Source organism: Rhamphochromis longiceps, linkage group LG9 (genome assembly GCF_057381845.1).
Source record: "Rhamphochromis longiceps isolate RC_006_pf linkage group LG9, R_longiceps_female_GT1.1, whole genome shotgun sequence".
In the NCBI taxonomy this organism is placed as follows: Eukaryota; Metazoa; Chordata; class Actinopteri; order Cichliformes; family Cichlidae; genus Rhamphochromis; species Rhamphochromis longiceps.
The window spans coordinates 9,659,524-9,731,612 of NC_140565.1; the positions used below are offsets into that span (position 1 = coordinate 9,659,524).

Sequence of the window (72,089 nt, forward strand, 5' to 3'; positions counted from 1 at the left end):
AAGAGTAATTTAAAGATAAGACAATTTCTCGTTTGGCACGTGAAATAATTAATTATCTCTTTGATCCAAATCTTAACAGGGCTGCTTAGTATGCATATAAAATTCTGAATTGTAAAATCAAATTGACATTATTAACTTATAGTGTTTTAGATTACATCTATTTGCTTTTTAAAAGGTCCCATGGAGTTGAATTGATAATTAAGTAATGAAATGAAAATGTATGATCTAATCAATGGCAGTCTGTATTAGCTCAGCAGTAGTAATAATAAGGTCACGGGCACTGAGGGGCCTGCCTAAAGCTGGCAGAAGCCCTGAAGAATTAGGTTGCAATATGACTAATAATTATCATGGATCTATAATGAAGCTTTTTTACTCCTCTTGGATAATTGAATGGTATTCATATAGTGCTTTTCTACTCCAAGTGCCTTTTACTACAAACCTCATTCATGGAAGCTCGTTTCCACCACGGAAAAAAAATAAAAAGGGTCACACATTGCCCGAAATTTCAAGTTAATAAATCAAAATGTTACGTTTTGCATTACGTATCTCAAAATTTTGAGTTGATAAGTCAAAAAGTCAAGAAAAAAATTGTGAATTTTAAATGACTTTTTAGAATTTCTGAGAGTTAGCGCTGTCAGTCAGAAAGCTCCAGGTTCTTCAGCTGTGAATGGCTGCATAAAAGGTATGTTGCACACAGGAAAGTGTGCTGGCATCCAGTGTGGGCATCAACTGCAGATATCCAGTGTGTTTCACCCGTTTGTACAGGTCACATCAGTGTGGTCATAGTGAACTACTGGGCAGCTGATGTCTTCTGTTTCCACATAAGAGCTAACTCTGCCTAAAAAGGCCCTTGGCCCTTGAAATTGAGCCGTTACTGAATTCAAGATAACGTCCGACATCTTTTTCAGTGGCAGAAACAAACTTCACACACCCAGTTTTTTCTACACCCAGGCGTCTTGTCTAACATCACTGACTTCATATATTTTTTAAATCGTCTCACTTCATCCAACAGCGCTAATGTTAAGTAACGGGAAAAACTGGACACCCAATCAGCTTTGCTCATATCTTTGCCCAGCTAACCAATCAGATTTCCCACGTCCGCCTCTCTTCTTTCACCTGCCACGTGCCCGATTGTCTTTTGCTCTGTAGCAAAGCCTCCCAGTGTTCCTTGTTGTTTTTCCTGGTGTTCACGGCTATCTTATGCATGACCTGTTGCCTTTTTTCCTGCGTTGTGCCTACATTGTTTGGTTTTGCTGGCAGCCTTTCTTTGTATGACCCATGCCTGGATTAAAGACTGGATTTGGGATTTTACTCTGCCCCCTGGTGTTCTGTATTACATTGCCATTGTCATGATCCCTAAATTTTCTGTCCCACTGAAATACATACATTTTTTTCTCTTTACTTTTCTTTTTAAAATCTTCAGATGACTCTCAGGATGCCACCAGGAGCTGCTGCTAGCACCTTGGTGTCTGATACCACAGGACACCTTCAGCGCTCTTGTGGCGTTTGTGCCTCACCGGGTCGAGGCGTTTTAGCAGGACGTGTTGGACCCACACTGTGTGAGGCAGGGAGTTTAAATGCTCTGTACTTAATTGGAGTATTGGATGCTAACATGCTCGCCTGCATATTTATTATTAATATATGTGTTCAAAACAAATCTGTGAACATTTGAAATCTCAGCTCATGAAAATTCATGAGCATCTTAATAATCCTTTTTTAATCCTTTTTTGTATGGAATTTGTTGCTTATTAATCTCTTTAAAAGGATTTCTCGTGATATGTTATTTGGTGCAACAATTACCCACATGCAGTGACCAGCTATAGCAATAACTGTATTCAAAATTTAAAAACAAAAATACTATTTTAATACATTTTTAAGTCGGTTTTATGCATTATGCATGAAAGCCACAACAACTAATTTATCTGTATAAAAAAGTCACTTAATTTGAAATCTTAAAATGTTTGAATTTCTCATATGAATAGATATTTACTGTTAGTGTTTGAACAACACTTATTTATTGTTGTTGTTTTAATTCTGTATCAGCTCCAACTTCATGGTGTCTTTGTGTATTAAAGTAAAGGAAAACTTACTTATTGATCAGATACCGATTACAAAGTTGGTATCGATACCTTTCAGGTATGATTTTTATAACAACTTACAGATTGTAAGTAATTATCTGTAGTAGCAGATCTCAAACGAATGGTAAGATTACATGCACCTGTAGCATTATGTGCACATAGGGCTGGGTGATATGGCCTAAAATCTATATTTGAAGCATGTGCAGTAACGATATATATTGCGATATATTCTTTTCTTCTGTATACACACACACACACACACACACACACACATATATATAGATATATGGTGGTTGGGAAGCTCATCTGTAACCGGAAGGTCGCCGGTTTGATCCCCGGGCTCTCTGTCCTGGTCGTTGTGTCCTTGGGCAAGACACTTCACCTACCGCCTACTGGTGTTGGCCAGAGGGGCCGATGGCGCGAAATGGCAGCCTGGCTTCTGTCAGTCTGCCCCAGGGCAGCTGTGGCTACAACCGTAGCTGCCTCCACCAGTGTGTGAATGTCAGAGTGACTGAATAGTGGCATTGTAAAGCGCTTTGGGTGCCTTGAAAAGAGCTATATAAATCGAATCCATTATTATTATTTATTGTGCAAAAGTTGTTGTTTTTTTAATTTTTCAACTTACAAAGCTTTTCAAATCATTTTTAAGATGTAACAGATCTGTTTCCAGACAATGAAACACCAAATTCTTAAATAACAAATAAAAAAGTTTTGAATAAAGTAAATACAAGTAAAATATCAGTAAAACACTAAATTCTAAGTTTTTTACAATAAAGTGCAAAATGTGCCTTTGGAAAAGATCAGTCTGCTGGTGTGTAGGGCCACCTTTTTTCTTTCCACTTGACTGACTGGGCGTTTGTGGAGGGCGAGTTTTTGGTTTTCCTCATATTGAAAACGTGCTTCGTCTCTTCGCTATTACTGTCGCCCCGCATAATTTGCAGATGATATTTTTCTGGTTAACATCCGACTGCTTAAACCCAAACCAGGTGCATATGACCGACGTCGCACTGGTCTGCTTTATGAGCACCTCCCCCATGTGTAAGCTCCATGCTTGCAGCCGCTGCAATGCTTTCGACCAAAACAGGCGCAGCTTGACGATATCATCAATATAGGCTATCGTGGTAGAGTGGTATAGTCACAATCTCTGTCCGTCCATTCGCTTCTGCTTATCCTTTTCAGGGTTGCGGGGGGTGCTGGAGCCTATCCCAACTGTCATAGGGCGAGAGGCGGGGTACAGTCTGTCACAGGGCTAACACATAGAGACACAGACAACCATTCGCTCTCATATTCACACCTATTAATCAATTAACCTTTCCCCACCAACTGCATGTCTTTGGACGGTGGGAGGAACCCATGCAAACACAACAACATGCAAACTCCACACAGAAAGACCCCGGCCTGATGGTGGAATTGAACTCAGGACCTTCTTGCTGTGCAGCAACAGCGCTAACCACCGTGCCACCGTGCTGCCCCAAAATCTCTACCGTTGGCCAAATTCATATAATTTCTACTGTATACCATTTATACCGCCCATCATCCATAGCGGTTGTTTGTAAAAAGATTTTGTAAAACTATTTTTAGTGCAGTGGCACTCTGGGGTCAGCAGAATGTGTTGCCATGCATCTTTAAACCTTTAAATAAGTGTTCATCAAACAGTGATGCTAACAGTGCCTGTAATTGATGATTTATAATATAGTTTGCAAAGAAGAAGGAAAAATATACGTATTTATTATTTATTTATTGTTGTTAGTCAGCCGGAACCATTGCACAGTGTCATCTCAATTCATTTTGGGGTTTTGTTTCATTTCAGTTGGAAAATCTGGAAAATGCTGCTCTGCCAGAGGTACAACGAGAAGAAGGTTAAGGTGAGGCTTAGGACAAGGATTCATCCTCTGTGCAAAACTTCACAACTGTCACTGGTTACTGAGATATTTCAGTCAGTACAGAAGGCTCACTGCGTGCCCTCAGCCATGCAGCAAAACACTTGCTTGCACAGCGCTAGCAAAAATGAAAGATGATTAACATTTGTTTTGCTGTAAAACCAAGACGGCTTTGGCCCCTGCAGGGCCTTTTCAATTCTGGTGGCTTTGTCAATATATTTTAATATTTGGCCTGATGCAAGGAGACACAGTGACATAAAAACGCGATGCTTCAGCCCCACTGCTTCATAACAGGTTAAATGGAGCGGAGGGCGATGAGCAATTCTCCAACAATCCCTCTCCTTGGGTTGCTCTTCCCCCTCCAAACCCATCACTTCCTGGTGTTCCGGCTTAAAGCTTTACCCTGTGGGGTCCCAACAGGCTGGAATAAAACACGAGTGGATGCGGCAAGTTGCCATGGAAACTTAATAAGCCGGCAGTTGTAGTGAGAGAGGGAGTCAACTACAGTACCCGGTGAAGCATGCGTCTGAAGGAAATAAATTGAATGCTGCGGAGGGGAAGAAGACGGAGGGAGACGGGAGGGGAGGAAAAAGAGGCAAGGGGGACCGGGTGCTATTGTGAAATAACCTTTTAAGTCGGAATTAAATATTTTGTCGAGAGCGCGCGACTCTGATGTCCCACCCAGGCCTCCCTCCGCCCCTCTGCGATGTGCCTGAGGAGGGTTGGAGGTTAAATGGTTGTCTGCGTTGTCACAAGGACACTCTGAGCCGTCTTCTGCCGTGCGTCTCAACTTGTGACCAAGGGGCGCCTGACTGCTACCTCCAGCCCCACCCCCCAGCTTCCCCTAACCTCACCTACAACTGTCACGGCTGTCGGGCCATTACGCAGGCGCTCGTCTCCAGGGCGCAATTGATGTGCCTTTAGCTGTCAAAGCTCAAAAGCCTCCAACATGCTACAATATTGCCGAGCATCCTTTACGCCGCGTTCATTAACCGCCAATCTATCATTAATTATTGGCTCCTGGCATTTATGGAGAGGTGGGGAGATTGATAGGGTGGGGGCTGGGTTGCTGATTGAGCCTGTGTATAATGATTCACAACAAGGAGGATCCCTCTTAGCTTTTATTTATAAGGCATGGAGTGAGAGGGGGGGGGGTTCTTCTCACCACTTGCCAGAGGTGTTGTACGTCGGTCTAGCTAACCCGATAAGTCCTCACGGCAGCTGGAAAACAGCTTTATCTTCATTCTCCGCGTCTCTCAGGGTCCGTCTCCATATGTTTTTGGACAGCTCGATGATCATCTCTCTTTACCTCTGCGGGCTCCTCTTTCCCCCCGGCCCCCTTAACAGAAACAAATTAATTCCCCTCTGAGGCTTAAGCCCTGGACCCCGCAACTTTAAAGGTGATGAGCTTCCTGCTCTTGATTCAGGGGCCAGGCGACTGCCACCTTTCTGTTATTGGGCTTTGAATAGAATTAGCTATCTGCTTCAATAGCAAAAAAAACCCTAAATAACAGTGTCAATGACACTCTTATGTCGCTGTAGCTCTAAATACAATAAAACCAGGCCTTGCTGAGTCTATAAATCATCAGGAAACCTTGGCCTAAAAGTGCCAGCAAAAAAACCCAAAAAACCTGAAACGTCTTCCTTCTCTTTTTACACCCTAATTCTTTTTCATCCCCCTCTCTCCCCGGACCTAAAACTATTTACAGCTTTTCAGATGCTCAAGCCACCAAATTATAGCGTTGTTTTATCTTTAGACAAGTCGATAAGGGACCATATTGGTTTTCTGCTAAAAGCTACGGATTGCGCTGCCTGTATTGACTCATCAGTCGGGCAGTTCAGACCGCGGCCCAGGGAGGCACATCCGTCCACACACACAGGCACACACATAGTCCTCAGTTGCTCACAGCGTTTCATTTTCTGAGATTCACCTGGTGGAGAGAAAGATATTAAAACTAAGAACAAGGATCAGAGCCGGGATAACACAGTGTAACAAGAAAGAGGTAGCGAGCGGGAGCAAGAGAGAACAGAGAGGTACGAGACAGAGGCAGACGGAGTAAGACAGGGGAACAGGAATAGACGTGAAATGAACACCCCTCCAGAGCGCTTCATCCTGCATTGTCACGCTCTGTTATACCAGCGGTCTGCTTGATATTTAGTGACAAAGACTAGATTAGGGCTGCCTGCCTATCGCTGCTGTCCCCAATCAACCCAGCGGTGCACAAGCAGTCACACGGAAACCTGCTTCTGCTGGGAGCTAGTGAAAGCTCCTGGAGGCATCAGGTGAGAGTTAAGATATTGTCAGAGAGGCCAGAGAGGGAGACGGACAGATTCGTTACATCGGTTATTATTCCAGGTCGCGTCACAGTGGAATGGGAGACCTCAGCAGGTTTCATTAAAGCCCCCAGAGTGAGTTGTTCAGCGGGCTGGTTAGTGTGCAGATTCTGGGAAAGCACTGAATAGATGGAGGGTTACTGGAGGTGACTGAGATAAAATGAACTAGTGTGTTTTGGCCCGCAGAGGTTATTATATGTTGTTGCACTGAGGGCTCACAAAAGGCTGGCCTGAGCTACAGCTCAGTCAAGCTGTTTATTACGAACTAGGTTGATGTAACCAGAAATATCCAGAGGCTGAGAAGCCAAATGGACAGCTGCCATTTAAAATAATAAAAAATAATGCATGGGTGACTATCACAGGCAACAGGATAAGCTTTCAGAAGATGATTTTATGCATTATTCTGTACCGTCGCTCATAAAAGTATTCCGGGAGATGGAAATCTGCCTCCGAAAGACTTTCATCTGCAGGCTGCTACGGTTCCCATGTTAACCTGGGAAAGATGAGTGTTGAGCAGCAGAAAGGCACAATAGTAGAATTAGGATTCATATAGTGTTGGATTTACAGGTACTCTTCCAAATGACTCCATGGAGCCCTTCAGGCTACTGTCAGCAGAAACCCTCACAGGAGACATACAGCTTATATGCCCTTGGTGTTTCACAGCACTGGAGCAGATGGTTATGATATGGATTACACTGACAGTAAGTCAATAAGACCCAGATCTTGGGTTTGCACCGGATTAGTCAATTGTCTCTGCCCCGTCCCGTCCCCCACACACACACACTGTTTTTATGATTTTGCTTGCTGACTGTTCGTGCCTCTCAGCTTTTTGACTCGATTTGAAGCCACTCTGCCAACCAGGCTATGAAACAGTCTCCATGTCCGGATAAACAGGGGATGCTCATCCCGACGCCGTAACCCACCAGCACAACCCGCACAAATCTCATTTATTGCTCCCGTGCCATATGTTACATGTCCACATGCTTTTACTCTGATATATGCGCTCAAAACCAAGCTTGCAGGCCAGCTTTGGTTGCAATTAACCAGTGCGCCATCCAACCAGAGCGCGGCAATTAAACAGCATCCAATCAAATTTGCGTGACAACCAGACGCCTTTCATCACAGCGGGAAACCAGACGTGCTCCGTGCAGCCCACCTGCCCCGAGCACTGTCTCGGAGATGGTCTGGAATAGCTAATTAGGCAGGGCCGCTTTCAACCATCCAGCACGGGACACTCACACCGAGCCGACACAGAAAAAAATTCCACTTGATCTCGTCGTCGTGCTTTGCTGTTTTTTTATGTGTCAGCATTCTCCTGTTTGATCCTGCATCCACGCAGGCAGAAGAGAGAGACGAGCAGTTATGGTTTGTTTAACAGAGTTTCAGAGGAGTTTGGAAACACCTGCTGTGCACGTCGCACCGCATGCTTTTCAACCGCAGTCCCACCCAGGGAAGGGGGATGGGGGGAGGGGTGGACTGTGCAATAAATTTTTTTTTAAAGTCTTTTCATTTCGGGAGGTTTTTTTGTAAACGGTGGACTCGTCTTTCTCAGCTAACACGTTTAAACTGGTTGTCATGTTGTTGCGAGAGCATTCGGGAGGTGATGCGCTGCAACTCCGGCGCTTTGAGCCGCAGGAAGTGCACTTCAAAGAACGCGTCTCTGCTGCGAGGCTCTTTGGTTACACTTTTGTTAAAAGCAATCCATTTTTAGCTATTGTTCCAGGTTTTGTTAATGCAAAAGCATCGAGGGGTGGCGGTGGGGGGCTATCTTACCACAGAAAGGATAAATATATGCATATGTAAATAATTTCAACAAAAGCATCGAGTCAAGTCACCTCTCGCTTAGCTGTAAACAGACAAAACTCCTCTCCGTCCTGGTGTTTGGAGAGGTGAAGAGTGGAGTTCTCACTCACAGCTGGAAAACAATAAAGCAACAAATAATGTATGAGGGGCCAGCAAAGGGGGAGCGCACCGCAGTGAACACAAACACGAATTACTCATTATATATGCAATATTCGCTCAGTTTGTGTGAGTGAGCAAGTGAGCTCACCTCAGTTAATATGCAGTGTTTTCCATAAGTCAGGCAGGGTAACTCACCCTTGCTTCTAGCAGGAACCCTGTGAACCCACCTCCTTCTTTAGCTTTCCGACTTCCTCCCTGCCCCTACCCCCGACGTCCTGCGCTCACAATAAATTGATGCGAACGCTGTTTTATCACTAGAATACCAACTTGTCAGTAATGTGCAGGAATGTGCCCACAGTCAGCAAGCCTCTTTCCCTGTCCGCTTTCTTTAATGTCTGGCCTTGACAGGGAAAAAAAGGCATACGTTGGGCCTCAAAACTGAGCAGCTCATCAGTCATGACATTAGTGTTCAAAAGGCCAATTACAAAAACCTACAAGCCACTCCTAGTCACTAAACGGCAGACTTCAATTGGAGCTTGACCTCGCTGCGATTTGTGTGCACAGCTAAGCACCAAATAATAGATAAAAGATCTTTAACATAATTACGCTTTAATGGACGCTGAAGCCACGCTGTCAAAAATTGATATGCAGGCCTTGGTGCATTTAAGACGAGATGGCAGAGCACATTTATCTCCACGTCAAAGAGGAACCGAGAGAGAGGGGAGGACAGCTAGAGGAGTGACACACCAGGATGTGGATTGCACCACCCGCTGTAAGATCTTCTCCCATCAAGCAATTGTGTGTTAGTGCTATCTAGTCTAATTGCAGTGCAAATATCCACCCTTCACCCCTACCAACCCTTTTTTATATTTAATCATATCCTGCTATTCTGTTGACAAAGCCTGATGAACATCATTTCTACCGCCGGGTCTTCTGCCGGGCCGTATTAGCGCCAATGTTGACCAACTCCACCAAGGTGACCGCCAATAACTGTGGTCAGCTCCAGTTGGCCGCATTTAGCAAAGACTTTTTGTGAAGTCAGCCCCATTAAGTCAGGGATAATTGTGTGTGTGTTCTCCGTGGTGAATATTTGATCTGCTGTTTGCCCTTTGCTGGCCACACAGTGCAGAATAATGGCCCTCTTTGAGCGGCGCGAGGCAAAACCTTCGACTCCTTCGGCCCAGTAAGAGGCCAACGCAATTACTCTATCAATTATTAATTCATCATAAAGGTCGTCCCTTTGCTCCATTATCCACACCAGTCTAAGCATGCCAATGCCATGAGTGTTAACAGGCCCCTTGGGTCAAACGCCACCCAGACAGAGAGCTATACAGACACTTCACAGGATTCAACTCATTGTCAGAAGCAGTGGAAGCCATATGTGTATAATTAAGAGCGTGAAATTTTATTATTTGAAAATTCTGAGAGTAGTAAGGAGTCTGAATTAAACTTTAATTGAAGGTTTTACTAAAGTGTCATTTAGCGCTAGCTAGCTAACTGAAGGCTAAAGAAGGAGCAATTAGCTTGGAGCTGTATTGTACCAAGTAGCCTAGCTAGCAACTGGGTCTAGTGGACAAAATGTTTTATATTAAATGTGAATCTACAACATTTTGTTAGTTAAAGGTTTTGTTCTCTTCCTATGATATTTCACCTCAGTGAGCAGGCTTGCTACCTAGCAAGCTATGATATATGAGAAGGGGACAGACATGAGTGTGATAGACTGAATTTAAAGAGTGAAAGAGGAGAAAATAGGAAATGAGATTTGAAAACCTGTTGAGAAGAACAGGGACAAGACTTGAAAATGTCTTCAGAATTTAAAAAAAAGAAGAACAGAGGAGGATATGAGAGCAGAGGTGTCAGGAGCTGATACAAGAGAATAAAATATGCAGTTCATCTTTTGTGCATCTTAAGTTACTGATCAAAAATATTAATGTTTTTTTTTTTAATATTTTCTTATTTCAGTGGAGGACATTTTCAGGCTTCAACGAGTGAAGCTGAGAGTGAAAGAAGTGAACGATGAATGGCAAGGAATATATAAGTAATACTGTAAGTGTGCACTATTAGGCTCCCGTTGGTCTGATAGTCACTTTAGTGTGGTGTTATTGGACATGATTACATTTTTACACCGTACCTTCTGTAACTTAAAAAATATGAACATCAGAGAGGTTTTGCCTTTGGTTTGGTAGCAGAGGGAAACATTTATTGCTTGCTGTGTTATTTTTGCTGGTTTTACAGTGAAGAACAACAAAGTATCTTTGCTCTGAAGCAGTTTTTTTCTGTCTGAAATGATGCATAGACCTGTTTGACGTTCCATTAGCTCAGTTTAAAAATAACTTAGGAGACCTTTAGGGCTGGGCTAAAGGTCTCCCCAGTTATTCTCGTATCTAGTTACTGCTCTCAACCTGACCCTGGTTACAGAATTCAAACCAGTGGTTCCTAAACATTTTAATCCAATGTACTATGACATGCCAAACAACTCAGAACCTTGATCCAACAAGACATCCAGTCAAGCTCCAACAGCTTGAGGTCCCAGGTGCTAGCTGCATGGCGAGTCAGGTTGCGGTGCATATGAGCTCAGACACACTGTTTTGGTCAACCTTTGAACTGTTTGGCCTCCAAAACATATCTAAAGCTCAGGCAGACTCATCAGCATTATGCTCACATTTGTTCATTTGAAGTAACTTTGTGTGTAACACCCAACGTGTAATGCATAACTTTGCATGTGACAAAGTTATGCATTACATATTATTTTCTTCTTTTTTTTGGGTTGTATGGAAGCCCCAAACGCAATTTCATTGTTCTTGACAATGACAATAAATAAATAAATACTAAATAAAAATAAAGTGATCTAGACTTCTTTCAGCATAGCTTCTACTTTTAGTTTATTTATGGTCAACCAATCATCTTAAACATTCATCCAAAACTGTTGACCTGCTATTTGAATCATTTGTCCACAATTTATTTTAATTACTAATACATTTAGCAATTAATAATTGTTCCATCCTTGGCAGCAAGAACTGCCGCCAAGTATTTGTAATAACTAGCAGTGAGTCGTTGATGGGGCTGTGTAGGTATTTTGGTCTTCTTTCCTTTTACAGAATTCTTTGAATTCAACCACATTGGACATTTTTTTAAACATGAACCACACGTTTAAGGTTACGCCAAAGCATCTCACTCTGATTTGAGTCTGGATTTTGAAAAGCCAACTGCAAAACATTTGTTTTTGATTTTGTTTGTCTTTTTCAACCATTCAGAGGTGGATTTTTTTGTGTTTTGTATTATTGCTGTGCTGCAGAACCCAAGAGTACTTGAGCTTCGGGGCACAAATCAATGGCAGGACAGAGGACTGCACCAGAAAGTCCTCAGAATTTGTCAATTATGGCAAATCATCCTGCTCCTGAAGCAGCAAAGCAGCCCCAGATCATCACACTACCACCACCATGTTTAACTGTTATTATCGGGTTCTTTTTCCATGTGGTGCTGTTTTGCCAGATGTAACAGGGCTCCCCATGTTTTAATGTTTGATGAGTCTTTGTGTTCTTCTTGGTCAGTAGTTTTTATCTTGAACTCTCCCACGGATGCCATTTTTGTTCATTCTCTTTCTTGTTGTTGAATCATGAACACTGACCGAAACTGAGCCAAGTGAGGCCTGCATTTGTTTGGATGGTTTGGGGCTTTTCTGTAACTTCTTAGATGAGTCATCAATGAGCTCCGGGAGTATTTTTGGTAGGCCGGCTCCTGGGAAAGTTCACCACTGTTCAATGTTTTATTGCCTCACTGGAGTCCCAAAGCCATAGAAATGTCTTTGTAACCCTTTCCAAAGTGACAGATTTCAATGACTCTCAGCTGTTCTTGAGTTTCTTTAGATTGTGAGATCTTTTAGCCCACTTCACTTTGTCAGAGTGTCTCTATTTAAGTGATATCTTGATTCAACAGGCAATAATCAGGCCACAGCATTTTGTACTTCATCGGGTCATCCTTGGCTAATGTTAAAATGTTTTTGATGACCTGAAACATTTAAGAGTGAAAATATGGAAAAGATAACATTTTTGGAAAGGGAGAAATGCTTTTCGTAACGCTGTATACAGCAGTCTCTCATGTCTTATGGGCACAGGCTAAACAGATTGACTGAAGCAAACCACATGAGCTTTGCAAGCGGATCAATCCGCTTTGACCATGACCAGTGGTGAGTTTGTGGTCCTGTGTGGCTACATGTCAGCGCCGTGGCAAATGTTAAATGTGTCGTCTGGTTTGACCTTTAGTTAATGGTGCTGGCGCTCCTTAGCAAAGGTCACATTCTACATTTCAACCAATCGCCGTTCATTGCATTAACCGTCTGCCCGCTGGCGACCAACCGAAACAACCCCCCCGAAAAGATCAAAATACACTACGTAGTATGTGGCCCATCTCACAAATAATGATGTGATCGGTGCGCGGTGAGGTGATGGTGATAATCAGTTTCATGAAGGATTTGATAGCGTGACATGCTACGACCTTTAAAGAGCCTGATAATGTATGTGTGCTGGGTCAGGGTTATATTACAACATCAATATTTATGATAATAACAGCTAAGCATGTTATTACCCTCTTCATCTGGAACAGACCACCTGTATTTTTTAGTGTGCTGTCAACAACTAGAGTGAATGCAGTTGGGGGAATTGGATAGCAGGAGGATTAAATATTTTTCCACACATTTACTGCCAAAGCAGATTTTCAATTAAAGCAAAGCAGTCTACTTTGGTAAATTATAAATTGTCAAGGCTGTCTTCATTAAATTGTATTATTAGTCGTATTAGCATTAAGTGCATAATTTAATACAATTATCCCTAATTATTCACATAAATTACATTTAGGCCACTGAAGAAGAAAAAAAGGAGAAGTTTCCGTGGTGTATTTTTCCTGCTCTAATTTGACTGTCCCGTTAAGAAGAACGCCCCCCCCCCAAACAAAGCCAGCATTAATATTTATTTCCCACATTTCACTTTCACTGAGGAGTTTACAAAACTCCTCTCAAACTTTCTCTTGCTCGTCTATTAACAATATTTTTTATATAACATTATCTTCCAGAGCCACGACGTTGCTGCTGAATATGTGCAGCTTGAGCAATTACAAAGAAGTATGAGGACCTGACAGCTTAAATACCAAATGATATTTTTATTACTATCAATTCTCATGCAGTGTTAAATTGAGGGCGTAAAAAAGCATTAATACAGTTATAATTCATGACATGTCGTGATTCGTGACTGTGAACAGAGTGATGACTGCTTTTATAACCGAAACAGACCTACACGTCTCTTTCATATCATTTCGGCTCGCCGGGATACAAGAGCACGGGGGCATTTTCGTGCAGTGTGTCGCATCGTCATGGCAACATGGGAAAGCAAAAGCCAATATGTTTGAGAAAATGTTAAAAAGGACGAAAAAAAAAAGTGCCAGATCTTTTCTGTGGACTCGGTGAGGTAGTGAGAAAGTCTGCCAGCCACCGGTGGAGGAGACAAAACCGAAACAAAGCGGGCGTGTGAGCGTGCACGTAAACTGTGTGTGTGTGCAGGAAAGTGCTGACTGGGAAAATGTGGGGTTTCTTCAAGAGCTCACAAAGCCATGAAAGCGTGTGATGACAGAGTCTGGTGAACACACTCCATCACTGATGTGGGCACACATGCCCGCCCACGTGCACACACGCACACTCGCACGCGCACACGAAGACGCATTCACACTCACAAATGCAATAAAGGCTGTCACAGCAGATGGAGACACTTAAATTTTGTTACAAGTACCTGCCTGGAATATGAGACCTGTTTGAAATCTGCGATACCATCTTGTAGCCAGCGTAGGTGTTTTGTAGAGTAACTGTATCCTCAGATTATACTGCGGTTATAAAAACAGAGGTAGTGCTTTTTACACGAATGCCGAAGCCATAAGCATCCTGCACAAATGTGTTTCTGCACGGCCATTATTTATTGGATTACTGTCTTCTACAGTAGGCATATTTATCAGCACCTTTGCAGGCTATTACTTTAATTTTAGATGAAAAATAAAAGCACATCTCTATGTTTATATTTAGACACCTTGGGCTGTCGACTGAATATTCCTCTGTGATGGGTGGGCTGCGAGTAACACTTTACATAAAAGCCCTGAGACTCAAGTGACTGGCATGTTGTTGCACAAGAACCATTTTTAATAATCAAATTCCCCTGTGGCTTGAGAAAGAAATATGTTTGCGTGCATGCGTGCGCGTCTGTGTGTGCGCCCGTGTGTCTGTTCGTTCCTGTTCTCATTAGGATCTAGAGTACAGGGCGCTGCTTCAATGTTGTTTCCTGTATAGCCCATTACTGCTACCTGCCCCGGGGTTGGAAGTTGAAGCCTGAGACAAACAGCGAGCCGTGTGCAGCAAAATGCACCCGGGAGATTAGCGTGGCGAGGAAATCGGGGTGTGTGTAAGAGGGGTGAACTTAAGGTTGAGTCAACCTGAGGCCACAATGGGCTGTTGTGGAGAGACAATTTCCAGCAAGGCTTTTAGCGTGGAGGGGTGGTGACAAGTGAGAGGCAGAGAGAGGGATCATTTTGTGTAATTTAGTTGAGAAAATAGAGAGATACATTATTAAAAGTCATAGAATTGAGCAAAGCACAAAAAAGTCACCTTGAAAAAGGGCCACGCAATGCAAACAATATAAAAAACTGCACACACAACATTTCCTTTAATAAGGTCAGTAACTTTAGAGCCTGTTCAAATCCATGTGAAGTGAATGTTCCAGCCACAAAGTTTCACTTTTGAGTCACACAGGCAGTGTTAGTATGGTTAGCTGAAGCTAGCTAGCAATCAAAAAGCTGCATTTGTTTTTTAAACAGCTTAATGACGGTTACATTAAATTCTAATGCCAACGTTACATCAAGTAGACAAGTCGACATAAAAGTTGCCATTTGTTGGTCATTGCAAGTCTTAAAACTTCAAAGTTTGAAAACGTATCACAAAAACTATGAAGTATTATGCTACATATCTTAGGCTATAACGACATGCTTAAGCAGGCATTGATGCCACACTCATCACTTCCAGTCAGTGCACCTAACATGCATGTTTTTGGACCAAGAACGTTTTTTTGGGTAATTTTCCCTCAACATTCTTTAGTCAAAGAATCGAGGTGTGATTGAAGTGCAGACGCAGCTTGTGTTTTTGTACATAGTCGCCGTTTTCAGCGGCTCAAACGTAATTTGACAAGCTAACATAATTTTAAAGATCAGGATTGTTTTTACTACTGGTTTGAAAATTCTTTGCATTCACTGCCTAAAGTTTAGAACCCGTGGACATCACCAACCACTGCACGTCTTCCCTTGAGACACTCTGCCAGACCTTTACTGCAGCCACCTTCAGCTGGCTGACTTAGCCATCAAAGAACATCATTTTCTTCTTCTTTTGGTTTTCTATCTTGTATCTGACTGGATGCAAAAACTCATCCAGTCGGTTTAGTAGCATTTGAATAAATCTGAGAACTACTTCTATTAGCAGTCATATCATCAGTAAGCACTAGTGACCTGGCACAAGGCCTTTTGGTTGTTATGTATCACATTGCCTCTAAAAACTGGAAACCAGTGTGCACTTCAATCAAATCTTGATTGGTTGATTTAAAAATAACCATGGCAGTGTACAGATGCAAAATTACAAAATATGTATACATATATGTCATTTTCCAAATGTTCTAGCTGAACACATGCTAGGAGAGGTGAGGCATGCAATGCTAAAATGAAGAATTTCCAAAGCATGAGGTATTTGGCAGGTTTTGCTGCAGTACCTGGATGCAATGAGATACGCCGGGTTACAGATGTGTCTCTTAACTGCCTGTGCTGGCTGCAGAAACGTTCCTAATCACACTGTGTGATTATGGATGAAAAATTCTGTCTGGGTTAGCTAGCTACCGAGACTCATGCTAATGCTGAATAAGCATGAGTCTCGTTAGCCTGCTACTGAGACTTATGCTAATGCTGAATTAGCACAATAAACAGACAGTACACCGCGTACCCATAGATGGGACCAAAAGTTAAAGGACAGGAAAGTTAAATGCAGAGGTGGAAACGGGCAGGTGTTGTAAGTTGTGCTTTAAATGCTGCTCGTACTTTTTACCATGACTTATCTGAGCAGCGATGAAATCTAAACCAACATGAGACATTTTGCGAGAAGAGAGGGTTAATATAGAAAGACAGCATGTGTCTGTTCTGACTCAGTGCTCTGTACACAGTCTGATCTGCCCCATATTCCCCTTCTTCAGTCACGGGCAGTACTTTCCCTCCACATTAATATCAAAAGGCTAGTCCGTTAGCATGGCGTGACTCAGCTCAGCTTAAGCAGGCATTGATGCCACACTCATCACTTCCAGTCAGTGTGTTGTGCCAGTTGCAATTTAGCAGGTGTTTGGTGGGGATGGCTCACACTGATACAGTCAGTCACCATGTTTTCCAATTACCATAGCCTGCACACCAACATGATTGCTTGATTGGCAGCATTATTTCCGTGGCAATTATTACGATTTTGATTATGTCAATCATTTCACTCTCTGCTCCACGTGGCATCGACTCGCAGCAGCTCACATTGCTCCCTTCTTCGTTCCCCCTCATGTGTCTGATGGCTGAGGTATATTCTCTCTTTTTACAGTAGAAAAACTTTTTAAAAATTCATGCTCTGCCCGCCTCTAGCACTATTACCTTTGAGCTTGGTAGCTCATTCTAAATTACTAACGGCCTGTATATGGTCCCCATAATGATCATTTTCACTCTGTGTCAGTAATAATTGCGAGGTTAGTTCTATTTTAGTGCAAGCTCAGGGCTTCTAGTTTTATCTTGCTACTTCTTGTATTATTCATGTCATCGCTGTGTCTTTGACTTTTCCTACAGCGCCCTCCATTTAAACTGCAATTACTACTATTACCTCTTCGACACTCCTCCAGAAAAAAAGGAGAGGGAAAAAAAGCTATTTTCTTCATTACCGTCGTCATCACTGCCACCACCATCATCATCTATTTACTACATGATTCAATTAGTGAGCCATCAGATAAAAGGTCACAACCGTAATCAGTCCTTTAAGAACATGTTTTTCTCTGAACGCCTTCCACTGGGCCCTGGCTTTACATCCAAGGATGGCTAATGACCTCGCCTTTCTATTTTGTGACTGCGACTCGAACGCCTGCATTTTTTTAAACTAATGCAGTATCCACAGCAACAAATGTCTTTGGCTGTGAGGCCTTAATAGTTGGTACAGAATCAGCAGAAATGCAGATATTGGCCAGGCTTCACTCCCGCACTCTTCATGTGATGCTTTATTTATTAAAACCTTCCTTCCTGATTTAATTCTTTCTCATAAATTTTGCAAAGGGATTGAACTGATTGAAGCTTAATATGCAATATTCCAGCTCATGTCAGTGCTCTATGCTAAGGTGAATGTAGGTGGACATGTGACGGCTGTTTACCGTGTGTACTCTACCTGCAATTAGGCACACTTAAATAACTGCATGCCACATTTTTCTTATCCTTTATGAATGATCAGACTCCTTGATCAGACTGCAACAAGAACTACTGAATGAATTACTTTTGTTGCTTTGTTCAGGTATCCGTGTTCCCAGTGATGCATGTGAACCTTTAAGTTTTTACTGTTAAATGGACTTCCATGAAATTTCGACGTTCCCCAGAGGTTGAACCCTAATAACTTTGATGAGCTATTAGAAGCTCTGAGACTTAATTTCTCCCATCTACTGATGGAGATCCCATCCCCATTTTTTTGTTGTTGTTGGAACTGAGAAATTCTTGGAATGACCGTTATTATTTTTTAGTACCTACCTCAGGGTAAAAAACATTTTCCAGTCGTTGAGGAACCTTTGAGTGATAAATGTACGTTGGTCGGTCCAGGCACGCTCGCGTGCATCGACTACATCTCTGTAGTTATTAACTAGCTATTAATAAAGTCAACCTCAAAAATTCCTAAAACATGAAACTGACTCATATACGAATTACCAACCTGCTATTTCTATGTCCCTTCCATATTGGCGGCAATGGCAGTTTTATTTGTACAGCACATTTCATTACACAATAAAGATAAAAACATGAAAACCTATTTAGGTCTAGTATCGTTTAAGGTCATAAAAACAAAAACTTTACAAACTGGTTAATTTAACATACACACACACAGTGTTATTAAGAAATTCTGTAAGTTTGTTTTTGACTCATTTCTAATTGATCCTGGGTCAGCGGCAGCTCGTTCGAAAGAACAGGACCACAGTAACTGAGACTCTTGGTGACTGGAAAAGAAAAAATAATCCTTTGAAGGCAGTGGCAGGTCAGGAGCACCTGGAATTTTCCAAGTGGTCAGATAAAGTTTAACAAGGTACCTGATGTAACGATTGGAAGATAATTTTCTATTAAAAAGGGCGGGGCTAAATGCTGAAAGTTAACTAAAAGGTGCGGGGTCACTCATAAATATTAGCAAAAAAGAAAGAAAGAAGCAAATACCTATTTGTATTGTCCTTCAATTTTGATTGATTTGTTAATTTGTTAATATACATTTACTTGGTGCTTGAATGTAAAAAGATTCAGTTGAAGATTTGAGCTCACTCTGTATCTCATTCTCTGTTAGGAAGGTTTTGTGTGTGTAGCTTTGTACATCTGTATCTGCCATGAATGTATTCCCACTAGGTTTTCAGCAGGCTAACCATGCGGGCAAGAAATATACCTTGAAAACTCACAGATCAGGTATGCTGATAAATAATTAAAGGTGAATAAGGTGTCACTACAGCTTCTATAGTTATGTATTACGTCTTTTCTTAGACCAGGGGTGGGGAACTCCAGGCCTCAAAGGCCGGTGTCCTGCAGGTTTCAGATATCACCCTGGGTCACCACACCTGAATCTGATGATTAGTTCATTTCCAGGCCTCTGGAGAACTTCAAGACATGTTTAGCCATTAAATTAGCTTTGTTGGATCAAGGACACATCTAAAACTTGCAGGTCACCGGCCTGGAGTTCCCCACCCCTGTCTTGGACAGATATCCATGCTTCAAACATTCATGCTCCACACAGGATGAACTAACAAGGTCCTCTAACATCTTTTGAACGTGTCCAGTCACTCAGCCACATTATCAGTCAGTTTGTGGATTCAAACTGACGACCTTTAAGTCACAAGCCTTTTTCTACAAGCTTCAATAAAAAGAATGCCAGATACACTTCTAATCAAAGTGATGCATTTGACTCCAAGACAATTTCACACTTTGGTTATTTAAGACAGAACCTAAGGTAAAGTTCATTTTATGTTATAGGGCTGAGGCTAATCAGCCTGATATACTTATTTGAAGTGTAATCCAACTGACACACTCTCCAGCAGTGACCTATATCTGAATGAAAGCTGACAGACTGCTTCCTCGCTCACACCCGCATGGACACACACACACACACACACACATGCATAATCACCTTAAACATCAACATCTTAACTTTTCTGAGCTCACAGGCTGTAGTACGACTGTCTGATCAAAGCAAACTAGCAAACTTCAGTGTGTGTGTGTGTGAGAGTCCATCTCAGTAGCTGCTCTGTCAGCATACTCCCAGTCCAAGAGGGGATGGGGTGGGTGTAGGGGGGCACACAGCATGGCTAAAGAACTCATCAACAACCCCAGGCGCTGTGCTTGGTGTGTGGGATGATGCGCTGCAGACTCAGCCTCTCAGCCCAGAAACCCCCCCACCCAGTGCACACACAAACACATCATCTTCATCATGGACCCGTCTGTACACACATTAACATGCTTACTGTCTGCATTCATTCGGCAAATGTGCTTGTTCCCCACGAGGACGGGCATTTTTTAATGGGGGTTAAGAATCTGGAGTGCAGGAGCCTGTTATGAGAAACTAGAATTTGATTTGCTGTGAATGCAAAGCACACAGCGAAAAAGCTCTTGGGGTATTTAGTCTCTGGCTATAGGCTTAATGAGCTTGTGTGTGCATGCAGTATGTGCCGCGTTACAGTTGTGTGTGCGGTGCACGTGTGCGCGTCACTGTTTGTGCAAGTGCAAATGCCTGTTTGTTTTGCAGCTGTCAAAGGCTGGAGCTCTCTCCAAGTGTAATACACTTATGTGATGGCTAGTGGCTGGAGGCGGACGGTCTAATTCACTCTCGGAGGCTAATTCCATGCTAACAAGTCAGTGATGCCACATGCTTGTCCTTGCCCACAGCCCAGTGGGCCAGTCTCAAAGCAAACCAATTAGCCAGCCTCACTCAGGCTCTGTCAACCCCCCCGCCTTGAAAAATCATTCTAAACTCCCCCCCTCCCTCCACTCCTCTCTTGGAGGCTTTTGAATGAAGTAGGTCCGCGAGGAGAGTAAAGGGTCTGTGCATTAATAAGCCTGTATCGCTGGCATGAAAGACGCCTAGCAAGAAACATCAAATACACAAACCTAAGCTGCCTTGCCAATTAGCTAAAATAGCTATTTAGTGACAAATCGTCTAACCGGCGCATGAATCCACGGCTAATGTACAAGTGAGGAGATGAATACAGTTTTAATGGACGCATTAGCACGCCGAGGGATTCTTTGTGAAAACTTGCTCCGCTCTATCACTGCGAGTTTGAGGAAAGCAGGAAACATGACGGTGTCAGGGCTCGCTAAGTGGACTGGCTTGACACTGTGCTGTATTGCTGCAGTTCCACTGTGGGAGTAGCTAATTGGATGGTAATTAATGGAATGGAGGCCGATAAATACCTTTGTGAGCAGGCTTGTCAAGGACAAGGAGGTGACGGGAGGAAGAGAGGGAGAGACGAAGAGAAAGCTACAGGACAGGCACCTTTTCTTCATCATGACAGCTAATCCTCATCCCTTCATCCCTCTCCTCGCTTCCTAAATGAAACTACCCCTCCCTCATCACTCCTCCTCTTTTACTCTGCTCTCTTCCTCCCCCTTATCAGGCCCCCCTGCTTATTCTCCCTTGCCCCAACTTCAGTTGTTTCCATGGAAACGCTGAATAAAAAGAGTTACTTCTAGATTAAATCAAAGATTTCGAGGTTGCGAAAATATTACAAGCTTTTGAGTCGTTTTCCTCGAGTTCAGGATGATACTCTATTTTCTCCTTCCAGATACGGCATGCGTGCCCCTGCCTTCGCAGTGAGGAAAAAAAGGCCGAGCTGCACAGCTTATTCGCTCACTGATGCAAACTACACTCGTGTGTCTCTGTGGGACCAATGAATAGCTTGTGAGTTGACAGTTTCGCTTTCTTCTTGGGCTTTTTTTTTTTTTCTTCTCCTCTCTTTTCTGTGTTTCAAGGCTTTGTAGGTGTCCCGCAAATCTGTTTAACCAGTCTGTCAGCTGCCATCGAGGTGGTCCAGAGGAGAAATTTCATGCATAATTGAGTGCGTGGGCTGGAAAACGAACAAATCCTGCGATGTTTCAGTAGGACACTACAGATTAATAAGGTTGCTCTGTCTCTAAACACACAATAGGTTACTGTGACATGATGCAGGTTACCTTGACAATAGACTGTGTTGTTTTTAACTGTCGTCTCTTTTATCCTGATCCCCATTGTGTGAATGGAAGCTTTGGCTTGCTTAGCTTAAATAAACAGCGGCCTTTTTTGCATTGGTGGTGATCTTAACAGCACAGGTAGAGGTCTCTGCAGAACACGTGGTTGGGTTTGGGTTAAGGATCAGGGACATATAGGGCAATATAAGTAATTCCTTGCAGTGTAATGGTTTAGGCATTCCCGGTTAGGTTAAGGAATGCCTGTGCTGTGTCCTACATACAGTGCAAATCACAGCCTTTGTATTACAGGATAATTTGTGTCTCGTTTTCCTGTAAAATACATGAAATTATGCAATACTTAAAATACTTATTCATCTACTACCTAAGATTACTTGTTCATTACTTAAATTTACTTAAAGTATAAATATTTCTTTGTTTTGTATAAAAATCTGACCTGTTATCCTCTTCTAGTGTACCTACCTTTAAGTATTTCTAGTTAAAAGTAATTACGTTGTATTTTCAAATAAAATCCTTTGAAATGCCATTTAGTTACAGTGGAATTATGTCCTTAATTTCAGGCGGTATTATAAAGCGTTACTGTTACGTGTTACAATTATGTGATCCTTAAGTAAATGCAAAAGAGGTAACTGTGGTAGGATTTTTGTCTAATGTCCCACATTAAACAAGTGTGATATATACATGCTGATACGTAATAAAGGTTCGAAACATTCAAATGGCACATTACAGCCTACAGGAAGCAAACCAATACAAAAAGACGCATAAGTACAGGTACTTATTTTTTTGCATACACATATTTTCTTTTAAGGTTACATGCATAGAGATTACAAAATAAACAAACGTAATAGTTGGGTTATACATTCAATGTTCTGAGTGAGCTCAGCTCTGGAAGACATGGAACAATAATTATCTTTTCCTCAACATGAAATGGGTTTTCCCATTAGTATATTCGTAAGGCCTGTGCTGTAGCTATTAAGTCAGAGCAGAGAAAAGTCTGAAGTCGACTGAACTCAGTGCAGCTGACGCTTTCTTTACCACAGTTGGATTGGGAACTCTCTGCCATTTATTTCACCTAAACTGAACCCTATGTTACTCTTCACAGTTTTTTACAAACCTAAATGCAGTTCAAACGAGCTACTACCACAAGGGATGCTTGAAAAAGGTTTATTAAGAACGGACCCGTCTTCTTTTAGTTGCTCAAATGATATCAATCCACTTAAGTTCCCCACTTACATGATTCTCTCATGTGCACATGCTCTCAGAGTATCTGAAGTCTGAAGCCGTTTTCTTTCCAAGTTGCACCAACACCACTATCAGCTTTACTGACAGTGTCACACAGTGTGCGGTATTGCTAGCTGATAGTGCTTTGCTAGCACAGGGGCAGCCTGGTGGAAACACAGTAGCTGGTACTGCTGTTATTATTTTACTTTTCTACTTTTTTCACAATCATATTTCAGATTTTTTTTTCCTGAATATTCAAATAAATAATACGATTTTGAATGATTGCTGTCAGTCTTTAAAGAAGGATCATGCATACCATACACTCCCTAGCTCACAGCCCCAACAGTCCACATGACCTTCAAAAAAAGAGAGACATGGCCGTTTTCTTCTATTGTGCCAGTGACCGGAGTATTTTTGTTGCAACAATTTTTCATGATCAAGCAAAGAGACTTTGAGTGCCCATAAACCTGTTGCCATTCTGATGTTCCTTTCTTAGACTAACACTGGTAGATACTATCAACTACATGTCAGAAACTCACAAGGTTCTTGAGACCCAAGACCTCCTTTGCCCAAAGATACCTGAACATGTGGCCTGGAGGAGGCTCTGGACCCAGGATTGAACTTGGAGCTGGAAATCAATTCAATTCAATTTAGTTTTATTTATACAGCACCAAATCACAACAACAGTCACCTCAAGGAGCTTTATATTGTAAGGTAGACCCTACACTAATACATACAGAGAAAAACCCAACAATCATATGACCCCCTATGAGCAAGCACTTGGAGACAGTGGGAAGGAAAAACTCCCTTTTAACAGGAAGAAACCTCCAGCTGAACCAGGCTCAGGGAGGGGCGGGGCCATCTGCTGCGACCGGTTGGGGTGAGAGAAGGAAGACAGGATAAAGACATGCTGTGGAAGAAAACCACAAGCTTTCTGACTCAGTCTCGCGTAGGTCCCCTGAACAATCCCAGCCCATTCTTCTTTGCTGACTCTCAAGCTCCTCCAGATTTCATGGTTTTCTGTCATGGACCTTGGTCCTCAGTTCACCTTTGAGGATTTCAAGGGGACTCAATTCAGAGGTTTATACCGACCAATCAGGAACAGTCATTTTGGTCTTTGGTGGCATGTTTTGGGTTATTGTTGTGTTGGAAGATAAAGCGCCTAGTTTTGCTGCTAATCATTTTCACATATTCATCATTCTTCGTGATTCCTTCCACCATGTCGGGATTCCCCTGTTACTCCCACCATCCTGTTTCACTTTGGGGATGGTCTTATTTCTTTCTCCAAAAATAAGAAGAGTCTCTGTTTACAAAGAGTTTTGTCTCATCTGACCAAAGGAAACACTTCCAGTGTGCAGAATCTTCCTCCAGGTCGTCCTTAACATACTTACTTGAGTCTTACTTGAAACTGTCTCTTCTGCAGAAGTGGAGTTTCTCTTGGTCTGCAGTCTCGCAGTCCATTCCCGTGCAGGGTCCTAGGGTGATTGTCTTCTTTGAGACCACAATTCTTAGTCATTCGCTTGTGTCTTGGCTGTTGTCTTTGAGTCCTTGGTATCTTTAACTTCCTGCCTCTGCCAGTCGTTCTCTGCACTGTGCAGCTTTCAGCATGTTTCCTGATGACACTTCTCCCTCCAGTTCTTTGTATATCATCTCCTGCTTTGTGAGTTAACATCGTTGCACAGTAGAGGCTTGTGCTATGGCTTAATAAAAAGGTCAGTTTTTAGGTCAGAGAGCTAATAACATTGACGCTGATCATTTTTTATTTTTCTGAAATAATTCCATTAATATGTGCAAATAGAAATATTTATACCTTCTACGGACAAGTAGTTTGTTTTGAAAAGCTATGTTAAAAAGCTGTCTTCAAATATCCCACCTATTGACAGTTGCCATAGTAACATGCCGTGGCTGATCAGTATTTATCCATATCCACAGCTGACCATCCGTATAGCAACTATACGTCATCTCTTCATCACTTTTGCTCGGAGAGGACGAGTGACAAGAGATCCACAGTGACACTGGTAGCACAGAAAGCTTTTAACAGAAGCCGCCTGAGTGTGTCCCTCCTTCACACATGGCTGAGTCCTGAAGGAGACGAGGCTGCGCGTCACCTGAGCGGGGGTAGGCAGGTTCACATGTACAAGGACACACATTTGCAGACACACTCACACACACACACACACACAAGAATGTGGGGAATTAATGACAGAAGAGAGCTCGGCGTTTGGACATCTTAACAGCAGAGAGAGCACGCCATCAGTCCACAAGAGGACATGTGGTGAAAAAGCGGTCGTCTTTACTCTCAGTACAAAGTTGTCTGGCTGCTCTGTTGCAGTTTCTTCTCCCACAACTGGAAGTTTAAGGCATGCTCATTTTTTTTCCATCGGACTGTATCTCCCTCCAAGTGGAGAACTCACAGCCATGTGAAAGATTTTCAGTAAGGGTGCCATTAAATGCTGCAGGACTTATGCATTTTTGAATGCATACATTTTTTATGCATGTTAACCAACTTGTATAACTTACATCCTCCTCCTTTTGTGGCTCTGATGTACTTTAGTCTCTGAGAGCAATAGCATGCTTCAGGGAGAACGGTTTTTGCAGACTGGGTTACATTATTCTGCTTGTGTCTCACCCCCACCCACCCACCCACCCATACAGTACAGTGGTGCAGAGCTCCCACCCAGCAGAGAATGATTTATGAGGTACACACTCGCCAAATTACACCTAATGAATTGTATTGCTCCTGACTGAATTTAACACCCCCCCCCCCCCCCCCCCTTTATTTTACTGCCTTTGTTTAACACGGGTTAACTGCCACAAGAAAAGCAATCGATGCTGAAATGGTTAATGAAAGAATATGAAAGATTGATTTGCTCTTGTCCTAAGTGGGATTTATGGTGTGTGTTCTCACGCTAGGCCTGAGGATTAAGCCCACGAGGTCTGGGTTCATGTTACTGTATCCACATGTTCGGCCTGTAGCCCAGGAGAACCAGTGGATGCAAACACATCTGTCTGCACCTTGACCTCCTCCCTGCAACTGACTGAGGTAGAGAGAGGGAGGGATGATTTTAACGCACACCTGCGTCAAATTTGAGGAATTCAGCCGCACCGGAGGCCGGCGTTTTGTAAAATATCCTGGCGCTCTTGTTAACGTGTCACGGCTTTTTAAAGGGCTCTGCAAACAGCCCACCTGGGACTCGTGGGAAAGGGAAGGGCGAAATGGGAGGGGAGTGTACAAAACAGAACGCGGCCCGTCGTTATTTTCACAAGTCTTTACGACTCAATTTAGCGGGTGGGGAAATAAAACAAGCAGGGTGTCGGATCTCCGGGAAGGGGAGGAGGGGGAGCTGAGATGAGTTAGTGGGTGCTCCCCGAGCTGTCAGAGAGCTCGCTGTATCGGCGAGGGGGTTGGTGGGGATCAGAGGGAGGGATGGGGGAGAGATGAGGGAGGGGTGGGGGGCAGAGCCGTCCTAATCAAGCAAGTTTATTCAGATCAACGTCAGTCTTTAGCTTCGCTTCACATCTCAGCAAGTTGAAGCCTGAGTGGTTAGCTGAGGAAACCAGGGATTCGTTTCAAAGAAGCGAAGGCTTCGCTTAGCTTCAGAGTTATTTAGCATGAATTCTGCATAGAAAATTAGCATATTTTGTGGCTTTTCCTCCTCTTTTTCATCAAATTCTCCATGGTTTTCATTCCCAAGTAGAATAAGACGGGCTGTGGACCTTCAAACATAATGAATGACGTATATATTTTCTTTTCTTTAGCTTTTTACTTTCTTTGCAGTATGCTGTTAATATTGCCCTCTGATAGTGACTGTTTCCCACACGCTATGATAGTGCCATGTGTTAATGGCGCTGTCTGCCCCTCAGAAAGGCCTCGTCTTCTTTCATTCACCTATCTTCTGTTTTTTTCCCACCGCTGTTATTTCAGACCAATTGGGAGCACGCGCGCGCGCACACACACGGACAGGAGGAGAGTGTCGGTAATTAAAATTCTGTTCAGCATGACAACGCTGTTTCATGCCTCATTTTTCCCCCTCCCCACAAGTGGGATGAATACCGGATAAGCGCCGAGACTGTTTTTAATAGGTAAATACACTGCTGGTATGCGCTTATACCGCGTGCGGCGCTACCTCGAGCGCACAGGTGGAGAACAGACGCGAACCGCGCGAGCTTATTATCAGCGGCACCAGGGCGCGCGCCGTTCGGTAATGGCAGAGGCTGTTGTATTTAAAGTGTGCTTAAAAAAGATGAAAAAGGAAAAAAAAAAAGCAGTGGCTGTAGCTTTTGAGTGCAGTGTGTTCCTCACTGACAGCTCGTATATGTTTGTGTGTGTGTAGGTGTGACACCAGCATGCACAGTTGCATGCTTGCATGTGCCGATTCTGTGATGTTTACTCATTGAATGGAGGGGGGGTGACACAAAGCCTCCTGGGATCCCGGCTTGTCAACTACTGTCACTCAGCCATCACAAGCCCCCCCCCCAAATGCAAAACAGAGACAGGCAGCCACAGCAGCTTGATCCAAAGGGACCATCGCTCCACCAGTGTTTAACCTCTGCTACAGCTTCTCTCTGTCTCACTTGCTTTCCTTTGCTTGTACTATCTCCCCCTCCACCTCCTCGTCATCCTCTCCTTCATCAAAGCATTTCTGGCTATTTTGTTTCCCAGCTCTACAGAGAGTTATTGCTCATGACAACGATCACGGTCGTTTATTTTCTCTCCGCAGCCCAGCCTCTGTATGCATGCCGGGCTAGTATTACCCTATGATATTCAAGCGCTCTCTATTAAATATGCATGAACCCTGGAGATGAAAATTAATTTTGGGAATGTTCTCTGCCTCTTTCTCCCCTCGCTCTCTCTTTGAATGTTCAAATATGCCTTCATCTGCCTTTGTGTCAAGCCGTGAATTCATTATTTCATTTGCCGGTGACAGTTCGTAACTTAACGCAACGTGCTGGAGCGGAGGGTGAAGCGGCGTCGCGATATTGATCTTGTTAAAGTGAGGCGGGGGGGACGTAAAAAAACAAAACAAAACAAAAAAATCCCCCAGCTTTGGCCAAAAACACACGTACCAAGAAGGGAGTTTTCTCAGATTGGCCAAGTTTTGGAAAAGTTTGCCCCGAGCTCTTATCACTCATGAATATTAAGGGCCATAAAATGGGAAAATATTACACTGAATTATGCATGTATGAAGTAATGGAAATCTGCAGTAGGACACTGCAGTTTTTGTGCTGTCTGTTTTTTTTATTTTTTTTAAACATGATCATCTCGGCAAACCGCCCCTCGTTTCTGCTTGTGATGCGCTCTCTCGTCCTCCAGACTCCAGCACGTATGTGGGTGCTGATGCGCTGGTGTCTGTTCTGCTGCACGGTAAATTACAGTATTCCTCGGTAAAGAGTGCGCACAACAGTGAGAACATCAAAAGCGTTGCAGACACAAACAGCCTGGTTGAGCAGGCTGTGTAGGAGGTGAAGCCAACACAAGTTGAAGGATAAAACAAGAACCGCTTTAAGAAACAGTACACAGCAGTGAAAAGGAAGTCTGGGCTTTCTTATGGAAGATGCTGCAGTGTTTACTGATGTGCTGCTGTAGTGAGATCATCTTGATATTTTATTCTGGTATTAGTTGAGGAAAACTACGCTGTCGTTTTAGTGACAGTATGAAAAGAAAATGGCTTCACTCAGTCAAAAAATAGATAATTTAGGCTGCGTGAAACCAGGAGCTATGTTTTGATTTGTTGAGGATACTGTTACAGTTTTATTTGTGAAGGGTTAATGCATATGAGCCAGCAGCTGATTAGCCTAGCTTGGATTTGTCTAAAAAAGCTAGCAGCCTTTAAAAGTTTTTTTTTTTTTAAAAGAGAAGGAGATGTAAAATTTTTCTGTTTTTATAATATTTATTTATTTATTTATTTATTTATTTATTTATTTATTTATAAATAAATATATAAATATATAAATAAATATATATAAATATATAAGTAGCTCTGATTTTGTCCTGTTGTGTAAAAGCAGCATCATTCTACCTATTTTTTTTTTTATAATGAAAAACCATCTTTTTGCTAACGCAGTTAGCACTTAGCATGATTGCGTTTGCATAGAGCTAACTGAAACATAAGGAAGCAGCTAACCTTTTATGCCTTTGTTTTTTGAGTTTAAGTTCTGTCTGCCAGGTGTTAGCTTAATTTTAAGCCTTTGTTAAGTACTGAGGGAAATATTTGGACTTTTAACTGCTAAATTCTCAAATTTTCCAATTAGCTACATGCTAAAGTTGTCTACCAGATGTCTGATTTTGGGTATCGAGTGCACAGTGGGTTTTAAGAGCCTTATCACTGACCTATGAAAGCAGTTAGAAGATATTTCAAAAATATATTTTAACAGGGAGTTCTTCCTCCCCGCCATCACCAACTGTTTTGCACATATTATATTTATTGTAGGCACTGCAATATATATATATATATCTATATCTATCGTAATTATTTGATTTTTGGGACTTGTGTACAGTGTCATTATTTCTTAGAAATGAGCACTAGGCATTATTGTATTTTAGTGTGACCCAGTGTGATATCAGGAAGTTTATGTTGCCTGAAAGAGCTGCCCATTCAGCAGACTGGGAAGCTTTGGGCTGCTCCACATCAGCCCCCTTTTGGCCTGTGTTCACTCACCCCAAGTCCATCTGCATAACTGCATCTTTCATGAGCTCTGGTCAATGCCTAATCCATACTGTATGGGAGTGTGTGTGTGTGTTCAGGTGAACGCCTGCACGTTCTCTCCTGGTCACGCGCTACATATTTTGTCTCGCTGTGACCCATAAAGCAAAGACTCACATGCGCTACATGGACAGACACAAAAGTATTAATGCGGGACAGAACTGTGCAGTCTATCGTAGAGTAATCGTTCAGGTCAGCAAATAATGATCTCTCAATCGCTTAGCTGCGAATTAGCACTCTCACCTGTGTCTCTTCATCACCTTCATGGCTCCTGCTAGTGGCACCTTGTTTAAACCCAGTCAGTATCAGCAAAGAGAAATGCGGATGCCGGCAGCAGGTAGAAGACCCCTGTAGTTCTTATCAGGTAAAGTGGTTTTTGATTAGTGTTAATGGCCGGGACTAAATAGCATTCAGCTTTTCCAGCAGCTATGCTTGTTATTCGCGTAAATGTGTGTGCGTGTTGTGTGTCTGTGTGTTGTAGCTCAGCTCAAGGACATGCTGGCAGTTCATCAGGTTGACAAAGCTATATCTGCTCTGCATCGACGAACAGGTTTTATGTCTGTGCCTGAACCCTAAACTTACACCATCAGGTTGCTTCTAGCTATTTTGAGAATGCTGCTGGATAGTGTTCTGGACTGCAAAGCATCTCCCCGCCGCAGCAGTGTCAGTGTGTCAGCACCGCCTCAATAAGAATGAGGCTTTTCTCGTTGTGCACGCTCCAGAGCCACGATCCACTCGTGGCCTAGAAAGACAGGCTTGCAGCACCCGCCCTCCAAAACGCTCGGCATCTGGTGCAACAGACAGCCTTGCATGTTAATGCCGAGTTAATATTATTCTTATGAACTGCGAGTGACTTCGCATGTTAGTGAGCGCTCTCTCTCAAATTTATGTCACTTCCATTAATGCCGCCGTCTATTTCACGTCACGAGCACGTCCGGGCCCAGGCACACCCCACACACACCCACAGTACAACCTCGTGCACTCAACTCAACGCTGGATACACACGGTTGTATCCAGCGCACGCCTTTTTCTCCACAGAAGCAACAGAGAAGAAGAAAATGAATGTCCTGACTCATTTATCACATAGCCCCAAAAGTACAGATGAATCCAGTGATGAAAATCTGTCCTGAGAAATGTCAGGAAGATATTAACTCCAATACATCAAAGAGGAGCTGCGGTCTCTGAGCTGACTGCCAGCCGATGCTCCCAGCCTTTTTGGTTAAATAGGTGGGGGGGGGGGGGGGGGGGGGGGGGCACCACACACCAGCACCGATGTAATTTTTGCCAGCTCTGACCGTTTGTCACACAGAAACGAGTAAATAAAGACACAAGTCACTTCCGTCCACAGATTAACATCCGAAATGATGCAGAGCGAATTTCATTAGTGCGCAAATGCCATTCTTTAGATCTGTCTGATCTCAATGAAGTGTGAGAGAGTGAGGGGAAAGAAAAGAGGGGGAGAATTGCCCTTTCATGTAGATTTCACTAATCGCTTCCCTAACAAAATACGGCAGACTTGTACTAATAAGTAAGTTAAGGCTCAGTGGACAGATAGAGTGAAACACGGCACAGAGGCTAATGGAACTGAGAGCTTTCCATGCCTCCATGGGTGTCTTAATTGTCAAAAAGAGATTCTCAGATGAGCATTTCAGCCCTCGCCCGCTGGATTGTGGGAAGCCTAAATTGGAGTGCGACTGACTGGACTTGTTTTAAGGCAGAGCTTCTCTGGTGTGTGCGAGGCGGATCAAATCCCTTATCCTATGTCTGGAAACGGTTCCTGTGATTCACTCCTGTTTATTTTGCAGCCAGCGCCGGCACAGTGTGAGCTGCCCATGCAGCCAATGGGGACTGCAGTAGGCTCATATCAAAAATCTATAACTTCTGCTCTTCTGTGCTTTTTCATCTCGCAGCGAATGTATTGTGAGCTCATCTATTTTTTGCATGGCTCCTCTGGTTCATAAATATTCATCCCCGCAACGTCAAATAGGTGATTTATCTGAAAGCAAAAATATGGCTTTTTCGGCACCAGCCAGCTTGGATTTGTTGGCTCTTGTCGCTACTGTTACCGAGGCACCTTTATAGCAAGCTATTTTAGCATTGCACCTCTAATGCTAGTTGTTACAGCAGTAGAAATTCCAACCGCTGCGGTTCATTAGTAGTGAAACCGGAGTGCAGGGGGGGACTCCATGAGAGACGGAGAATGCACTTTTAATCTAAAAAGGTCAATGTGCATGAGCTATTTTGGAGATTCACTGCGAGCTTATAATTGGAGGCCTGTCTGAAGACAACTTGGAATTAAATGAAGACAAAGTTACCGAGCGTGTGGTTGGCCTTTGATGAGAATCGGGGAGTGAGGACCCTTCATTTGCAGCCTTTAATCAGTCCAGTGAGATCAGATTCACGTGTGATTGTAGGAGAAAAGAAAGGAGGGGAGAGAAATGAAATGGTAATGAGTATTGATTACCTATGTGCATATGACCCTTTAGTCTCCTCTTGCATTCTTAAATCAACCCAAATTATTGAATTTTCTAATTTCATGCTCAGAGAGAAGTAGCCGGCAACATGAAACTGCCTCCACAATGAACCATGCGCCCATTGGGGTCTGAGCAAATTATAGTGAAGAGAAACAAGGCGTCTTTTTGTGCAGAGGCGTGGGCGTGAACCTGAATTAAACGCACCGCTTTTAAGTTATGGATGATAATTATTCTGGGAGGGTCTGTTGGGAGTAAAGGTGATTCAGGTAGCTTTTTCTTCAAATTGCATTTCACGTCACGGCACTGTCGCTAAGCGATGGCCTCAGCACAGCCATATATGTATGTAATTGCTTGCCGTTAAGTTGGAGGAAAAAAGGTCCGTTTAGGCTGGAAAAAGAAGCCCAATTACATGTATACACAATTAATACACCCATGGGAAATAGAAATTTTCTTTCAAATGATAAGATTAATTCCTAATTATGGCCTCACACACACGCACACACACGTGCACACTCACACAAGGCCTCACACAGCTAATCTACTTTAGTAATAAGCTAGTGTACACTGAAATAGTGAAGAGAGAAGTGGACAGCAGCTGATGGAGGGAATCCGTGTCATAGTGGACTCAATGAACCGGGGCACAGCGCAGGCCTGACGGTCCTCTGCTGCCATCTGCTGGCTGTAACATATATCATGGTTGGTGCAGCACAGAGGGCTTTTAGGAGTTTTTGTTTACCTCCTCCATGCCTGCCATCCCTGCATTTACTGAAGAGAAAAAGTCCATAACAACGATTGGTCCGTTAGTTGGCACCTTGTAACTGTTTTCAGTCTCTTTGAAGATGCTGTATGTATGGTGCAACCACACGTGTGCACTATCGTTTCGAATTACTTTGGCTCTTTTTGTGTCTCCCTTGTTGTGCTTCTCTTCATGCTTATATTTGCTTCTCTGTAGATTATGGTGGATTTTTCCTTTTCTTCGTATTTCTTTGTAGTTTGTTGTTACTTTGCATCCTTTATTGTGTTTGAACATTTTGCTTCTCTTTACAGTTTGCCTCTTTTTTATCTTGTTTTTCTATTTGTGCTGATTTTATTATGTATTGTTTGTTTATTTTGTGTAATTTAGTCTAAGGAGCTTGGAAAGAAAAGCGTCTGGACTTCTTTGAGTTGCTTGAAGACGTTTCACCTTCATCCAAGAAGCTTCTTCAGTTCTGGGGTCAAATGGTGGAGAGTCCCAGATTTAAACCCTGTGGGAGTGTCCCCCGAGAGGGACATGGACCCCCTATTGATCCTCTACCTAATCACACACGCCAGGGTGTGAAAACGGGTGTAGGTCACAATCAGCCAAGGTTTCGGGTGAGCCCATAGTGAAACCTAGCCCCACCCTATCATGTGATTTCCTGAGGTCAAATGACCCAAGATGTGAATGGGCGTTAAGGCGACTGGGTGACTGAGAAGTGGATGCAGACATGGTGTTAATTTAGTTAGTTAATACAGTCGACACTATTGCCTCACAGGAAGGAGGTCCTGGGGCCTTTCTGTCCAGGTGCTCTGGCTTCCTCTCACAGTCCAAACACATGCAGGTAGTGGGGTGAGGGGAACTGCTTATCTAAATTGGACATAAAGGCTTAATGTGGCCGTGTGTCTCTGTGTTAGCTCAACACACTGGTGTCCTGTCCAGGGTGTGTCCTGCCTCTCACCCTTCAGCCCCTCCATGACCATGAATTGGATAAGTAGTTTGTCATTAGGTTAACTTTGCAACAACAAATATTTACACAGCTAATGAATGGCTCATTAATCTGACACTCGGGGCCACGAGCCTGCTAACTGGCTTCACTAATCTTCAGGCTTCACCAAGAGTCAGTCAACTGAAAGCGATTTTGATTATACAAGCTCTAGTTAAACCCCAAAAATGTCAATTAAATGACTGGAAGAACTGTAATAATCCCAGATGAAATAAAAGGACATCGTTTGATGGAAAGTGACAATCGTGACTCAGGCACATCTCAAGTATGATTTTATTCTGTGGGTCTCATATACATCTAACTCTGTTAGTGCAATATAACAGACAGCTACTCAGTACAGCAGTGCCTACATTTTTAATATATCCACATTTACAAGCAAAAATAATTTTTAAAAGATAAATATTAGTTTCCTTGTTAAAGCACAGAATGGAGTTCTCTTGGCTTGCAGCAAAACTATATTGCATCAGTCTCATATAAATATGCTTAACCTCACACTCGTTCTAAGAAGATACGCACTGGTTTGTGCTGCAGATAAAGTGCCTACTCTGCAGCTCTGCAGTCAGAGAATGTCGAAGCAACTCAAGACACAGAAAGTGCAATTTAAAAACACTAAAAAGATCCAGGGCGACGAGGACACACAGATGCATGGCAGGACAGCTGTGTGTGTGTGCATTTGATAAGAAGAGGAGAGAGGCTAGACTACAGTTGGTGAGTTTTTTTAAAACAAAACTGAGAGGAGCGCCACTAAAAGGAATGACAGTAACAGACCATGAACACAGCATGTGGCCAGAAAAAAAAGTGTTCATGTTGTAACAGGAGCTCATTTACAACACAAAGACTGACACCTCACAAAATTTCCATCATACACAAAGACTGAACTCAGACCGTCATACAGCGCGGGCCTTCACATGGCCACCGAAGCGTCCGAGTCTTTTGGTCGATTGTGTACGACGTGCTCGAGCTGTCCGGAGTCGGAGACGTCGTAGCTCGTCTTGTACTTAGCCAAGATCTTCATCAAAGGACGCAGCTTCAGCCACCACTGCTCCTTGGGGATCCTGTGACTGCACACAGATGAAGAAACGTCAGTGTCAGCGTTTATTTCGGCATTTCTTTCTCATTTTGGACTCCCGAGTTCTCTTCTGGACTAATCTCCCTGTGTGCCAGCGAGCTACTGTGATACATACACAAAGTCAGTCTCATCCTTGAGTTGGACCACAGGCTGGAAGACCAGAGTCCTGCGGCGCATTCCCAGCAGACAGCAGGAGTCCTCGGTGTTAGCAAACACTCGGCCTGCACACAAACACTGAATCAATCAAAGGTGCAAACACAGGAAGTCCCTGATCTTACAAACATGCATTAGGGTGGAATTAAAGCCACTGGAAACCCAAACCTACAACAGCGTTCCAGCTGTGGGTCTATGCAGTGCCGTTATTTTGGAAGTTTTTGATCGCTAGATTTAACTTCCTACACCTCTGTGTGTCAGTGATTTAAAAGCCCACTGGTGAAAATGACTAGTGTCATTGTTTTTGTAGGAGAAACAGTGGACTACACTGGTGATCAGGGTTACCCTCACATCAGCAGCAAAGGATAACTGCTTCCCTTCTTAAAGTCGGTGATTTTGTTAGTTGGCACCAGAAAAACTAGTCGTTTCATTATTAATATTTTGTTAATGTATAAAGCGAGTTAACTGTAGAGTTGAAGCTGCGTCTATGTAGCCAACCACCAACAGCCACAGCTGCCTTACCAGCAGATGGCAGCAGCACCCCACCCTGCCTCTCTCTGTGTTCGGTAGCTTTAAGAAGATCAATCACAGCAGCACATGGATCAGCAAACATACGACCCGATGGCCAGAACCAGACAACCAAAGGGTCCATCCTGACCTGCTTGATAGCTTTCAAAGAAGGGCGTGCATTTTGCACCTTTAACTGTATTTTAATCAGTTTTACAGGCCTGTTACTGTGGCTTGTACGCCACAGTAAGAAAAAAAGAAAAGAAGGGAAACTTCTTCTGTATTATCAGTAGTCAAATTTCTTTTTTAAGTCTCTATTTTGTATACGGTAAAAAAAAATCAGAACTTTTGAACTTTTCAATTCACAAATAATTTCTGTTTTTTAATTACAGTCCTTTTTTTGTTAAAGTGTAATCCCAGTGACTGAGCTCAGTTTTTAATGTTTTTGGACTTTGTTGTCTCATCAAAAAGGCCAAGGACTCACCTAAACTCTCAACTTTGATACCATTTGTAATTGTTATGATTTTTGGCTAAATTCCCAGTGGCTTTCACATTGAGAGGTATCTGGGGAGGTGGGGGTGGTTCACAGTGATTTCTTTCTACCAGCTAGTGGCTATCTGAAACATCATCATAAATGAAACAGCTGCAGTGTGGTTTAAGAGGATGAGAAAACTGAAGCACAAAGAGGTGTTGATATGGAAGCCATGAACAAAAGCAGCTGAATTGAGATAAAGCACCGCACACTACCAAGAAAATGTGGGAAAAGCAGGAAAAAGAAATGTGCGTGTCGCTCACACAGCCCATGCTTGCACATTTCCATTTCAGAAAGGACCTGGAAACAGCACTGCATGGTGGCTGCCGGTAAATTTGGAAGGCATGGGCAGATTGCATCCTACATGTGTGTAACAGAACAGTGAAAATGACACACACAGAAACACACACACACACACTGGGAGTATGGTGCTAAAATGAAAACACAAGATAGGAGCTAAATATGTAGATGGTCATGGAGCCAGCATGAAGAAGAGGATTTACCTTCATCTTATGTCATCCGAGTGTAAGAGAAATGGACACAAAAAAACAAAACAAAAAGAGGAGTTTTAACTTTAATGGCGGCCTTATTACACAAACAGTGTACAGGTCGGTTGTGTCGTATCAGATGAGGAAGCGTGTCGGTCCTCATTAAAATGCTACATTGATGAGTGTAAATGATCAATAATTCATTTTCTTTGTGAGGATAAACATACATCAAAATGTCAGACAGAGTGACTCCATGACAGATCTGCTTCACAATGGCCACGCCTCTGCAGGGAGGGAGGATCGGCTACCGCGGGTCTAATTACAGGCTGCAGGGAACATTAACCTTACCTTGTCTGAACGTCTCAACCAGCTTTTTGGAGACCCACTGCATGGCCTTGGCTGAGATCTTGGTCCCAAAGTTCCGGTCAAATGGAGACGGCGCTCCTCCCTTTGAAAAAAATTAAGAGTTTTCACTCATCCACCAGATCTTTCCCCCCTTTCTTCTTAATTGAACACATGTTTGCTGATGTGGTTTGCTAGCTGTGCTATCTTTTCATTACAAACTAGATTTTCCTCAGAGATCATCAAAGTTTTGTGTGTTCCAGTTTTTTTATGTGCTAATCTCAAGATACACAAATCCAAAATACAACAAAGACCAGCCATGTAAACTGAGAACATGCATATTCATGATACAAATATGGAAAATTGGCACTTCTGTACTCTGGAGGAGACATTACCACTGATTATTTATACAATGGGAAATCAGCCCACCTGCTGCATGTGTCCCAGCACATTCTTCCTGCAGTCAAACACCCCCCTGCCTTCTTCAGAGTACAGCTGATAGATGAAGTCTGTTGTGTAGTTCTCATTGCAGTTCTCATTCCTGACAGACACACAGTGAAAGTGTTAGCAGAGGCACACTCACGATGTGAGTTGACGCTCACGCTAGCTGGACGTCATCAGTGGGAGCCGGATCGTAAAATGTCAGCACTGTCAAAACTGTCGGCTTCACCACAACATTTGTTTACTATACAAGGAGCTTCAAACACCGAGGGATGGAAATGCATGTTTACACTGCAGCTCATTACAAAGAGATGCTGGCTGGAAATTTAAGGTGACTGTCATTTTCTTACCTGAGGACCAGACCTCTCTGAATGCTCGTCTTCATTTTCTCTGTCAGATGTTCAACATTGGCCTGTGGGACAAAGTAGTGCATGTGGCTGATGTTAACACATAGGTGGCTCTGTAAGGTCTGCCTTAGAACTAGAGTAGGGTGACATCTAGTGGATAAAACCAGGAATGACATGTAAAGAACTGAGCCTGAAACTTAAAGGGGACCTATGTTGCTTTACCTTATTTACTGCCATATACACTAATGGCCACTATTTTAGGTACACCTCTTTTGCCTTCAGTGCTGGTACTAAGGGGCCTAAAGTTTTCCAAGAAAATCCCCCGACACCATTACACCACCAGCAGTTAATGCATGGCAGAATGGAGCCATGCTTTTATGCCGTTTATGTCAAATTCTCACCCTGCAGTCCCAAAGCTGCAGCAGAAATAGGCTCGACAGCCCAGGCAACATTAACTGTTGCTTCAGCTTGCAGTTGTAAGCTGACAGGAGTGGACCCTGCTGTGGTCCCCTGCTGCTGTAGTTTGACTTGTTGTGCATTCAGAGGTGTTCTTCTGTAAACCACGGTGGTAACGAGTGGTTATTTGAGTCACTGCTGTCTTCCTATTAGCTCAGAGCTGTCTGACTATTCACCTCAGACGTCTGGCATCAACGAGGCCCTTTCACCAAGAGGACTGCAGTTTGTCTGGATGCTTTCTTATTCTTTGATCGATCTCTGTAAATCCTAGAGATGGTTGTGGGTTCAAATCCCAGTAGATCAGCAGTGTCTGCATGCCAGATGCAGTGAGTAATTGTCATGTGACTGGCTGATTAGATATTTGGATTAAAAGGAATTTAAACTGGTGTACCTACAAAAGTGGGCATTAAGTGTATATACACTATAAATATAACAGATTCCATCATTATTAAAGTTATTATTGAATGTTTTTGTTTTCATACAGGTAGAGCTGGGCGATATGAGATTTTTTCATATCACGATATGTTTTTTTCATTTCAGGCGATAACGATATCTATCACGATATAAGCCAAATAACTATATTTGTAAGATTTAAATGTGCCGTTGCTCACAAGTAAAATGTGAAATAATCAGCAGCTTGTTTTTATTTAAATATTCATTTTCCATAATAAGTTCAACAGGGTAGATGTACTTAAGGAACATGAGACTTTTTCAGATAAATAAAGGCAAATATTGCAAACTACACAAAAGGCAGCCGCTAAAGCGTTTAAGTTTCAAAATAGAACAAACAAAACAGACTAAATTGTCAATTCCACTTAGAAACAAAATATTAATTCTAAAAATAAATCTTAGCTTGTTTTACAGAAGAACAGACAAAACTGACTAACTTTTGTCAATATCAAATAAACTGAGAACTAAAAGGAAATTCTCGATCTCTCCTTGTTGTATAGCTTAGCTTTTCAAACAGTTTTAACAGTTACTTTAGTCTGACAAAAGCCGAATGACGAATTAGCGCTTCCAGTCAGAGACTGAGGCTACGTCCACACGTACACGGGTATTTTTGAAAACGGAGATTTTCCGTTTTCGTTTTAAAAAATAATCCCGTCCACACATGAAGGAAAACGCTGCTATGAACATGCCAAAGCAGCAGGTGGCGCTAGATTCCTAACCGTGCAGAAATATTGGCCAATCAGAAGTCTAGAAGCCTCGGTGGGAAAAAGTAAACAAAGCTGGGGCATAGAAGCAGAACAGAGTCGTATGTGTGGACGGACAGTAACTGTGTGTATATGTAAGCATTTAAACACTGCAGAGAGTAGAATTAACAGTAACAGTATTGTAGAAATTCATTTCACCGAAACAACGTGGCGCACAGTGTGACGTCAAAAAATGTGCACACCTTTGACGCTGCGTTTTCTCCGTTTTTCTAGTCCACACGTAAATGCAAAAACTGAGTTTTTAAAAATCTTCGTTTTCAGTGACCAAAAACGCCGTTTACGTGTGGACGAAAGGTGCAAACGCATAGAAAAATCTGCGTTTTCAAAAATACCCGGGTACGTGTGGACGTAGCGCATGCACCAGTTTATTGTATTTCCAGACTTGCTTTCGGCACAATTTACAGTGCACGCTACTCTGTTTTTTGTCAGACTTGAAATAGCCGAAATACCTTCACACTACGGAACTTCTATGGCTCTTCCGTTCGACAATCTCTCCGCCATTGGAACCATCATCTGTTTTCTCTTCGGTCACGCTCGGTTGATTTTTCTAGTCGGCACACTCATTTCCTCCATTACCCGCTGGCTGCTTCCCAAACAAACACACGTGCGGCTTGGCACTTGTGCTGTACGTAACAAGTCACGCGACGTGACGCTGCGGCTGTGATTGGTTCGGCTCTGCATTACTTAATTTGGATTGGCTGACTTTTTTTTTTTTTTGAGGACAAGAGCGACGAGGTCTATCGCGATAGCTTAATTTCTCTATCGAGTAAAAGTTATATCGCGATACATATCGTTATCGTTCTATCGCCCAGCTCTACATACAGGATAGTTTTCTTTTTGCTGCTGTTTGTTTTGTTAGAATGTTTTATTTGCTTGCTTACTTCAGTGTTTATTTCTGAGCATTTATATAACACTGTTTGTTGTTCATTGGACAATACGAAAATAACTGTAATAAAGGGAGAATGTCCTTGGAGAGAGAGGAGCCAAAACTGTTTGTTTGTTTATTTTGGAACTGTGACTCATGCAAAGCTACTTCAGTCCAAGAATAAAAAGCTGGTGCTGAAATGACCATCACAGGTCTACTTTAAATAATGAATGCATACTGGTTCTGTGGTTGCGTCATACCTGCAGTTCTTTGATGTCAAACGGCTCCTCGTAGATGTAAGCAGCATCGGCCCCTGAAGCCAGGCCCCCCACCGTGGCCAGATAGCCACAGTAGCCTCCCATAGTCTCAATAATGAACACACGTCTCTTGGTCCCACTGGCTGATTGCTTGATGCGGTCACAGGTCTGACACACGCACATGAGCTCACAAAGTCAGTACACATTCAGCACTAATGTGTCAAAGCTAACCTCTGTAACCCTGAGCTCATATTTGCCCATCAAGGTAAACATAAAGATTAGTGTTAACTTAAGACTTTCCACACAGTAGAACAACAGCATGCTTATTTAGCGAATAGCTACATTTCAACAACAGATTCATCTAAATGCTGCTTTCACCAGACAGACTGGATCCTGCGAAAGACGACAGAACACGTCAGATGGTAACATTAAATTCAGAATTCATATGCAAACACTTGGTTAAATTCTATGTGGAAACATTTTTCTTCCTGTGCTAGATTTTTATTTTGATAGCCCAGTGCTGACAATCAGCTAAATATGAGATAATCTAGCGTCAGTTTAGAAGTTGCAGCAGTGGTAAAAATATAAAAATATGTGTTACTGTGAATTCACGTGCTCTGCAGAGAGCCCGTCTCCCAAAAATGGGAAATCGTGCTATAGTGTATCCTTGTGCTTTTAAATGAGAATGTGTTGAAACAGCACAGGGCGATCGTGGCTTATGAGTTGGGAGTTTGCCTTGTAATCGGAAGGCTGCCGGTTCGAGCCCCGGCTTGGACAGTCTTGGTCGTTGTGTCCTTGGGCAAGACACTTCACCCATTGCCTACTGGTGGTGGTCAGAGGGCCCGGTGTCCAGCAGCCTTGCCTCTATCAGTGCGCCCCAGGGTGGCTGTGGCTACAATGTAGCTTGCCATCACCAATGGGTGGATGACTGGATGTGTAAAGCGCTTTGAGGTCTTTAGGGACTAGTAAAGCGCTATATAAATACAGGCCATCCAATAAATAAACTGTTACTTTAGCTTTTAACAGGGTTAGCTCTAAGAAGTAACATTTGTAACAAATCTGTTTCTCTGCATGGACACAAGCTAACAATTTTGTAAATCACTATCCTGGAGCCCTCAAAGTGCTTCAGCATATCATATATTTAATGTTAGAAAACAACACTGATGTACTTAAATGTGCACAATTTTACTTCATGCTTTTGTGTATGATTTAAAAGAACTGAGAAAGTTGTGCACCAAACTTTTCCATCTTTCTCAGTTGTTTTGATGATGTGAGGGGGATCAGTAGGAAAACACTTTTTTCCAATTTTTCGCAGCAGCACATGAATGCACAGTTTATGTTTGAGTTAGTGTTCGGGCTAAGTTTAATTCATTGACTTTTGTTGCCATTACTGTAACCTAAATCCAGAGAAAATAGTGTAGCACCTTCTGTAAGCGGACAGTTTGCTGAGTATTAGCACTGGACCACAGTTTTCTCTCTTGCACTTTCATATCATGCCTCACGTTCAGTGTCTTTGCACAAGCATCTTGAACAAAGCGCTCAAAGCTCTGCTGGCGGCGGTTTGACTGCCTTACCTCCACAATGGCATTGAGGGCCGTGTCTGCCCCGATACTTAGATCGGTGCCGGGTACATTGTTACTTATGGTGGCAGGCAGCATACACATCGGGATGCAAAACTCCTCATAGCTGGCGCGAGCCTCATACAGCTGCAGCAGACTCTCAAACGCCTGAAGCAGCAGTATACAGAAAACGCGTTAGACGACCGGTCACTTATAGAGAGAGAGGGGTGAATCTCTCTCAGTTTGCAAGAGAGTATCCCGCCATTCCGGCATGTTCCGTGTGATAGCGGCTATGGCTTCCCTTTGGCAGAAAGGACGGGAGGATGGGATTGTGAACAGAGTGGTGGAGAAAAGAAAATAAGAACAGAAAGAGTGGCAGAGCAGAGAGGGGAACGTGTAATCAGAACAGGAAGTTGATGTGCAGAGAGAGAAAGCAGAGGGAAGGATGATAAACAGGGACAGACAAAGAACAGATGAAGAGACAGGACAGAGAGATGTGTGCTTGTTGGCCTCAGAATCTGCTCCACGGTGACGCGGCATATAACAACCACATGACAGCCAGATCTGCTTATATTCAGCAGGACAAGCAGGGCCAGTCGAGTCTGCATACACAGCAGGAGGACATGAAGATGGCCAAGCTGCGATTCCAGTTTGAAACAGCACACGTTACCTGAACTACAGGCTGTTAAGCTTGTGTTCTGGCGATATGTAGACGTCAAAACCTGCATGCAGCCAGCCACTCGTCATGACGTGTCAGAGGACACTATCACAAACACACAGACAGGGAGAAGGGCAAGCAGAGCAAAACATGGCGGCCACAACACGTGTGCACCTCACAGCATGCCTCCATGTTGACACTCACTCACTTACCTGAAGGGAGCTTTACGTTTACCAGTCACGCCTCACGGTGCTGACATGACTCACTTTGTCTGTCTGAATTTCTAGTTTTTAGGGAGGCTTTTTGTGCCACGTGTGGCTGACAGATGCCACCGTTACAAGGATTTCTTCCGAATGATCCCCTGACAGGCTGGTGACTGGTAAAACACAACACTGTGGGTTTTTCCCCCTTGTTGAAACACAGCTGGCTGGCTTGTAAAGTGAGCGGATGTGTTTGTGTGTCTGTGTCATGTCTGTCTATTCCTGTTGGCAGGCCCCATCACTTACAGTAGTGATGGCGTTCAGAGCCGTGTCAGCGCCAATGCTGAGGTCAGAGCCCGGCACATTGTTGGAGACAGTGGCTGGGACCATGACCATGGGCACACAGAACTCGTCATATTTCCCACGAGCCGTTAACAATTCCAGCAGTGACAGGAAGGCCTGCAGGGCAGAGCCAAGTGCTTTAGTGTCTGCGAGGGGTTTGGAAGGTTGGTCTGGAAGAGAGGTGCTACTTGCCACAAAGGAAAGGGTAAGACATAAGTGGAGGGTGCCAAGGGGAGGAGCCAGGTCTATCACAACGGACAGCAGCGAAACAGACAGGTACCACTCCACATTCACCCTCAAAAAACACACACACGTACATCATACACAGGATAACTCATTTACTTGCATTCATCAAAGGAAAAGTAAAGCTGGTGAGCATCTATACAGGAGTGCGTGAAATGGCTGAAGAAAAGCAGGTGTTCTCTGTTTCCAAATCAGATCAAATCGAGTCAACTTCAGTTAAATAATCCAAAAACATCATGTTAAGGAGTCTTCTTTCTCACTATATAGCTATACATATATATCATATACCATTTAACATGTAATGCTAAATATTAGCTTCCAATGTTGCAGTTCTGCAGCTCTGCTTTTAGGCAGAGAATTGAATTTAAAGCATAGTTTTGTACACAGCTATGCATGGAACCATACAGAGGTGTGCTGAAATGAAGCGGGATAAGGCTGATGGAAACATTATACTGTTTATTGTAACATGTCATAAATATTCATAATTTAAAAGCTTTTAAGCTTGTACACAGACTTAAAGATGAGAAGCATCTACTGACAGACTCAACAAGTTAAAAGCAAAACGAGCAGAGACAAAAACTGAGTGTGAAACTTACCTCGAATCCACCGATAATCAGCAAAGCATTTATATTGTGCTTTCGCATTTGCTCAGCAATTTTCTCCACGTGTTTTGCAGGAAGTGTTCTGAGGATTACAAAATGAGTATTATGAAAAAAAACATTATGCAAATATACAAAATCATTGAAATACAAAGTGTATGGCTGGGAATTTAGTTTCTTAAAGCCGTCTATGAGGAAATTCTCTGGATACACTGGTACAGTGCTGATACAGATTCCATCACCTTTGTAGATATCTCAATTTAATCATTATTTTATAAGAAAAACTGAAGACTCTTTACCTTTTTGTCCCCAACAGGGAGCCACCCTGTCCCGTCCAACCTCCAACATCACCCCATTTCACCTCCTTAATCTGAAGGGTAGATGGATGAGACATATACGTTAGCTATTACTGATGAGTGGAGCTGTTCACAGGATGCTTTTATTTATTTTGTTTTGTTTTAAATGTTCTAATTTAGTGCTCTTCTAACCTGCAACGAGCTGAAAAGCTCCAAAAGCTGGTGCTTTTCTTTCTTTGTTGTGTTAAGAGTTGCACAGAGACTAATGAGTCCCAGTGTGGAAGCTGTTTTCTCCCCAATTTATTTTCTTAAGTTTGCATCTCTCTCACAGTTGTGTATTTTCTGTCCTATCCTCCTGGTTCTCAGGGCAGACATAGCAAACACCAGAGTTAATTTGCTGGACAATCTCTTTCATGTAGCAGCGGAAACTAACAAAGCGTGTAGCAGAGAGTGCTTGAGTCCTGAATAACAGAAATCCATTATTCCCTCTGCTCTAATCTTCTTGGGGTCAGTAGGCACAGTCTGAATCCAGGTCTCACAGAGGATGTTTAACTAAGCAGTGACAGTGGAGACATTCTGATAGAGATAAATGATCCGATTGTTTCTTAAGTGCTGTTCACTGAGCCGACCCCACACTCTGAGCGGTTTCGTCAAAGGAGGCTAGAGGACAGAAACTAGTTATACCAGTCATGCAACAAAGAAACGGTATCACCTCAGATTACATATCAGTACAAGTTTTCATTGTTAAAAGTCACACAGGTGCTGCTTGCTTTTACCCTGTATTCATAAATCTCGTGATATTGTGGTGATAGGTAATGTGAGAAAGTCTTTGACTTATCAGTACAGAGCTGTGTTTCTCAGCCCAGGGAGAACAGTCTGTTTCCCCCCACTGGATAGTTGTGGTACTGCATCGTTTCGACTGAGCCGAGCAGAGCAGGGAGAGTGAGCGTGAGGAAATTGGTTTACATTAATCTGGACAGATTATCCCCCGGGTTTCCCTGATTATGCTTTAGTGTGACTGTGCACTGTCTGACTCTCATCAAGCTAAGCCAATTCTCTCTGAGATATTGATTAAAAAATTGGAGTCACACACACAGAAGATTTTTATTAAGCTTGGAAATTATGAATGCATTTAAATAACATGAAATCTCATTAGTTTCAGGCCGATTATAATGACATGCAGTAGTGCAGCAGCAGTGCTACAAGTCTCACCTGTCCTTTGTAGAATCCCTCAAAGCCATCACTGACGGCAAACATCTTGTGCCCCTCAGAGATGCCCACCCTTACAGCTGAACGGACAGCAGCATTCATGCCCGCTGCAGGGGCCCCGACATTCAGCACTGCCACATTGAAGTTGCTCTGAAGATATAAAATGCACAGCAACAGGTTATCATACATTCTGGCTCTGGAATAATCCCACCAAATGATAAAGTGTGTTTTTGAACATGGATGATCACGCTCTACAGAAGAAATCAATAAATGCTTTCTGGGGTACTCTCAGCCACATGCTGAGCCTACAGTGGTCATTATCACAGAGGCAGAGGGTGGAGTCAGACCCTAAGGCAAGGTCCACAGCATGGAGTCTGTCAGGCTGCCTCTACACTTCGCTGATTTTCAGTGTAAGCTACCTCCTATGGAGCTGCAGCTCCTGGCAGGGATGATCAAGTCCAACCCTCAGAGGGGAGCCAGGTGTGATCTAATATCACTGCACAGCAACAGTGGCCACCCGGGCCGCATATGAAGCCCACGCTCACTAAACCTTAAGGCTTCAGAGTAAATAAGAACAACATGGTTAGAAGTCAATACTTGTTCTTATTATGTGCACTTTTCATCTTTTTATAATGAACAGCAGGGAACCACTGACGCATATGACTGCTGAATACTAATGCCCTCAGCCTGATGTCACACACCCGTCTACAGGACAATGGTAATAAGGTCACTCCCTCAGAAGGTGTGCAGCGCAGGCTCCATAGCTCAGTGGTTAGAGCACTGGTCTTGTAAACCAGGGGTCGCGAGTTCGATCCTCGCTGGGGCCTGATGCCTGGACAATACTTTTTTATTTGTTTTTGCCTCCACCTCTAGATAAATAAAGTATATGGCTTTGTTTTGTCAAAGACAGCTCTTAAAATAGCAGCAGCAGTAAGGCACAACTGAGTCATTATTTGTTGGGCAGAACCTTAGGCTGACTTGGCTCCCTAAAAACAACCTGCTCTACAGGTATTCTGTGGGGGGGGGCTCTGTCCTTTTTCATTTCTGTGTGTGTGTTAAGTGTGAGCAAGCAAAGCTGACACCATCACTTACAGTCGGCAGCTCGGATTCTGGTTTACGATGAGCCAGCAGTTTGTATGTCTTCAGGTTGTTTTCAAAGCTCCTGCAGAAAAACCAAGTGCAGTGAGTTCATCTGTTCCAACACTTCAATACACAGTAAACACTTCAAAACTAAGGGAGGTGTATTTGAAAATGAAGTCCATGATCCTGATTCTTCCCCTCTTTCCTCATCCTGCTGAACACTGAGTGTAAACAACAGACTGATGGTGTTCTAAAATAGCACCTTGATCCACTTTCCCTGTGTGCACTTAGAAACACCGGACTGAGTGAAGTTCAGGTCTGTCGGTCATACCTGCCCCGAAGCTTAACGGCCTCCTCAAAGCGTTTCTGGTCCATAGCTTTCTGGACCTCTTGAGTCTGGGGCAAAAAAAAGAAAGGAGATTGTTTCATTGCTTGAAATCTGCATTTAGACACGGCAGCACAAAAGTACTTTTCAATTTGATTAATCTACACGATTTGGGAATAAACATCTGCATGCAAGGTCTGTGATCTTTGAAGTGTCACAACTGCTGCATGGAGGAGAAACTGCCCTGAAGTGTGGACAGAGGAAAAAATAACGTGTGTTTGGGCAAAAAAGGTGACTAATACGTAACCTGCTCTTCACCTCTAACATTTCCTGCTACATAACGTCAGTGAGGTCTTCACTGTGAGCTCTGTTAAACCCAAACAAGGAGCGAGAACGACAACAAAGCTTTTTTGTGCATTTCTATGGCGGTACACATCATCATAAACAGATAATGATTAACCAGTGGCTCCATCTCAAACAATGCACTTCTCTTGTGGACACTATTGCCACTCCAGACTCTGTGCTGTCTGAAATCATTACTTAAGCTCTTTGTCTTTATGGACTCTGTGTCTGTCTGTCCTCGGCTTCTCTGGTTTTGTAAATATGTGTGTGTGCATGCCTATTGAATACGTGAAGGTCTTGGACTGTTTCCAGCACAGAGCAGCACTTACCATCTGCACACACTCCATCAGAGGCACGCGCACCGATGTGTTCCCACACAGAGACACCACACAGGCCGGCGTGTTGGCCGTGGTCTCCAGAAGCGCGAGAACAGCCTCGACACCCATGCGGCTGGCCTGCATGTGAGACGCACAGATTAAACTGCATCTTCCTCACTCATCGTTTCTATGCCAACACATTCTTCCCCTGCTCAGGGTTTCTTTTGTTCTTTTAAGTTTTATTTACTTTAAATCTAAAATTGGTTTTAATTCTCCTCTTAAACATCCATCATTTTTTTGTTTTCATCTGTAGACGTTTTGTAGTAAACGGGAAGGGTTCCTGGGATACACTTGCACGTGTGCAGAGCCACAAATCTGTTAATATGCTTAACGTAAAACCTGAGGGCAGCGCTCCTCAGACACACACGGGATTGAACAGGAAATGTTTTGGACAACTCCTCAAAACAATACATTTACTATAAATTCTCAAAAGACCATCTATTGAAACTGTGAAAATGAAATCATTTCTGATAATATAATGGCTTTTAAAATTAGGAATAACACTTTAAACACTAATAAATATGCTGCTCAAAAACATAAATGTGCCTATAAACTGCCAAAATAGTCAAAAATGTCAGTTGCAACAACCTCACGTGATAAATTTAAAAACATGATTTATTTGACAGGCCAAAAGCAAAAGATACTGCTTGGAAAAAAAATGAAAGGAATCCTTTTTAATCAGAGTAAAGCATCAAGTCAGTTAAAGTTGTGGGCACTGATCTGGTCAGTTAAGTAGCAGAGGAGGTTGCTGATCAGTTTCAGCTGCTTCGGTGTTGATCAAATTAAGAACAGGTGCAAGAGCATGGAGGAGATCCCAGGAGAAGCTTGGTTACTCTAGGAGAGCTGGACGGGGGCGTAGAAGGTCCTTAATCCATCAGCAGGAGCGCTGTCTACTCCTTTGTGCGAGGAGGAACAGGATGAGCACTGCCAGAGCTACAAAATGACCTCCAGGAGAACACCTGTGTCGATGTCTGTGACCAAACACAGAAACAGACTTCATGGGGGCCTGAGGTCCTGATGCCCTCTGGCTTCCCCTCTGTGTTCACTGCCTGGCACCGTGGAGCCCGACTCACATTTGCCATAAATACTAAAACAGGCAGGGCACCGCTGCCCTGTGCTTCTTACAAATGAGGACATGTTCAGCCTGAGCAAATGCGACAGACATGAAAGGATCTGGAGAAGCCACAAAATCGTTCAGCATGACTGGTTTGTTGGTGGGACAGTGATGGGCTGGGGAGGCATATCCATGGGAGGACACACAGACCTCAACAGCTTAGGCAACTGCACCCTGACTGCCATTAGGTATCAGGATGAAATCCTTGGACGGACGCTCAGACTGTCCAGGAGTTCAGTGGCGCTCTGGTCCAGCTCTGGGAGTAGATTCCCCAGGACATCATCCTTTGTCTCATGAGGAGCGTGCCCCGTTGTCAGGAATGCTGACGAGATTGTGGGGGTCACACAAACTACTGAGAACCATTTTTAACTACTAGCCTGCAGTAATTTGATTTTTAGGGTGTCTTCTGGAGGTTGAAGTTCATTTCCATCAAATGATCTGGCATCATTTAATTCCTTATTTTTAAAACAAGTTTTATTTAACCAACAGGCCAGAGGCAAAGTAGTTTGACAGAGAAAAATGAATCCTGCTTTTTGAGCACGTGAACCCAACAAATGTTTGATATTTTGGCCCCTAAAGTAATTCAACATTTAGCAAAAAAACATCAGAGCACTGGCTCATAACTCAGGAGGGTGGACCTACCAAGATACGGTCAAAGGCAGATGGGGTTCCTCCTCTCTGCACGTGTCCCAAAATTGTCACTCGTGTGTCGAAACCCAAGCACTTGACCACGAGCTGCGAGGAAAAGAAAAACAAGTTTGAGCAGATGGCCTGGCATCACATCATCAACATTCTCATGAAAATAACAGCTGTTCATTTAGGTAATGGATCCTTAAAGAGGCAGTTCACCCTAAAATCAAATGTCTGTACTTTCCTCAGGCCTGTGCTGCTGTTTATCACCTATATTTGCTTTGGTGTGAGTCGCTCAGCTCCAATTGGTAAGTCTGTTTTCTCTTGAATATAATGCAATCAGATGATGTTTGCCTAGTGCTGATCAGAGAAGCAAAAATTAAATAAATACATGCATTTAAAATAAACCTCACAGGTACATGCAGGCTTCCTTCCACATAACGATACAACTGTTAGTCGGTTAAACAAAAATAAATTAAAAAATGTGCGTGTGTGTTGGGGGGGTTCAGTGTTTGTTTTTTTAAATAAGCATTCCTGCTGAGCTTTTTAAATGGATTTTGAGCACCACAAATCGACTGAAGAGAAGGCAGACGGCAAAGTCATCTAGATGGATAAACAGCACAAGATAAATAGGACCAGAGAAAAAGATGTTTATGAGATTTATGGGTGAAGTGTTGCTTTACTGTTGTCTAAATTCATCTAATGCATATTATATATACACTAATAAAGGTATAACTGTGTCACTAATATATACAAAACAAAGGTATATGCAAAAACACATGTAAACAAACTGGCACATCACAAACTTGAACATCAACACGATCTGAAGCTGAAGAGAAGGGGAAACAACAAAGCACAAGCAAGCCGTTCTAATTTTTCAGTCATGTTAGAAAGGAGCTTTTAATTTGAAATCAAAAATAATTACTCTGCTACTTTAAATAAAAACAGAATCTCCAAATAAAAATGTTAGTAATAATTATATAATAATATCATCATGATTCACAATTTACAGTTAAAAAGTCAATTTGTAAGGAAAAAGAAGGCTATGTGTGAAGCAGCTATAAGTAAATGCTATAAGACCTATAATAGCTGTGAGGTTTAGAAAAGGTGCCTTGCAGTGCTTTGGCAGTACAGTGTGGTGAAAGCCCTCTTACCAATCTAGCAAGTGTGCTTTACAGAGCATTCCAGAAACACAGCAACAAAGCCACACCAGGGCAGCAGTACAGTAGTAGAGGTCATTCAGGAGGGAGTCAAAGCTGGAACTGGGTACACTCTGTACTTACATTCTTAACATATTCAGTGGTAATGGGTTTGTTGTTACGATCAATCGCCCCTTCGGCTACAATTATGATATTCAGCCTTTTCATCCCTGCTCGGTTCTACAAGGAGGGCGTGGTGGAGAAACAACATGACAGAAAAACTGAGACTGTGGCTGTGACGTGGGCTTTCAGAAGCACGGGGAGGGAGCCGGACGACGGCGGCAGCCTGGGAGCCGAGGACAGATTTGTTCACAATAAAAGCCTGGTGTCACCACGGCTTGTGTTCACACTTAGTTATCAGGTGTATCCTGTCTTTATTGCTGCTTGTCCACACTTTGTTATTACGGGACTGAATGTGGATACTGTAAGAAAACTGTAACCAAAGATTTTGGCGGTGTGTAGCTCAGATGGCTGGCTTGCATCAGTCAGGTCTCCGTGCTTCTGGCTTCCCCTTTCTTAACACTCAGGTACTCACATCCTTGACAAAACTAGAGGTTATAGGCTTCCCGTGCCTGTCAATGGCTCCCTCTGCAACTATGATTATGTTCAGCCTTGTTCCCCTGGAACGGGTCTAAATCATAGAACATTGGCATTTTTTTCAAAGCAGAAAAAACACAAAATCTCACAAAAGTCTTTCGTGATTTAAAGTCTGTGTAGAAAAACAAAGAAAGGTTTGGAACAACATGTTATCAGAGTAAATATAACATTACATCTCATAGAACAACCCAGTAATACTACACTTCACTGAGTAAGTCTGACTGTGTTACCGCAGATAGTTTCTGACACATCTTCTCCTCCCAGCCATCCTCTGGAGGCATTTCAGGGATCAGCACCCAGTCTGCCCCGCAAGCCAGGCCGCTCACCAGGGCCAGGTAGCTGGGAAACACACACAGGTGATAAAGGCCTGTGTCTCTGACTGAGAGTTGATGGTTCTGGATCTGCTAAGGTTTATCTATTCTTACCCACAGTGTCTGCCCATGACCTCCAAAACAAATGTCCTCTGGTGACTGAAAGATAAGGAGAGGAAATATGATGTAGGAACGCTGATGTACCCGAGAGCAGGTGTAGAAGATACCATGATAGTTTTTTCCTGCGTTAAACTTTTCTCAACTTCAAGGCGAGTGATTGAAACAGCTGCTGGTAAGAGTGAAGGATTATTATATTTGAAATGTACCCTGATAATTAAAGCCTGAACTAGCGACTGACTTGTCACATATGCAGCTTTCACACGTAAAGCTGCTAAAGGTGCTTATGTTGACTGCTCACCTCTGTGCAGTTGTCATAATTGCGTCCACCACCTCGATGATTCTGTGCAAAGCCGAGTCAGTGCCAATTGTCATGTCAGTTCCACAGAAGTCGTTATCGATAGAGCCGACCATCCCCACAATGTGAAGGGCAGAGTACTTCTGGACGGCATCGGCCTCAATCAAACCTGAAAGGAAAAGAAGCTTAGAGCAGGACTGGGCTTTTGTCTGAGTAACCACTCTGAGTCACAGCTGTTCCTACAAACACAAATCTCTGATATTACTGGCAGGAGATACGGTTTCTCAGTATGGCACCAAATGACTCCAAGCTCCACATGCTGTGCAGAATTGTTTTCAACAGTGTAACCACGTCCTCAGAATATATAAACTGCATTTTGTCTTGACTGGAAATAGGAAACACAGAGCCATAAAGCCTCCACTACCTTGTTCCACCAACTCATTCAGCAGCCCGCTCCATTCCTCCTTGAAGAGGTTGGCTCCCGTCAGACTGCCGTCTCCACCGATCACACACAGGTTGGTGATGCCGTGCTGCACCAGGTTGTGGGCAGCCTTCAGGCGCCCCTCGTGAGTGCGAAACTCTTTGCAGCGAGCGCTGCCGATAACAGTCCCTCCCTGGTGACGATAATGGGAACGTTTTAAAAGTGTCTCCGGCCCATATCACATGGTTATTCTTTTGGTTTGAACTCCTGCGTTTGTTCTTCAACAGGAAAAGCACTACTGATAACACACCGCCTACTGCGATGTTAGAGGTTGTAATGTTTCACCACTAAACAGCCTTATCGTCTGTGTCACATGACTTACATGTTCCTCCTTTGTGCATTGCTTCCTGCAAGATAAACCTAACTTTGATAAATACATATTTCAGTGTTTTTCCACACTTTTATATTTTATTTATGGTGGGTAAAGAGGGCATGTGGATGCATTAGTCACGCCATAATAAAAAGGATAATAATTCCAATTTATAGCAAACGTCTCAAGAAATAAATCTGATGTGAGGTTAGGTTATTTATTAATTATTAAACACGTCGATATGAAGATTGTTCCTCTGCAAAGTGCTTTGAGTAAAATAAGCTGCTTATCTATTAAGATGAACTCTAACTGCACTGTCTTGAACTGCAGCTGGTGACAATACTCCAAAGTCGCCTCGGTGGACTTCAAAGCAATACATCAAACGGGTCTCCACTTGCTCCAGGTTCTAGTTAGAATGGTTCCTCAAACTCACAGAGGATAACCGGAGTAGCACAAGGATACTATCCCCAGCTGCAGTTCAAAACAGTGGAACTGGAGTACATCTAAATGGACATGATCCTCTCTGGAGAAAGCAGCTGAATAACGCTGATTACCATCACAACAGTAGCCTGGTCAGAGAGCCAGGAAGAAAAACGATACAGGAAGGGCCAGAGTTAGCTTACTGGAAGATGATGAACTTGCAGAGTGAGAAGATCATAAATCAATCACACATCAAGGCGTTCCTCCACACAAATAAAAAGCTAAATGAGTTTTTGGACAGTTATTAAAACACCTGCCAGCCCATCCAAGTAATGTTTCCATGTGGGAAACACTGCACACTGCAGTCCAAGAACTGCAAAAGTATTTATTACTTTCGAATGTTTCCGATATAAGCCGGGAGCCCACAGGAGAGAGAACACCTGCTTATAAAAACCTCACTCTGTGTATGTTACATGTGTCTACTATAGACCATGATAATTACTCACCAACTGCAGCATGCTGGACACACTTTCCCATGTGGCTTCCTTTATGTTATCCCCACCATCCACCATACCCTGATATCCCTGATTACAGAGAAAAAAAAGAATATACATTTAACATTTATGCCTAAACTTGTGGCTGTAACTAATTTAATTAGATATAAATTACATGTAATAAACATATAAATTGCCCATGTAACTCTGTTACATAAGTACAACATGAAATGTTACATTTAATGGAATCTGGGCAAATAAAATTTACTCAAGTAGTATACATTCAGTTTATTTTCCTTACTAATTATTTATTTGAATACATGACCATTTGATTTCTGCTGCAATTTATTTCAAAATATTGCTTCATGGTTATGAGGCCAAAGAATCATCTTTCTGAGTGTTGCACGAGCTAAGCAAACAAACACACACTCCAAATAACCTCTGGCTAACGGCCCAAAATACAACGCAACGACATCCTATTGTCATCATGACTTGAAATAATCAAAATATTTCCACATAATTCAAAACCAATGAAACTTACATCATTAACTATAAGACTGGTGCATCCTCATACTGTGCTACCTTAGCTGGGTGCAGGGTATTCATATGAGGCATCTAAAGCCTCAGTTATGTAACATCACACTGTGTGTGAGCAGAAGCCACACGTACACAGATGTGCTGGGATCACAGGATGAGCAGACAGAGCATGGCTCTTCCCAAAGCTCTTTTAACATCTGCTTCATGAAAACAAAATAAACATCCCTGTATTGATACCGGACCCCTGGCTAGTACTGTACACAAATCCAACCATTAAAGTTGGGCTTAAATGTCTTCCAAATACTTTATAGTGATTTTCCTTGAAAATGCTACTATAGTCCTAAAGATAAATTTATGGCTCACCTCATGAATGAAATAAACCTTTGCCCCCACGTACAACCCCATTCGAACCACAGCACGCACAGCACCATTCATTCCTGAAAGAGAAAGAGTTAAAAGAAGAAATCTTAATCACAAAACAACTTGTTTTACAAGGTCAAACTTTAAACTATAGAGAGGGAAAACACATGTGTCTCAACTGCACCAAGTCATTGTAAAACCCCAATTTGCATGGCTCTCCCAGGGCTTAAGCTACATGGATATTTATTTAATCTGGGTGCAGCTGTAAACCTTTATTTATTTTTTTATGAGTATTTCTATGTCCTGGATGTGGGAGATAATGTGTGTAAGCCCAGCCTTTGCGTGTTTATAGTGTCTGTGTGTCACTTGTGGATTTTTTTGCCCCATCAGAAAGCCCTGCCATGTTTGGTCAAAAGGCTTTCCTAGCTCCTCCTACAGGTTCTGTGAGTCTGAGTGAAAATACTAACCAGTAAGACCATGCTCTGTGGCTTTAATGTCAACGTCAGGGTTAGCTTCAACACAGATGGGATAAAAACGTAAAGCTTTACCCACAGGAAGGAGGAGAACGGGAACTTGGCTAACTGGAAGAGTTGTAAACAAAGGGAAGAAAGGACTGGGTTTCCTTGTGACCCAAGCAGTACTGTTACTCTGCAACACAAAGGCTCAGCCCACTCGGGAAGCAGAGGACACAGCAGTGAGGGAAGGGAACAAATTAGGAGGAGGCCTCTGCAATGTGATCTGCTCATGAAGCCGGCAAAGCATCCAGAATTATTAGAAAAGGACCAACAATACAACCCAGTGTATAATCCATGGCACGCTGTCCTTGTTACATAACTACAATCACAGGGGCATCAGACATCAGAGTGTGGTGAAAACAGAGGCAGAATATATGAAAAGATGTTCGCGTAGATATCTCAGCTGAAGGTTTCAAAGTCTCTATCAAAGCAGAACATCTCTTCTTCTGCGTGACTGACTCTTTCTCCTGCTGACTGACTGAAAGCACTCAGCCAAGGCTACACAATGTACTCTGACATTGATGCACGGTCTCAGCTAGCATGCTGCAGACTCACTGCTTAACTCTGGGGCCAGCGCTGCGTGTTTGTTCTGCAATTAAGTGGATCAATTCACTGCTTCTGAATAACCACATTCACTCTTTGAGCTCCTGGAGGATGGAGGTTACACTATAGAATACCTGGTGTAATTAATAATAATGCATTATTAATAATTCTTCACAAATGCACTTACATAACAACAACAGGTGGTTTCTGAGAAAAGGTCAACATTTGTCTAAATTATGTATTGAAAAGTTTAAAACAGGGTGGCAGAAGATTTTAACATAAACAACATTAGAAAATAAAGAAGCTTCTTTAATGCTGTAGAGCAGTGTTAGTGCTGCTGCCCTTTGTATCACAATCCAATGCTAAAAGTGGACACAACTTTGATGTGACCATGGCTTCTCAGGGTAATATTGGAAGAATATCTGGATCAATAAGCCAAAAAAAGCTGAAGTGCTTTCTGACTATTTTTAAAGCAGGATAAAGAAGTTTTTTCCCCACAAAGATACAAAGCTTCTTGCTATTTTTGTCAAATTATAATTTACAGTTGGTTTGTTAATAACTTTCCATGCAGCATGAAAACAATAAGAAGAAAAAGTGTTTTAAAATATCCATATTTATTCATGTTTTGCTCATATTTCACTTTCTACAGCTTGAAAGCTATCAGGATGGATTCACTCTCTCTTTATGTTTCCTCTACTACACTGGTCACGTGTAGGCCTAATAATAAGTTACATAACAGGTAAAAATAATCACATCCTGTCTTTAAATAAAATCATAGTTTCGACTTTTGTTGTTTAATTATAAGATGATGTAACTCATTCGGATCAGCCGGCTGCCATTACAATGTGGTGTTACACGGCAGTAGTAGATGTACATGTGCTTAAGCGAAATTACGAGATGAGCCGGTGAGCACATGACCCGGGTTTCCTCTGTGACGTATAGTTGACTGGAAGAGACGTAGATGAGTTATATGCTGCTCATCACGTACACAGGATGCCGGCATCCCACAACCGCTGGCCTCCACTGTGCTAATAAAAATCCAAAGTCTCTAGTCTCGCTAAAACTGAACACGACAGAAACGCTGTGTAAGAATTTCCAACCTGTGCGCTAGTGGCCTACGCATCCACCAGAACCAGCTTTTAATGGTTACACAGCGCCCTGCACTCCTGCGTATCTGGCTTCTGCACAACCTAAATTAATTGGGAATCTGCGCTAATTAAATGCTAACACAAGCCCGTCAGTTATAATGCAATAATAAACTGTGAGGAGGAAAGCAAACCGCGCGGCTCGACCTTGACGCATCTGTCTGAGCCGCTGGGTAATGTCACACATGCCTCTGAATCAATGACAGGATGATGCTGTTAGCGACTTAGCAGGGTGCGCGGTGTTAGCATGCCGGCTAACCGTGTAAATGGCACATAACATCACAGCCTTACTGTACCACCCCGCCCCACCGCGTTTTTAAATAAAAGCCAGGCTGACTTGACAGGCAGTCACTATGACACGGCTGTGTATCTTCGCCCTTTGCGGGCCTTTCCTCACTGATACGATGCTTCACACAAGTATCCACAAAAAGTGTAACTCGATACTCTACCTTGAGCATCCCCTCCGCTCGTCAGCACCGCAATGGCTTTGCCCGCTCCCGACAGGTTCTCAAAAAATATCTTCTTGCTGTCCGGCTGCGCCATTTTCACAGCAACTCAATATATAAATATAAATAAATATGTGTTTCCTGGCACAAGCCGATAAAAGAGAACACCGACAGTACGGAACTGTGCTGAAATGATGAAGGGCAACAATCTATGCCCTCTACCTATGTACAGTATGCCCGCTTTGGTCTCCTTCTCCTGCCTGTTCCGTATCTGGTCGCTGATTTGCATAGGCCGAGCGCGAGGACAGTTATTGGCAGAAGCTCGGGCCAATCAAATCATAGTTCCAGCAGCATCCGTTCGCTTGCAAACTAATAAGAGATGTGTGGGCGGGTCTATCATTAGAGGATGCCGGCGAGGTTTCAGTGAACCTTAGTGAGGAGGAAGCAACAGGCTACGAAAGTTACACACAGAAACACCTGAATCATACAGTGTAAAGACGAATAAATCTATTATTTTTAAATTAATACTATGAGTAGTAATAGCAATATAAATATTTTTATTTCTATTTCTAGGCCTAGATGTTTTTATTGCAGTAACTGGTTTGCTCTATCATCAACATTTTGGTAATCCTTGTGTTTATATAGTATTCTAAATCTATATTCTTTCACTGTTGCTGATGTATTTGCCCAACAGTGTAAGGTAAAACAAACCTTCCACAGATGCGCTACCTTATGCCATTATTCGTAAAATGCATCGTTTACGGCCCAGGCTGACACTTTTGTGAAGTGTATTATTGTGTTTTGATCACTGCTTAAATATCATATTTACATTTGCATCACTGAAACTGTGCGCTTTCCTTCAGGCCGAAATCCTTTTACACTGGAGCTATGACTTCCGTTCAAGGTCGTTTTTTATGAGCCACTGATTTTTGTTACTACCTTTATGTGTATGGGACTCCTAACACTACACAGAGTAAGTTAGCGTTGACTATTTAAGATTTTTCACAGATAAACACAAGAATGTAAAACTATGAAACACGCAATGAGGAAGGTTCCACTTTGGATCGTTGTCTCCATCATGTGGCCTTAAGGCCAAACTACAAGTGGAAAGCTATAAAACGGAAGTACTGTGCATGTTCTGTATTGGTCTCAAACAAAAAGTGTGAGTAAAGGTCTGTTTAGTAACATATAACATCAAAACCTGAGTCATCAGCAGAAAGAAAAAGAAATCAGTCATTTTGAATTATTCTCATCACACAGCAGACACCGCTGAACGACCTAATTCAATTATAGAGTACTTTGCAATATGATTTAGAACAAGCAAATGAGGCTACTGTGCTTTTAGTCCAGAATCACCCTATTATCAGAAGAACTGTTTTTCCTGCAAACTCAAAATCGATTCAGAAGAAAATAACATTCTGATATGCATGAATGACAGCCCTTAAGCTTCAGGAACTACATACAAGGACATATAAAGTGATCCTGCTAGTGACATCACTGATAGTTGTGCACCTTCTTGCCTCACATGTGTCCCCTCAGTCCCCTTAGACACTCCTACATCTTCCCCGGAGAAGACACTGTTTGTTTTTGTGTTAGTTCCAGTCAGTTATGAGAACTGTCTCAATTTGATCACACTCACTGTCCTGAAAAGTCAAATAAAAGTAAAGAAAATACTGAGTTAAATAGTCTTTAGATAGAAAAAAAACATTTAGTTTATTAACCTCCTAAGACCCAAACTCTTCCACGACATGCATTTTTAATTTCTCTTTGATATTTGGGCATATTGGGGCTTGATAAATGAAAAACAAAGAATTACCAGATTTTCTTTTTTACCTCATTTTTGTTTTTATGAAAAATCAGAGCCACATATGAGGATATTCGTTTAAAATTTTGATAGAACAGTAGCAGTATAATGTCCTCATAAATGGATATCAGGCCCTTGAAGAGCAAAACTGAGTATTTTGGTCTAAATAACCCAAAATGTGATGTCCACATATGTGGACACCAGGTCCTAGGAGGTTAAACTTAAATTGCATCTGCAGGTATATTCAAACAAATCCAGCATAGTGTTAGTTCAGACAGGCCACAAAGCCAAACTCAGATGCAATCTCTCCTGATCAGCTCATCTCAGTGCCAGTGTACATTAGCTGATACCCATCTACACATCCAATTTGCAAATTTCATGTAAAGCACTCTATTTAAGCTGCTGCACATCTGCAAGCCACTTAGCAACCCACCTCCATTTCAGCCCCTCCTTTCATGCTACATCTGTCACGGAGGAGCAGGGAGGACTCGGCACAGACTGAAATCTCAGAAAAACAGGTTTATTTACACACTCCAGGTGCACTATATACAGGTGAAGGAGAAGGGGGCCAGGGTTCCCAGGGGTGCAGAGCGGGGTCGGGAAAAGCGTCCAGTAGTGATGGCCCGCTTGAAGCTGACGCTCCGGAGCGTGTGTCGAAAAAAACAACACACTGGTTCAGAAGCACTGTGTCGAGGCTTGCTTCGTTTGGCAAAAGTCACGTGACCAGTGACGTCCGAAGCTTCATTACGCACGTAACTGCTTCGGTACCTGATTCAAACGGATATAAGGAAGTGAATCATCCACGGGATTCGTGGAGTGTGTTGATGGTGACAGAGAGCGAAGAGGTGATCATTCCACTGACAGATATGGAGCCAGCGAGGAAGAGAGGACGTTCTGGCGTGTGGGAATATTTTGAGTTGATTTTGCTCAATTCATTTTATCTGCCGAAGTGAAAAACTTGAAATGTCCAAAATCATGTTTTCATAATGTAAATATCATTACAGCATATGACTTCAGAAACACTTCCATGTGAATTAAAGCTAATGAAGACTACAAAAATGTATTTGACACTATACGTACATTACATTGCTACACAGTTTAGAAAATCATTTTGTTTATTGTTTTTAGGTGATAGTCTGCAGGACCCAGGAATACCTGCATATCTACCAGCTTGCAGTGTAGTTCCTGCACTCCACAGCCTCTTCTGTTCCATGCAAGTGGATTTTCTCCAGGGCAGGAGAAACTATTTCTAAGAAAAGAAACAGACTCAGCCAGCGCACAGTAACACTAATCCTCTTGTTAACTGTAAATAACAAAAGGGCTACCTGACATAGAGCATGTTTTTACTTTGCAAGTTCTTGATTAGGGGTGGGTTTTGATTATCGCCTTTCTGATTACAATCCATGCTAAATTGAATAAAGTGATATTGATTCATTAAAATCCCGTGTCGATTTGTAAATTAACGTTATTATGCCTGAAACGCCAGCATCTCAGGTTAAACCTCACAACATGTCGTCAAACACCATACAGCTAAAACAGTAACTGGGAGCAGGTTTACGGATTCTGCATACAAACGTGAACACAGAGCGCGGACCCGACGCGTCAGAGTCAGATTTTGGTGCGTCGTCGGGTCCGCGCTGTGTTTGCCTCTTTTTTTTCCCCGCTGGCTTCTGCAGCTGCAGGTTTCATAACTCTCTGTTTACATCTCTAATTAAGTCTCACATGTGTCAGCTTTCTTTTAATAGATACGAAATTATGGATATATACTGTTAAATGATCAGAATTGTAATATTTCTGACTGAGGCAAAACTTTCCAGATTCCAATCAAATTGAATCGGATCCTGTATCGAATCAAAAATGATTCTACAAATCAGTGACGATGCAGCCGTACTCAGCTCCCTAAGCATTTTCCCTTTCCAGTTCACAATCAATCCCACCCCTAGGTCAAAAATATGTATAGGACAATTGGCCTCATCTAATATTTTGTATGAACCTGTCCAGCTGTCCAGTGATTAAACGACAAGTAGATGGAGGCAGGACTTCACAGCAGGGGCATACTCCATAATGTGCTGTGCATTCTCATATGTATATTATATATATTGCTCACTTATTGTATTTACCAACATCAAGGAGTTATGAGCAAAGAAAGGCCACACCATAGTGCATGTTTAAATAGGGAAAGTTTATTGATCAAAATGTATTACGCAAATACGCATTACATTTTTTTCAGCCCCCCAATCGAGAAAACAAAACCAATTACATGTTCAAAGCAACGGAACGGTGGCCCAATATCAGAGAGAACTCCACTCTTGAGTGAGCAGCGATGATTGAGCAGTCCGTTTTATTTTGCAGATTCAAGCTGCTCTTCAAAATTTTCACCACCAGATGTCACCGGAGAGGACTGTGTTGAAAAGCTTCGAGTAATGAACCGTTTTTCAATACAAGCTTCAGTGCTTCGGAAAGCTTCATTTGGCCATCACTAGCGTCCAGAGTCTCCAAACCAAACACGAGAAATCTGCATACAGAGAACAAGGGTTAGCACGGAACTTTCACGGACAGAGCTCAAAACTGGCTGAGGCTAAAGTAGCACTGACGAGCGTTATTCAATAGTCCAGCGGCGAGGTGCTCTCAGTCACTGCCTTAAGTAGCGGGAGCAAACAAGGTGAGGAGCCACAGGTGGTGGAGGCCGGGAGCTCACAATGAGCTCCGCCCAGGCAGCGAGCAGAGAGAGAGGAGAGAGAGAAAAGACAAAACATAACATGTAGCCACACAGGGCCAGCCGAGCAGGCACGGGGACCATGACAACATCATGAAAGGAAGGGCTCACTTCCAAGATCCTTGGGGAGCATTACATAACTCATTAACACTAAAATAAATCAAAATCAGCACAAACTAACCATTTATAGCTGATGTGCCCAAAATCATGCACAACTCTGAGACTAAACACAGTCGTGTGTGATGACTGGCAACAGTCTAATTGGCCATTCAAGGAACAGCACATTTTGGAACTGTCAGTTTTATTTACAAGTGAGCTGAAAACCAAAAGGGTGCTCCCGTGGAACTGCAGATCAGTGACTTAAAGTATAAAGAAAGTCTCTAGGCATCAATTATGCATCTGAGTAGTCATTCTGTTGGGTCTCATCATGGCATAATTGCCAAACACAGTTTATTTGTGCTAAAAATACCATCTGTACATGTTACAGTAAAAGTATCCCAGTGAAAAAACACAAATAACAAGCTCTCACTTTTCTCATTTATCTTCCTTTTTTTAAACCTTCAAGTGGAGAGAATGGCTTCCTTTACATTACCAAGCCTCTCTGCCCTCAGGCACTTACAACCATCATATGGTCTCACTCCACGTGCTGTCGAGGCGACTTTGGTGTATACTGTTTTGACTGCCAGCTGGAGGCCCGATGTGGATCCTTTATCTGAACTCATCATTCTTTGCCGTCAGCTTTTTGCTTCACATAACAACGAAAGCTCTGTATCCGTCAAATTATGTCATCTGCTACAGTATTGGTTTATCGTCAGGCCTCAGCTGTAGCATGAAGCAGACGACGACAAAGAGCTTAATTTGTGTAACAAATAAGTGCAACTCTTACACACAACAAATGTTGTCGTTTTCATTTCTCCAGCACATCATATTGTGTGCGAGGTAACATGAGTACAGCCTACTGTAAGTATCCATTAGGGCGTTAAGTGACATGTAGAATTTCCAAGATTTCAATTACGCTAATCTCTTGGAAAAGCGTGAGAAACACCAGCATTATCAGTCGTGCATGTGAGCAGCCTAAAGAAAGGCCTGCTGGCAGGCAAGCTGCCATCGGTGTTGTTTTCTCACCGTACATGTGCGGACTTAAGTTACTCACTCCCACAGGAAAACCGGGGCTGTCCATTAAAGTCTGTTAGCTTCATCCCAGAAGCATGTAAGTGAATTGATAGTGAATGGAAAGAGAATGGTTGAGTAAACTGAGCCGAAGAGACGTAAATGTGTCCACGTCTGGTTTGTCAGAGGCAGCCTGCAGGTAAAACTCCTCAGACTGTAGGAAAAGACTGCTTTTAAAACGTCACTGCAAGTGTTGGGAGACGGGACTTGTAGAAAAGCAAGAGAAATGAAAGAATTGAAAGAAGTTGGATTTTTCATTTTTCTTTTTAAAATGTAGAATTTTACATCTATTTGTAGTTTCTTGTGTTTTCTTATCATTGTTGCGTAGCAGCCATTGCCGAGGTGTTTTTCCTCTGGGGTATTACACTTCTGTGTATTCTGTGCTGAAAAAAAGTGATTCTTGTATTACCAGTTCATTTTCTACTTCCAAGAGCAGCAACCAGACACCGGGGGGTTACGACACCAAAGAGGAAGTTGTGGTTAACCACAGATTTACTCTTGATTGACTTATTTATTTCCTGCATGGGCACGGGGAGAGAGAGCCAAAAGACATTTTTATTTTTACATATTAATAAACATAACACAGAAATGTAAAAATGCGCTATTTATTTGGGTGTGGAACACAGAGATGTTTAAAAACTAAATTCATAGACAAGAAATTGTCTGAAACATGACACGCTAATGATCTTGGCCCAATTGAATTTGATGGTAACATGTTATGCTCAGAATGATAAGATAAGATAACAAGTCAAGAACTCAGTCTATAATCTAATTCGATACAATAGTGAGATTACATGTAACGTAAATAAAGGTATTGTGTTTTGAGGTCAAATGTATTTTGCACCTGTCCTTGTGTTGGTAGAGTTCAAACAGATGTTAGAGAAAGTGTTCAGCTCTGGAACCATTAATTATCCACATCCATTCAGCTCAGCCCAGTCATTTTATTGACCTCTGCATCAGCTGATAGAGGAATTTTACAGTGTGTTGATTCAGACAGATTCAGTGACACGCTGCCTCACTGAGTAATATGGATGCTTTTCATCAGCTAGCACTACAGTATTCAGGCCACAGAAGGGTTCCCTTGCACTAACAGGTTCAAGAAGACAGCACTTTTCAGTCACAACTAATGCTGATCCTCCACATTTCTTCTTGCTGATCAGATTATAGCTCGTATAACTGAAGAATTTCTAAATCGCTGAAAACCAGGCAGACACACACAGCTGGAAAATGCCCACCATACAAAAAGCTGCAAGTGGCCACTTTAGATTGGCAACCATGCTACATGGTACAAAAAGCAGTTGCTGTAGAGTGGCTGTAGACTGTTACACACACGCAAGCACACAGTGTACCCTTAAAGCCTTAAAGCATAATGTTTCCACCCACATGCTTGACTATGTGGAATGTGTTCTTTGGTCATACTCAGAATTCCTCTTCTTCCAAACATGGTGGGTCGAGTTACTGGCGCAAAGCTCAACTTTAGTTTCCTCTGATCACAGCACTTTCTCTGAATCATTTTAAAGTTCACTGGAAAACTTAAGGCAGGCCTGTACATGTGCCTTATTGAGCAGAGGAATTTGTTATGACATAGCGTTACCATGATCCCAGGCTCCTCCCATGTAGTTTTGGGCTGATCCACTAGCTTTCCTAAGCTCATCCTCACCCCAGGAGGCGACTGATGCTCATTTCTTTCATTTCTGAATAATCGCACCAGCAGTTGTCGCCTTCTCACCAAGCCTCTTGCAGTCTTGTAACTTCTATATTTACATTTATAATATATATTTATAACTTTTTTCAGAATTTTTGGATGATATTCTGTTTCTCTTTATTAGCATAAAGCTACCATAAACATTACAGACAGTACGTGGTGTCATCTTCAGGAGACCATGAATATCACTTTGACAAATCACTGTGAAATGTCTACTGGTGTCTGAGATGTTTCCAGTCTGGACCAATTAAAATGTGCAATAATATACAATTTAACGGGACTATCCGGTAATCCCCCCCAGCAGCAGTCACTCATGACACCACTACACCTACTCAGCAGTCGTCTGTCCCTCACACAGAAACTCACTCTCTGTCAAATTACATTTCCTCCTTGTAATTTTACACCACAAACCTCATCCCTTATTGCCACACGGATCCCCAGGGAAATCCAGTGCCAATTTAGAACAGGTTTGTGCAATATAGGCTCGCATTGATTGTTTGTATATTGGCTGCAGGTTGTCATTCAGATTGGTCCTTTTTGTTGGAATGAGGTTTTAGCAGATGTTGTGACCCAAAGAGACAGAGCTCAATCTATTTCCATCCCAAGAGGCGAACTGCAGTCTCCAAAACTGCACTGCCTCCATGGAAAGAGTTCATTGTTGTTTTTTTTAATTTAAAAAATGTAAAAATATACGATTAGTTTCACTGCAAAATTCACTTCATTAAATCGTTTTAATTAGCAGTCCCCAACCTTTTTTGCACCACAGACCAGTTTAATGTCAGACAATATTTTCACGGACTGACCTTTAAGGTGTCGCGGATAAATACAACAAAATAAAACGATAGGACCAAGACAGAAACTGTGGTGTTTTGTAAATATAATAATAAACACACATTCACTGTGTAATTGTGTAACTTTATTAGCAGCGTCCTCCTGAAATGTTCCAACAACATTAAGAGTAACGTCCTCCTCTTGCCCCCTTAATGCTCTCTGGTTGCTATGGTAACGCATAAATATTTCTTTCAAAATAAGACACACGACTACAACACAGGAAAAGACCCAGGAAAACCGAGTTAACGATAAAAACCCTGAAAATCATAAATTTCAAACCCGAGCCTCAACTCTCGTGGCCCGGTGCCAAACAGCTCACGGACTGGTGCCGGTCCGTGGCCCGGGGGTTGGGGACCGCTGGTTTAAACCATTTGCTGGACTTTTTTTCTTATTTAAATATTATTGGATCCTGTCATTGGCACTAAAAAGTCATGGTTAGGTCCCTCCTTAGACATTCGTCTGGGGAGAGAAGCTAGTGACTGTCCAAGTTCCCAGAATTGTTTTCTTGCTTTATTTACATTATTTACATAGTAATAGTAATAGTTACAGTAGTAGTAATAGTAATATGCAAAACTAATCTGGTTGATTTGGTTCTAATTTGTGCTTGGTCGACACCAAAGCTTTTACGGTATGCAGTACATCAGGAAATGACATAATACGGGTTGAAATTGAAAGTGTTAAAACAGTTCTGCCACTAATGAATTCAGCTTATTGCATCCCTATATAAAGCAGTCATGCACTTCCTGCTTTTATGATGTGGCAAGGATGCCTTTAACAGACACATGCAACACGGATGCTGTTTGTGTTTCTTCTCTTCTTCGTTTGAAAGGCTTGTTTCTACTTTAAAACAGGATCATGTAAAGCACACCGGACAGACATTGTGAGCTAATGGTCTGTTGAAAGTAGAGAGCCATGAACGATATCCTCTAAGAGGGGAATATGATTGTGCTTGTCGTCCTTGTCTGGTGACGTGATGCATCATTTAGGCTGATGCATGAGACTCATTAAGATATTGTACTGAGATGCCTAATGGCAGCCTATTTCACAGCTGATTTTCCAACGCAGAGTAACATACAGTATACGAGCAGTACTTAACCATGCTGATTATTTCTTCTTCTAAAAAGAAATCAATTGACAATATTGTTACCACCACATGTATTAAAAAAATACCTGATCTGGGGTTAATAGAGGTCACGTTTGGCATCAGCACACATTTGCAGCAGGATAAAAAAAGAAGAAGACGTGAAAGTAACAAAAAGAATACAAAGAGATGGTTTATAATGTTAGGTAATAGCGTAAAGGTGGTGAACTGATTTCTTTCCCTTTCTGATTGCCACATGGGAACAAATGAGTGAGCTGCCAATCTGCTGAACTGATTTCGGGGGGCCTCAGGTTGCTGATTAATGAAATGTGGGAGGACAAAAAGACGACTGTGAGCCTACCCACAATCCCTCACTGCTTTTTCTGATTGGGCTAATCACCCCATTGTCCCTCAGAGCTCCGAGTCTGGGATTTTTAAGGGCAAGAAGAAAAAGAGCGACTGAAGGAATCACACAGAAAACTGCATTTCCTTTTTTCTTTTTCCCCCAAATCCTCCCACCATCTCCTCTTTCTGCCGTATCAAATCTTGCACCATTACCTCCAGTTTTTCCATAACGCCTCATGTGTCATCCATCTAGCTCACTTTAATGGCAGCCTCATAATTATTTAGATGATTATGTGTTGCAAGCCATTTAGCATGCTCAATGACACATGTTTAATTTATTTGCTGCAGCAGCTTCTCATAGAGGAAAGAGGGGAAAGAATTGAAGATGGCTGCTGGTGGTGGTGTAGCGGCTACAGTTGCTGCTGCCGCTAGTGAGGCAAATCCAGTGCCAAAATTGTTTGATAAATTGCAGCTGTTGATATAATGCGCCATGCCACATCAAAGAGCTAATGTGATACAAATAAGGTATGGTTTGTGTAGCATTGCAAGGCAACATTTGCTCGGGCTAATGGCGTGTGTCTTGGTTGACCAGTCAACCCACATAACGGACTGCACCATTGAGCAAGCTATTAGGACACATAATGGACAGAGCAGCCTGGTGCCGAGTGTGAGGTCGTTTCCTTCGAATCCAGCTGAAGCAAAATACGCAGAAAGCTCATTCTGTGTTTGCCTCTATTTTAAGAAAATCTCAATATTTCCATTGTACTGGCAAGAAAAACTGAAATTAGAGCTGGACACACTTGTCTGTAGAGCTCAAAGAAATATTTGAAAATATAGTTTTGGCATTAAAGCTTGAGAGATTTGACAAATGAAGGGAAAGTATACAAAAAAGCACAGCAGCTGTGACTGTTCGAGTGCCTACATGCTTCTGCATGGCTGCAATGATGCTAGGCAGCCACTAGAGAGTAGTACATCCCTGCTGAAAAGGTAATAGATGGCACTGATTCTCAGAGGTTGGTTTGGTCTCTAACATGAAATTGCTCTGCACATGCAAACAATATAATTACTTTATTTAAATTTGTGGATTTGATTAACTTATACTAGTTTCTGAAACTTGAGCTATCCATACGAAATATAATACTTTTGCCTTTTTACTTTTTATCACACGTATTTGACTCAAGACTGTGATCATTATTTCAGTCATGTTGTGTTTAGACTTTGGTTCTTGAGGGTATGTTTATATGTGAGATGAACAACATACAGTCGAAACATGGCCGCCCCTCCCTGAGCCTAATTCTGCCAGAAGTTTCTTCTTGTTAAAAGGATGTTTTTCCTTCCCACTCTCACCAAATGCTGCACATAGAGAGTTGTCTGATGAGTTGTTGAGATTTTCTCTCTATTAATGTAGATGCAAAACCTCAAAATTTTGCCTAAATAAATCATATTTTTCTAAATTCTAGTCAAAATATCATCACACTTGAAAAAGGGACACAATCAGCTACACAGTAACATTTCAGTGCGGTGTAGGAAGTGAAAAAGTCTTGAAAACATATCGTTTTGAGTCATATCTCACACAAAACAAACATTTTCTAGTTTTCATGCATTTGTTTTTAAGCTCCTGTGTTATTTGTAAAAGATGAATCATCTTGTTTCAAGAAATAGACCAAACTGGAACGACGACATCAAATCTGCTTTATCGAGAACTGCAGTCTTAGTATCTTAAGTACAGTGTGGTTATTTTTCTTACAATTCAAACAAACCATGTCAATGTGACATTGAAAAAGAGGCAAAAGCTGACATTAAGTTTCCGTCTCTGTTGTGTTGTGCTGGACAGACTTTGCTTGAGTTGTGATTTCACACTTTAGAAATAAAACTGAACTGAATCGAATCAATAATATTTACTAACCTGTGGTGTTGTGTGGTTTTTCTTAAAATTATGTGTTTCTGTCATAAGTTTGGCGCACAACAATATGTTAAGTTCATGTAACTTATCCTTCTTAAATACAACACGCTTAAAAATATTATATAAAAATACCCAACACAGAGAACAAACTAATTAAAAATGAATGCAGCTGAACTATATTCCTTATATTTGTATGACTTGAATGTTTATGGCCTACGGAAAGTGATCTGTGTACAAAGTTTAACATTAGACAGTTGCATGCTTGCATGGTCATAGAGAAGGAATGGATAGAAATAAAGGGTTTTGCCTACATGATAAAAAAAAAAAAGACTAACATTTAAAATAAGAGCATTGCCTATATGCTGAAACATTTCTGTAAGAGATCTTAAAGTACAAAAAAAGTTCTCCCTGAGGACCGAGCCGGGTCGATCAGCACAGATTTATGCTTGCGTGGCGCGGAGCAGCACAGCTTGCAGACACAATGTCGAGTGCAGTGTGCTGCAGCTGGGTCTTGACGTGCGCTGAAGTCTGTCACTGCACTCCAGGAGCGCTCTGTCATCACTAGCATCTGCCGTGACTTCTTGTTGGAGAAGCTTCTGGAACAATCACAGTTCTCTGGTTGTCAGCACCTGGTGTTCCTGTCTGCTTCCCTGCAACATGTCACTGTCACCCAACCGCACGCATTTCACCGCTCATATCCACGAACCAAACAAGCATGCTATTGTCGTGCACCTCTCACTGTAACCGCAGACACTCCTGTATCAATTAGTGCCTTTTTGAAAATCATATTTACACAGCTGGTTACTGGTATCATTTAAGACTAGATTTCATGTTTGAAGTTCTGCTGTAGTGGAATTTTCCAGCTGTATAATGTTGTTTAACAAAATCTAATTTCTCAAATGCAATCCAACAAGAGTATTCACAAGCATATGCCTCGGTGTTTCGCACTGACCCAGAAAGCATATGGACCATTTGTCAGCTCCACAGTGTGCCTCTTGTGTTTGTGTGGTTGATTGTATCAAACGTGTGCACATATAGAAAATATGCTTCTTTCACAGCTTATGTTACTCTTTGGTGGTGCTGCAGCCTAAGATTAAAGAGGAGCTTTTGTGTTTGCTTGGTTCTCAGCACTTCAGACGGCAGACGTTTTCAATTGTTTCTCAAAAATATGATACAGTAACCTCAAAGCATCTGGGCTTGATTACAGGGTTAGTGAGTAAATGTGAAATCAGCTGTGCTATCAGTGCTGTTCTTTGAAATACATGTAGCAAAACTGTACAAATGTATACTTAATTTCCTTTCTTTAATTTTTCACAAGGTTCAATAAACTCTTTGTTTCAAAAGATTTAAATTTTCTGGCTATTATTTTACACTTCAGACTTTCCAGGGCGTTATTATATGAATAAATTTCATCAGTGCAAGAGTTCTGTTGTTGGCAAAACCCGAAAAAAGTTTACTGCTGCAGGAAACTCTTATAATTTACAGGTGTGTAAAGTCCTTAACCAATTTATTATCTTCATGTGTTGTTTTTTTAATCTGTATTATGATTTCCACATTAAATAAGTTTGTGCATTTTATCTTTACAACAGTTAGGCTTCAAGTGCAGCAAGTACCAATCAAATTTGAAAAATGGTAGGTTCAATTTAAGTTTGAGCTTCACAGTTGAATCTAATTCCATAACTTTCATGATAAAAACATGCATTCATCAGACACTTTAATAAGTACACCTGCAAGTACTAGGCTGGACCCTCCTTTGGCTTCAGAAGTGCCTTAATTCTTCATGGCACAGATTTAACGAGCTGCTGGAAACACTGCTGGCTCATATTGAGATGATTGGACCACACGGTTTCTTTTCACAACACATGATTATCTGAGTTACAGTTGCCTCTCATCCTCTCAAAGCAGTCTGGATATTATGCTGATAGAATTAGGATATTTCCATTGCTTGTTAGGGTTTGAATATATAAACATTATATAAATATAAACATTTCTTAGTATTGTTATAATAACCACTGCTTAAAAAATGTATTAAAAACAAGAAAACACAAATAATCTAGAAATCTTTAAAAAAAAAAAACTTGTTTAAAACTCAGATTTACTGAATTCCCTGAACCCTTCTTGCTTTTATACCCACATCTGAAAATTATATTTTTTTAGGATTAAATACATCATTTTGATTAAAAAACTAAAGGAACTAGCCACATTTTCTGAACATTCATAAAACAATTGGCTCTTTCTGTACGGATTGGACAGTGACATGGACTTCCAGAAGTGCCCCAGCAGCCCACCTAACCAACATAAGTTCTTTAAACAAAATTAAATAAATAAGTATGCAGAAGTAAATTACTTATCCAATAAAATTTTGACCGGACGATGAGGACAATCATATTCAAAAGCAGACTGATGTTTCCATCTGCACTAATTTATGTTTGACACGGCGGCGGTGTCCCAGGACCGGACTCTTGGGTTGTGTAAGGTGGGACCAGCACAAAACAGAGCACCTACCAATCCCAACAAACACAACACTGATGAAATCAAATTCAAGACAAAAGGAGACGGGTTGCAAAGTGGCTTGGAGTTGCACAGCAACAGCAGGCAGGCTCAAACGGCTTAAACAGTTTATGTGAGAGAGTCAAATGAATGGTGTAGAGCTGAGCCACTGCCTGAGATCAGCTGATCTGATGGGACTGTTGCCTGCTTGAACCAACTGTATACTTAACTGATTACCACTAAACATAAACATGATACGCTATTAAAGGTGAAATCATGTGACATGGCGGTGTGTAGACCTGTATGAGGCCTGTGAGGTGACGCTCCTGTGACCCCCGGGCCAGTGAGATTGAAAGATTTAAGACTTTGATTATGAATTCCTTCCACTGTGCAGGAGCCCAGTTACAATGGGCTACTTGTCCTCAGAGACAACACCCCGTCCTTTCTAAGCTGTGATACAAGCTTAGAAAGGACAGGATGGTACATAAGGAAATATCTGAGGTAAGAGATGTACTCACTTTCCTACAAAGCAGTTCATTCTGTGGCCTCGGGATTCTTCATGATCCCAGTTCTATTCAAAGTGAATTTACACTGTTAAACAAACACGTTCCCCCTCCTTCACCAATTTGGCCATGTTTGATTTAGGAGCTTGCGTATGTACTCAAAAATACACACCTTAAACAGAAAAATGAAGGCTGCTGAATAACAAATCCCAAACCCTGGCTGTATGTATTTTAACCTTGTTAAAAGTTCACAGTCCTTTTGTTTTCACCCGGTAACTAAAAGAGGATTTT

At 42.3% G+C, this 72,089-nt stretch overlaps 1 protein-coding gene and 1 non-coding gene across 6 annotated transcripts; one reads left to right on the plus strand and one right to left on the minus strand.

Annotated features, from left to right (window-relative positions):
- Positions 1-34,091: 34,091 nt before the first annotated feature.
- pfkpa (phosphofructokinase, platelet a) lies at positions 34,092-57,513 on the minus strand. 5 transcript variants are annotated; one of them, XM_085418169.1, is made up of 23 exons: positions 57,254-57,513; positions 54,605-54,678; positions 53,717-53,794; positions 52,424-52,613; positions 52,003-52,168; positions 51,699-51,743; positions 51,504-51,612; positions 50,761-50,856; positions 49,490-49,582; positions 47,686-47,811; positions 47,021-47,085; positions 46,702-46,771; positions 45,613-45,759; positions 44,404-44,474; positions 44,102-44,189; positions 43,227-43,379; positions 42,078-42,230; positions 40,507-40,671; positions 37,715-37,776; positions 37,353-37,464; positions 36,930-37,029; positions 35,017-35,122; positions 34,092-34,893 (listed from the first exon to the last, which is right to left on the minus strand). In XM_085418169.1, the coding sequence occupies exons 1-23, from the start codon at positions 57,345-57,347 to the stop codon at positions 34,737-34,739; spliced, it is 2,520 nt and encodes an 839-aa protein (XP_085274295.1). In that variant the 5' UTR covers positions 57,348-57,513; the 3' UTR covers positions 34,092-34,736. The 5 variants fall into 5 exon arrangements, with proteins under 5 accessions (XP_085274295.1, XP_085274293.1, XP_085274292.1 ...); XM_085418167.1 differs by lacking the exon at positions 43,227-43,379; XM_085418166.1 differs by lacking the exons at positions 43,227-43,379; positions 50,761-50,856 and adding an exon at positions 51,212-51,307.
- trnat-ugu (transfer RNA threonine (anticodon UGU)) lies at positions 46,364-46,436 on the plus strand. Its single transcript has one exon. It is a non-coding gene; the product is annotated as a tRNA-Thr (tRNA).
- Positions 57,514-72,089: the final 14,576 nt, after the last annotated feature.

Bases quoted from the DNA above. Each gene is read 5' to 3' on its own strand.
- pfkpa (XM_085418169.1), bottom strand. From the start codon at position 57,347: ATGGCGCAGCCGGACAGCAAGAAGATATTTTTTGAGAACCTGTCGGGA. The intron at 37,465-37,714 runs GTAAGAAAATGA...TGTGTCTGTCAG, and splicing joins CAGAGAGGTCTGGTCCTCAG to GAATGAGAACTGCAATGAGA. The intron at 37,030-37,352 runs GTGGGCTGATTT...TTTTTTTCAAAG, and splicing joins TGCTGGGACACATGCAGCAG to GGAGGAGCGCCGTCTCCATT.